General features: G+C 42.5%; 1 protein-coding gene across 1 annotated transcript; it reads left to right on the forward strand.

Moving 5' to 3' along the window:
- The first annotated feature begins 21097 nt into the window (after nt 1-21097).
- Nucleotides 21098-56844, forward strand: LOC126299510 (trypsin-1-like). Its single transcript, XM_049991472.1, has 7 exons — nt 21098-21204; nt 25832-25923; nt 30716-30804; nt 31022-31163; nt 45711-45824; nt 45925-46077; nt 55793-56844. Exons 1-7 carry the CDS (start codon nt 21159-21161, stop codon nt 55937-55939), a joined length of 783 nt encoding a protein of 260 aa, XP_049847429.1. The 5' UTR covers nt 21098-21158; the 3' UTR covers nt 55940-56844.
- Nucleotides 56845-72089: the final 15245 nt, after the last annotated feature.

Raw genomic sequence — 72089 nt, forward strand, 5'->3', positions numbered from 1 at the left:
TCTTCCGAATGCGAAAATATTTTGTTGAGCCCAACCTACATAGGTAGGAATGATCATCAAAATAAAATAAGAGAAATCAGAGCTCGAACAGAAAGGTTTAGGTGTTCGTTTTTCCCGCTCGCTGTTCGGGAGTGGAATAGTAGAGAGATAGTATGATTGTGGTTCGATGAACCCTCTGCCAAGCACTTAAATGTGAATTGCAGAGTAGTCATGTAGATGTAGATGTAGATGTAGATGTAGAGTTTATTTTCAAAGTATAGCTTGATTCTTACGAGTAGTACAGCGATATCTGATGTCGAAAAGCTTTTGTGCGTCTCAAAAGTAAACATCACCAACTTAGCTTTACATTATGAGGGAAAAAAGCATATATGTAAGGTATCAATCCCAGCAACTGCCCCGCAAGAAAAACTGGGCCATAATCCTGATACAGCGTAGTTACGCCCTTCTGAAAGTACAAGTTTTAAGTTTCGCGCGCACCGGTTGTTTATCACTCGGTCCTCCCAATTGCAGCCGTCTAATGCCCTAGCGCGAAGTACTGTAGTGAGCATGGGGTTTGTGGAACGCTGTTTTCACTTTGTTAACAGTTGCACGTCTATTCGACGATGAGTTTCTCTGCATCCGTCGTTCACCCCTGTCATCTATAACATGTGGTGTACCACAGTTGACTCGGTGCCGGTTTTGGATAGTGCCATTTTGCCATACTCAGTATACTTTAACAACGGTGGCACATGAACAGTTTACCATAAAGATTTGACTTCTGACCATCATCCAGTGAGTGGCAAACTGACCAAAGTATTGGATCATACACGTCCACCAGCAAGAACGACCACCAATTAGAGCCACTACGCCGTGCGGGATTAGCCGATCGGTCTGTGGCGCTGGAGTCAGGGACTGTGCGGCTAGACCCGGCGGAGGTTCGAGTCCTCCCTCGAGCATGGGTGTGTGTGTTTGTCCTTAGGATAATTTAGGTTAAGTAGTGTGTAAGCTTAGGGACTGATGACATTAGCAGTTAAGTCTCATAAGATTTCACACGCATTTGAACATTTTGGAACCAGTACAAGGCATTTCTCAACAACAATGTCTGCCGTACTTCTGACCTATCTGTCACAGACCTTTTTGAAGGGTCCGTTGCTATTTTCTCAGGAAAGATAAAGAGGGCCTTTCCCCAAGCATCCGTAACCATCGGACCCTACACTCGGCATCACGGCCAGTTCTCGTCTTTACTCGAAGATGTGAAGGCTCTTAAAAAAAAGTCGAAAATGGTGGCATCGTTTCGGAACCCAGAGGACCGACGAAAATTGAAACGCCTCTCAAGAGAACTGCACTATCGCTCGGTGGAACACAGATTAGAAGTCTGGGAAGAAAAAATGGCTTTACTGAGACTTCAGTATAGGAGTGATATTCAGGGCCCAACAGGTCACACCTACGACCCCCTAGGACAGGCAGAACTGTTCGTCTGTACCTACATGGCACAAAACGCACTGGACATCATGGAGGAACTCGAAGAAACTAACAGGGTTATCCAACGGGCGGAGGATATTCGACAAGCTGCACAAAGGAATGACTCTCTTCTAACAACACCAGGGCTATCATTCTCAACCTCGGATCACACTCGGCCTCAGGAGTTGATGAAATTACGAACGAACAACTCAAACAACTGCCGAGGAAGCCATTGGTGCTCATAACCAGGGTCTTCAATGGTTGTCTCTAACTACGTTCCTTCCAATCAACTTGGAAAACAGCTCGCATTCTACCGATCCCCAAGACATAAAATGACTTGAAGTTACAGACAAACCATCAGCCCATCAGCTTGTTGCTTACTTTATCAAAGGTCCTCGAAAGGATACTCTGAAGACAACTTTGACAACCCTTTGCCATGCAGGACGTAATTAGATCACATCAGTTCGCCTTTCAAACATGGCTATCAGGGGCCTTTCAAACAAGGCTATCAGGGGCCTTTCAAACGAGGCTATCGGGGGAACTTCAACCGATGTCCCTTATGGAATATATGCATACAACACGAATCGCTCAAACTAGATTGCGGCTACTTTCCTGGATGTCGAAAAACCCTACTACCGTGTGTGGAAGGACAAACTGGTTGGCAAGTTTCACGCCTTAGGATCGATACCAAACTACCGCATCAAGATTGTTGACAGTTTCTTCTAAGGACGGCGCATCTACGTGAAGTTAAACGGACAACGCTCCAATACGTTACAGTTACAAGAAGGCCTACCACAAGTGTCGGTCCTCTCTCCAGTGTTTTTATATTATACGTGATTGACATGCCGGTGCTCCCACAGATTGTCCTCGTGCAATTCAAGGACGACCCCGCTCTATTAACAAGCGGTCGAAGCATCACCGCGACATCACAGAACAATGAACAATGGCACTACATATAAAACTTAATCATAGGAGATGAGAGCAGCTCTCTTCAGCAGTCGACGACCTAACCTTCGTGACAGCCTCCTTATAAACAACGTTCCAGTACCTTGGACTGACCACGTATGTTATTTAGGAGTCATGAATGATAAAAAAATTATTCTTCAAGGAACAAGTCAAAGCTAAAAAGGTTAAAACTTTACTCCTTATTTACTGCTTGTACCCTCTCCTCACCAGTTTTCACATGTCCGTAACCACAAAAATTAAGCTATACCGAACAACGATCCTATCCTCTATGTTATATGGCTGTTCCTCCTGAGGTGCCGCAAGCAAAACTAATACCAAACAACTGTAGGTATTTCAAGATCGCTGTCTTCGGCTTATTCTCACTAACGGACACATCATACTGTAAATCACGGATTTTGATGCTCTTCAAATACACTCCTGGAAATGGAAAAATGAACACATTGACACCGGTGTGTCAGACCTACCATACTTGCTCCGGACACTGCGAGAGGGCTGTACAAGCAATGATCACACGCACGGCACAGCGGACACACCAGGAACCGCGGTGTTGGCCGTCGAATGGCGCTAGTTGCGCAGCATTTGTGCACCGCCGCCGTCAGTGTCAGCCAGTTTGCCGTGGCATACGGAGCTCCATCGCAGTCTTTAACACTGGTAGCATGCCCCGACAGCGTGGACGTGAACCGTATGTGCAGTTGACGGACTTTGAGCGAGGGCGTATAGTGGGCATGCGGGAGGCCGGGTGGACGTACCGCCGATTTGCTCAACACGTGGGGCGTGACGTCTCCACAGTACATCGATGTTGTCGCCAGAGGTCGGCAGAAGGTGCACGTGCCCGTCGACCTGGGACCGGACCGCAGCGACGCACGGATGCACGCCAAGACCGTAGGATCCTACGCAGTGCCGTAGGGGACCGCACCGCCACTTACCAGCAAATTAGGGACACTGTTGCTCCTGGGGTATCGGCGAGGACCATTCGCAACCGTCTCCATGAAGCTGGGCTACGGTCCCGCACACCGTTAGGCCGTCTTCCGCTCACGCCCCAACATCGTGCAGCCCGCCTCCAGTGGTGTCGCGTCAGGCGTGAATGGAGGGACGAATGGAGACGTGTCGTCTTCAGCGATGAGAGTCGCTTCTGCCTTGGTGCCAATGATGGTCGTATGCGTGTTTGGCGCCTTGCAGGTGAGCGCCACAATCAGGACTGCATACGACTGAGGCATACAGGGCCAACACCCGGCATCATGGTGTGGGGAGCGATCTCCTACACTGGCCGTACACCTCTGGTGATCGTCGAGGGGACACTGAATAGTGCACGGTACATCCAAACCGTCATCGAACCCATCGTTCTACCATTCCTAGACCGGCAAGGGAACTTGCTGTTCCAACAGGACAATGCACGTCCGCATGTATCCCGTGCCACCCAACGTGCTCTAGAAGGTGTAAGTCAACTACCCTGACCAGCAAGATCTCTGGATCTGTCCCCCATTGAGAATGTTTGGGACTGGATGAAGCGTCGTCTCACGCGGTCTGCACGTCCAGCACGAACGCTGGTCCAACTGAGGCGCCAGGTGGAAATGGCATGGCAAGCCGTTCCACAGGACTACATCCAGCATCTCTACGATCGTCTTCATGGGAGAATAGCAGCCTGCATTGGTGCGAAAGGTGGATATACACTGTACTAGTGCCGACTTTGTGCATGCTCTGTTGCCTGTGTCTATGTGCCTGTGGTTCTGTCAGTGTGATCATGTGATGTATCTGACCCCAGGAATGTGTCAATAAAGTTTCCCCTTCCTGGGACAATGAATTCACGGTGTTCTTATTTCAATTTCCAGGAGTGTATGTTGTAGAGGCGCTTACCCTGAGTACCTGGCTATCCGGTTTTTTAGCGACGGGCCTTGATTTTTGAGGAAGTCGATTTTGAAGTTCATTGCGGACTTTGTATACGCGTAACATGTCATATACTCCCAGCAATTCAGCGTAGCGCAGCAGTAAAGGTTCACGGCTACCGCGCTGCAGGTACCGTGTTCGACTCCTGCAGTTGTATTTTCTAACATTCATGGTGGTGTCTGTTTGGTCTATATCGTGTCTCCCTACCACTTTCGCGCAACGACGGTCTGAGCATGTTTTTTAGGGAATTGACTAGTTTGAACCTGGGACCTGTTGCTGGTAAGGAGACGCCAGATTACACATGACATGTAGAACTCAGAAGAGTTCAGTGAGACTACCGATGATATAACCAAATACTTAATGATTTCAGCGTCAGCTCCACTGCACTCCCTCTAAAAGAATCTTAATACTAACTAAATTTAGTGCCTGCCGCGGTGGTCTTGCGGTTCTAGGCGCGCTGTCAGGAACCGTGTGACTGCTGCGGTCGCAGGTTCAAATCCTGACTCGGGCATGGATGTGTGTGATGTCCTTAGGTTAGTTAGGTTTAAGTAGTTCTAAGTTCTAGGGGACTGATGACCACAGCAGTTGAGTCCCATAGTGCTCAGAGCCATTTGAACCATTTTTTAAATGTAGTGGAAGGGGTTCAAGGCTTTCCTATTTTTAGTTAGCTGGTAAAATAACGTCGAAAAAGCAGTTAAGTTTACCATTGGAAATTTTATTCTACTCACAAAACATTGTTTATAAATTGCACTATTGATAAAAGGAAGTGTTTCAATACAGGATGGTAAAAACCAACTGCGTTCAACAAAAATGTGAAGAAATATTCCCTGAGTGGGTTTCCAAGTTCTACAATGGATCGAAGGATGACCTATGCCATATCACATCTATAATCTAGGTTTAAATTAAGTTTCACAAAAGGAAAAACTATCAAAATGGTCTACAGTGACTCTCAATTATCTGCAATTACTTACCTAACTTGTCGTAAATTACAGTGGCTGATGTGGCTTCTCAATAACTATATAACAGAAAAATCATCGCGTTTCAGACTTTTACTTCAAGTGGCAAATGTGAACACCATGATCTTTAATTGACGATCGACACTAGTATTACGCAAAAAGAGGGTGTAACAGATGAGACTTCTGCAGTTCTGAGTAAAGCTTTATGCGTTGTTATGCGGCATCGCATGCGTTCATTACCTTGTCGGTGTTCGTCAGGGGGCCGCGGGCAGCACAACTCCGCTCACCTCGCCGACTCGGAACTAACTCACTTCTCCTAACTTCTCCTTACCACCATTTACCGAAGTTGGTTTTTAAAAAAAATTATCTGGCTGTGTTTTCATCTGACCAATCAGGGTCTCAATGTTAACCTTAAGCTCCGCCTACAAAAATTCTGTCTATCCAATGAGAAACGTTATACTTTTCGTGGTGGGGCAATGTTTTTAAAGTTTGCAACGTAACAGAGACGCAAAAAAGTCTCACGCTAAAACTTGCAGCTGGTGTGGTCCTTTTAGCGTTATCGTAAGATCTATACTGTTTTTCTGGAGGGCTCTAGCTTTTAACATGGACTGGGGGGGGGGGGTGGTCCTTGACGTAACAGAGACACGAAAAAGTCTCACGCTAAAACTTGCGGGTGGTGTGGTCTTAGCGGTTAGCTGGCAACGTGGGTGTCCGTCCATCCCTTATCGTAGGGCCTTCCAGCTTAACACAGTTCTGCTCTCGGCTTCTGTTCTCGTTTCTCCCCTCGGAACTGCGTCTGTCTCACGGTGGGAAGGTATGACATGCATTTAGGCTTTCTAGTGTTAGTCTGTGGTATTCCATTTACTCACTCATTACTCGTATTACTTTGGTTAATTCAATGTCACGATTTATTCGGAGCTATGTGACATACTACAGTATTTGCTTATCATGTCAGGGTTTTCATGGAAGGTGTTGGATTTGCCTGACACCTTACAATTTCTGTTTTGTTTTTCTTTTTCAAAATCTACCAAATTTTTCAGTTTTATTTTAAAGAATATCAACAAACAGTGTAAGGTGTGCGAAATTATAAAGATATATTCGGTTATTAATTTTTTCTGTCATACATTATTACAAAATCTTATTTTTCATCGTCCACATTGCTTGTGCCAGAACAATATTGTGGGTGATACTTATCATAGAAACAACCGAAGAACAAATTTTCGCAGCACCACGCAGAATTTATCAAGGCAACCGTCTCGCAGGCACACGGTTTCTTCATGAGCGATGCCGGGAAACACAATTCTTTGGCATTCAAAAAGATTTCTCTTTCATCCGCTAATTTCGATGCGAACCATGCGTATCTAATCATGCTTTCAAAATTATGTGCGCTGAATTGATATAGGATTATCGAATGTGATTTTATCGGAGCTTCCCTAGAAGGGATCTCTCTATTGGTTTCCATCAAGTCGGGAGCATTCTGAATAATTTTCGTGAAGATTTTCACCTGCCGATAAAAATAAACATCGCAGGATTTGCAATAAGGAGTGAACTTTGGTGGGACCACTTTTAGGGTGCAGGTGCTCGCTTTCTTTTCATCAGTGAATACATGATCGTATAAAGTTGAATCGGTTTGCCCTCCCCACGAATCGATAATATACAACAACAACAAAAATTCTGTCCCATGTACGGAAGAATTACAGAACGCAAAAATTCTTCGTACACCAGTTTCGTGAACTTCCCGGATTTCATGCAGGACACGACTAAATTTCTATATTTATCAGTTAATTCGTCTACTCGTTTTTGAACGTTAGGACCAAATTTTCCGGACGGTTCTTGAATACATAAAACAACATATGGGAGCTCATTCGAACACGGTATCTCTAGCGCGGTAGCCGTGAATCTTTACCGCTGCGCTACGCTGACTTGCTCGGAATATATGTATTGTTACGGGTATACAAAGGGAGCAGTGAAATTCAAAATCGATTTTCTCAAAAACCAAGGCCCGTCTCTAAAAAACCGGATAGCCAGGTACTCAGGGTAAGTGCCTCTACAACATATTTGAGGCGCATCAAAATCCGTGATTTACAGTATGGTGGGTCCCCTTGTCAGAGCCGCTCGGTTCGTCCGAAAGACGGACCTCCATCCAGATCTTGACATCGAGCCCATCCAGGACACCATCAAGAAGACAACAAGTAAGCTCCTGGGCACCATCGAAGATCTCCGGCCGAGCTCCCGCCATCTGGACTGCGTCGGAACTGTTGCCCCACGATGTTGGCACCGGGTTCAGGTATTACTGGCTATCATCGAGGCTCCTCAATAACCAACAAAATGTGTAGGAAAAACCATCAAAGAAGGGCTCATGGACCCAGAGGCTGTAGTCCATTTTACGAGACGGCCACGGTGGCCGAGCGGTTCTAGTGGCTTCAGTCCGGAAGAGAGCGACTCTTACGGTCGCAGGTTCGAATCCTGTCTCGGGCATGGATGTGTGTGATGTCCTTAGGTCTCGCCTCCCACGCCCGGGTTCCCAGATTCGATTCCCGGCGGGGTCACGGATTTTCTCTCCCTCGTGATGACTGGGTGTTGTGTGATGTCCTTACGTTAGTTAGGTTTAAGTAGTTCTAAGTTCTAGGGGACTGATGACCTCCGATGTTAAGTCCCATCGTGCTCTGATCCATTTGAACCTTCTTACGAGTAAATAAAAAGAACAATAGCCATTTACCTTTTCATCCCGGAAGTCTAGCCACACAGTGATAGCACTTCTCTTACAATACATATTGTAAACAAAAAAGTTTACAGTTTATAAACTTAGCTGTTTCTGAAATGCTTCCACCCTTGGCCAGACAACCAATGAACATGTTCTTTTGGACGTCAAATAAGTTGCTCCATTTCTGCATTATGACAATTGAACTGTTTATCGCCTCCCCCCGACACGCTTTATACACCCTCCACTGCTAAAACATTGAACTTACTACAACATCTGGAGACAAGAAGAATCGCATTCCAGTCAAGAGTGTTGCAGCCCACGCTCTCGTCGATGGACCCTGTGTATTTCTTGGATGTTCACTTAATTTTAGCTTGGACATTAACGACACATTCTCACATGGAAATGGATGGTTCACTGTTGCCATTGTGAGAGGTGGTAGTGGAGTCTCTAGTGTACCTGGACTTGAAAGTTTCAGTGATAGAGATGTTCAAAAAAATGGTTCAAATGGCTCTGAGCACTATGGGACTTAACATCTATGGTCATCAGTCCCCTAGAACTTAGAACTGCTTAAACCTAACTAACCTAAGGACATCACACAACACCCAGCCATCACGAGGCAGAGAAAATCCCTGACCCCGCCTGGAATCGAACCCGGGAACCCGGGAGTGGGAAGCGAGAACGCTTCCGCACGACCACGCGATGCGGGCGATAGATATGTTATTCCCTATTGTACCTAACATATGTTTGAACTTGATAATAAAGACTTTGGTAAATCAGATTATGACTCTACCTCTCCACTTGTATTGTATACACGTAACAAAAGAAAACTCAATCCAAATGAGTCTGTATTTATTTGGATTAAAGGTAAAGGTGTATGTGAATATGTAAAATTTGTATCTGATTGTACTGTATATTTCCATACATAAAGATCTGTAGCGTCAGCCACTAACCGGACAGATACAAAGGATGTTCAAAAAGTTTTGCACAATCGTCTCTATTTTTTTTTATTTTTTGTCGGAGGAGAATGACATTTTTTGTGAACATACCTGGAACATTTAGCTATAAGTTGGTATATAAAAGTATTTTCTTTTATTTACAGGTGAGCTATAATGGACCGTGAAGTAGATGTCAGGTTGCGACAACAGTCGGTGATGGAGTTCCTCTTCAAGACCGGCGATGACTCTGCCACATCGATTCACAGGAAGTTGCTCCCTGTTTATGGGGAGGACATAGTGGATCGCAGCAGTGTCCAGCGGTGGTTGCAGAGGTTTAAAGAACGTGATTTCTCTCTACTGGATAATCCAGGATGCGGCAGATCATCGACGACATGAGTGATGTGAATAAGGAGACCAATGATCAAATTATCCAAAATGACAGATGTGTGGCGACACGGCAGCTTGCTGAAATGACTCGTTTGTCATCGGGTAATGTGGTATAACCGGTACAGTCACTATGGTGCAGAAAAATCTGTGCTCGTTGGGTGCCTAGATTATTGACTAGGTAAATGAAAACGATGAGGAAGAATGCGTACGAAGGTCTCATGAAGATCTTTACTGAAGAGTGGAAACAGTATTTTGACGGCGTCATTACCCAGGATAGAAAAACCCAGTCCATGGAGTGGCGTCATCCGGGTTCCCCTCGGAAGAAGAAACCAAGACTTTCACGAACAGCAGGCTGAAAGGTGATGGACTCTTTCTTCTGGGATCACTGTGGTGTCATTTTCATTGACTTTTTGGAACCTGGCCGTTACTGTTTGTCACTGGACAAGGTGCGACGGGCCATCAAGACATTCAGACCACAGCTTGAGTCAGCTCATCAGACTACACCATGATAATGCCAGACCCCATACAGGCCTTATGATGCAGGAGAAAATCAGGAAAATGGGTTGGAAAGTTGTTCCTCATGCTCCCTACAGTCCGGACTAGCCTCCGTCTGATTTTTACGTCTTTGATCGTCTTGATGCCAACCTGCGTGGTAGAACATTTGATAATGAGAAAGACCTTATTTCCTGTGTCAAGTGATGGTGTAAAAGTCAATTCTCAGAATTTTGCCAAAGTGCATTTACATCATGGAAAGAACGTTGGGTCAGATGCGTCACAGCTGATGGAGGCTACATTGAGTAAGATCAATGTATAGCTAAATGTTCCAAGCATGTTCACAAAAAAAGTTCATGCTCTCTTTGCAAAAACTTAAAAAAATTAGAGACGATTGTGCAAAACTTTTTGAACGCCCTTTGAATACGACAGGAATGACTATTCGAAGCGAAAAAAGTCTAGTAAACATGGGCATTAAAATGAAACAAATTTCTTATACTGAAAGCTCTCTGCTTTCCGTATTTTGAGAAGTGGTGGTATGGACCAAAACAAGAAAAAAAGTCAAGAACGGCTCCAAATTGCTATGAGCACTTGTTCAATTGAAGAGATGCACACTACTGGCCATTAAAATTGCTACATCACGAAGATGGCGTGCTACAGAAGCGCAATTTAACTGACAGGCAGAAGATGCTGTGATATGCAAATGATTAGCTTTTCAGAGCTTTCGCACAAGGCTGGCGCCAGTTGCGACACCTACAACGTGCTGACATGAGGAAAGTTTCCAACCGATTTCTCATACACAAACATTGCGGTTTATCGTATCACGACATTGCTGCTCGCGTTGTTCGAGATCCAATGACTGTTTGCAGAATATGGAATCGGTGGGTTCAGGACGGTAATAGGGAACGCCGTACTGGATCCCAACGACCTCATATTACTAGCAGTCGAGATTACAGGCATCTTATTCGCATGGCTATAACGGATCGTGCAGCCACGTATCGATCCCTGAGTCAACAAATGGGTACGTTTGCAAGACAACAACCATCTGCACCAACAGTTCGACGACCTTTGCAGCAGCATGGACTATCAGCTCGGAGACCATGTCTGTGGTTACCCTTGACGCTGCATCACAGACAGGGGCGCCTGCTATGGTGCACTCATCGACGAACCTGGGTGCTATAATGGCAAAACGTCATTTTTTCGGATGAATCCAGGTTCTGTTTACAGCATCATGATGGTCGCATCCGTGTTTGGCGTCATTACGGTGAACGCACATTGGATGCGTGTATTCGTCATCGTCATACTGGCGTATCACCCGGCGTGATGGTATGGGGTGCCATTGGTTACACGTCTCGGTCACCTCTTGATCACACTGACATCACTTTGAACAGTGGATGTTACTTTTCAGATGTGTTACGACCCGTGGCTCTACCCTTCATTCGATCCCTGCGAAACCCTACATTTCAGCAGGATAATGCACGGTGCATGTTGCAGGTGCTGTACGGGCCTTTCTGGATACAGAAAATGTTCGACTGCTGCCCTGGCCAGCTCATTCTCCAGATCTCTCACCAACTGAAAACGTCTGGTAAATGGTGGCCTAGCAACTGGCTCGTCACAAAATGCCAGTCACTACTCTTGATGAACTGTGGTATCATGTTGAAGCTGCATGGGCAGCTGTACCTGTACACGCCATCCAAGCTCTGTTTGACTCAATGTCCAAGCGCATCAAGGCCGTTATTAGGGCCAGAGGTGGTTGTTCTGGGTACTGATTTCTCTAGATCTATGCACTCAAATTGCGTGAAAATGTAACCACATATCAGTTCTAGTATAATATATTTGTCCAATGAATACCATTTTATCATCTGCATTTCTTCTTGGTGTAGCAACTTTAATGGCCAGTAGTGTATTTCACAGTAGCAAAGATCAAGAAGTGGTCATAGCTGTTAAGGTACACACTTTGGATCTCATGCTTACTGGACTTTTTTCTTATTTTAGTCCCTACTACCACCTCTCAAAATATGGAAAGCAGAGAGCTAGCAGTAGAAGAGATCTGTTTCGCAGAATCTAAGATGAAGCGCTCATAGCTCTTAAGATAACTATTTTAGAGACCACATTTACTAGACTTTTTTGCTTCGAATGATCTTTCCTGTCATGACGCTAATTATTGACCATTCCTCCTGCAACATCTCTTATAAAAGGTGTAACTGAAAGGTACGAGCGAACTTTCACGACACATTCCTCAGAAACAGAAGAAGGAAATATGTTATACGGACATTAGTTACCTCCCGGCGGAGTTTCGAGTCCTCCCTCGGGCATGGGTGAGTGCGTTTGTCCTTAGGATAATTTAGATTAAGTAGTGTGTAAGCTTAGGGACTGATGACCTTAGCAGCTAAGTCCGACAAGATTGCACACACATTTGAACATTTGAACATGAGTTACCAACAGTCAACTAGGGCAGCTTTAAAAGGTTGAAATGTTCCTGATGGATTTGTTATACAGGTGACATCTAATGACTAGTCCACATCCAAAGTCATTAAGGTTTCCTTATCGAACCATTGTGCTGCTTACTGATTTACTACTACAGGTAACAACGCAATACTCCGCACCTCCTTTTATGCTGGCGGGTCCGCCCCTCGTCACGTCTGGAGGTCATTTCCGCAAAATGTAGGGGTATCAGGATACTTAGAGCCAGATACCGTAATTTATACATCTTTGGTGCACTAAATACCACATTGTGACTTTACAAGAAGTAGATCGTACACATACAGGTTCCTTATAATTTAACTTTCGCTACTTGACAGGGCCGCCATGAAAAACGACTGGTCATATGACAATGAAACTTTTTGGAAACATTTGCAAGAACATGCGTAGGACAAATAACAGATAAAACATTGAAAGAAACACATTTGAACCATTTCAACATGAAAGAATAACATTTGCTAATTGAGTATCATGTTTATGTTCCAGATTACGAACTTTGCTCAGTGCGACGACCATCTGCATCCACGACAGCCTGGTACTGCACTAGAAACTTTTCTAACGCCGTCCGAAACAAAGGTGGACCACGGAATGTTCAACAGTCGTGATACAGCATAAGCACTGTTTGAAGATCACTGGCTGTCAGTCTCTCCCAGGAGCAATTCCCAAATCGCCAGTTAATTTGACCTTCCGAATTATTTTCCTCTACCCAGATGCGAAAAGTAGACCTCTTCGTTTTGCTTTAATGAGTCCATACTCACGAAGAGCAGCAGAACTATTGCTGTTGTTTTGATGAAACAGCTTCACTAGTAAAGCCCTGCTCACTGTTCATCTTTTTCAGACTCATGCTGACTATCTGCAGTTGTAATGCACAATAATGCTTGTTTTTCAGGCCTACGTCGCCGTACCAACTCCGGCGTCTAACGGAAAGTCATGGTACTAACATTACTAACCACGCAAATCCAGCAGCTCATATTCCGAACATCATTTCTGTACAGTTGACTAGCCATACGGTGAACAGTCTTCCCTCTACACTGACTCAAGTACCGAAAGTTTAGTTGTAATCACGCTGTATATTACGACAGCTGATTAAAAGCGCCGGCCGGAATGGCCGTGCGGTTCTAGGCGCTACAGTCTGGAGCCGAGCGACCGCTGCGGTCGCAGGTTCGAATCCTGCCTCGGGCATGGATGTGTGTGATGTCCTTAGGTTAGTAAGGTTTAATTAGTTCTAAGTTCTAGGCGACTGATGACCTCAGAAGTTAAGTCGCATAGTGCTCAGAGCCATTGGAACCATTGATTAAAAGCAGTAACGGTAGTAACACAGTTCTCTTCCGAGATAGTCGGCTCAGTCACACACTCGTATCCCCAAGAATTCCTTCCATCATATCACAGCACTTGTGGAGAGAAGCTATGCACTTAGAAACAACCTGCACGTCATTTACTCGTTTGTCTTCTAGATCACACGTCAGCCAACGTGCGTCAGAGCAATTGACAAAGGGATCAGATGTATTTATTTGTTCTTATCGTTTACCTCGAGGGCATCGTACGTGAGATGGACCTCCCTTCCTCAGTTTTCTGACTTGTTTATCGCCAGACAGCTTGATTCCGACAGACTTTATCAGTTTAAATCACATTTCCACACACATTTAACCGAATGTCTTGATAATTTCCTAGTGTAATCTCATGAAATATTTATAAAATCACTCATTACACTTACACAAGAGCTTTCCAGGAAATCAGCGTTGCTTTTAAATATTGCGCCAGGTGTCTTGTCTACACGATGCCGCATACTGAAGTAGAATATGCCAAATCATTATCATCAGTGGTTCACATACTGGCTTCGTATTTGGAATGAACCAGGTTCAAATCCCAAGCTGGTCAGCTTGATAATGGATATCCCTTAGTTCCCATAAATTAGACACAACGCATTTGGTGATGATACCTTCAAAAAAGGTATGACGGATCTCTTTATTTAATGTTCTCACTGTGAAGAAGAGTAAAGTTGCACAATTCTTTGACAAAAAATGGTGCTATTGTACATGTCCATACCGCGCATATGCGTCTTGACTTACATGTACAGAGTGATCTCGAGCCTACCCGAAGAAAAATCAGAGGTTATCCGCGAGTTTTTTATTTTATTTATTTATTTATTTGGTGTAAGGAGTCCATTGTCTCCGGTGGGTCACTACAGAGTAATTGTGTTTCGTTTGACGTTTGACCCCATTTATCTTCGTAGCTGGATTACATTGGAAATATTTGCACACAAATGACGACGGTACGCGGCTGCACTACATGTATCCTTTGGAAGCAAACTTGTTTCATTCACTCACGGTACTTACTTGTTGAGAACAATAACATCCACTTCACTCTTCGTCCTCAAGATTACATTTTACGTTCAACCTCGAATTTGATTTTAAGTTAGTGTTAGTTTTACGTTAATAGTGTTAACAGCAATCTGGATAGATTTACTGATGAAGAGCTGGCCGATAGGCACGTCGCGTATGGTCACTGAATGCAATGGAAGAGCACCACAATGCTACGAAGATCCCGCTGCGACGGCATTCATATCACGGCACCTGCTTTTGAGGTCTAGGTGCTACGGTGTGGGGAGGCATGATATTTAATGGTCGTACCGTCCTCCAAATATCTCAACTCGGGCCGCGCGGATTGGCCGTGCGGTTTGAGGCGCCATGTCACAGATTGCGTGGCCCTTCCCGCTGGAGGTTCGAGTCCTCTCTCGGGCATGGGTGCGTGTGTTGTTCTTAGAATAAGTTAGTTTAAGTAGTGTTTAAGTCTAGGGACCGATGACCCTAGCAGTTTGGTCCCTTAGGAACTCACACACATTTGAACACATTTCTCAACTCGGTACACTCACCGTTCAACGCTATTGTGACACTTTACTCTGTCCCCATGTGCGTCTTGTCAGTGGTGGATTCGACCAAGACATCATTTTCATGAATGACAATGTGCGATCGCATCGAACGACACATGTGGATGAGTGCTTAGAACGAGACGATATTCGGTGAATGGGCTGCCCTCCCCGTTACCCCAACGTAAATCCCGTTGAGCACCTGTGGGGTGCGTTGGGGAGCCGTATTGCAGGAAGTCCACATGAACCAATAACAATCCACCAGCTGTCAATCGTGCAGGTGGAGGAATGGAACGCCCTACCATAAAAACTCCTTGCCAACATTGTGGCCATCATTGGAGCACATGCTTGCCGGTGTGGCCGAACGGTTTTAGGCGCTTCAGTCTGGAACCGCGCGACCGCTACAGACGCAGGTTCGAATAATGCCCCGGGCATGGATGAGCATGATGTCCTTAGGTTAGTTAGGTTTAAGTATTTCTAAGTTCTAGGGGACTGATAACCTCAGATGTTTACTCCTATAGTGATCAGAGCCATTTTTTGGAGCACACTGCCCAGCGTGAATTGCCGTTCGTGGTGTCCAGCACCTTATTAAAATCCGTATGCCGCCTTTTTTAATGCCTGCAGGAGATTTCAATTTACCAGATATAGACTGGGACACTCAGATGTTTAGGACGGGTGGTAGGGACAGAGCATCGAGTGACATTATACTGAGTGCACTATCCGAAAATTACCTCGAGCAATTAAACAGAGAACCGACTCGTGGAGATAACATCTTGGACCTACTGATAACAAACAGACCTGAACTATTCGACTCTGTATGTAAAGAACAGGGAATCAGTGATCATAAGGCCGTTGCAGCATCCCTGAATACGGAAGTTAATAGGAATATATAAAAAAGGGAGGAAGGTTTATCTGTTTAGCAAGAGTAATAGAAGGCAGATTTCAGACTACCTAACAGATCAAAACGAAAATTTCTGTTCCGACACTGACAATGTTGAGTGTTTATGGAAAAAGTTCAAGGCAATCGTAAAATGCGTTTTAGACAGGTACGTGCCGAGTAAAACTGTGAGGGACAGGAAAAACCCACCGTGGTACAACAACAAAGTTAGGAAACTACTGCGGAAGCAAAGAGAGCTTCACTTCAAGTTTAAACGCAACCAGAACCTCTCAGACAAACAGAAGCTAAACGATGTCAAAGATCGTTAAATCAGTAAATGGCTCGAAACAGCATATCCAGACACTCCGGGATGATGATGGCATTGAAACAGAGGATGACATGCGTAAAGCTGAAATACTAAACACCTTTTTCCAAAGCTGTTTCACAGAGGAAGACCGCACTGCAGTTCCTTCTCTAAATCCTCGCACAAACGAAAAAATGGCTGACGTCGAAATAAGTGTCCAAGGAATAGAAACGCAACTGGAATCAATCAACAGAGGAAAGTCCACTGGACCTGACGGGATACCAATTCGATTCTACACAGAGTACGCGAAAGAACTTGCCCCCCTACTAACAGCCGTGTACCGCAAGGTTCCAAATGATTGGAAAAGAGCACAGGTAGTCCCAGTCTTCAAGAAGGGTCGTCGAGCAGATGCGCAAAACTATAGACCTATATCTGTAACGTTGATTTGTTGTAGAACGTTTTTTGCTCTAGTATCATGTCGTTTTTGGAAACCCAGAATCTACTCTGTAGGAATCAGCATGGATTCCGGAAACAGCGATCGTGTGAGACACAACTCGCTTTATTTGTTCATGAGACCCTGAAAATATTAGATACAGGCTCCCAGGTAGATGCTGTTTTCCTTGACTTCCGGAGGGCGTTCGATACAGTTCCGCACTGTCGCCTGATAAACAAAGTAAGAGCCTACGGAATATCAGACCAGCTGTGTGGCTGGATTGAAGAGTTTTTAGAAAACAGAACACAGCATGTTGTTATAAATGGAGAGACGTCTACAGACGTTAAAGTAACCTTTGGCGTGCCACAGGGGAGTGTTATGGGACCATTGCTTTTCACAATGTATATAAATGACCTAGTAGATAGTGTCGGAAGTTCCATGCGGCTTTTCGCGGCTGATGCTGTAGTATACAGAGAAGTTGCAGCATTAGAAAATTGTAGCGAAATGCACGAAGATCTGCAGCGGATAGGCACTTGGTGCAGGGAGTGGCAGCTGACCCTTAACATAGACAAATGTAATGTATTGCGAATACATAGAAAGAAGGATCCTTTATTGTATGGTTATATGATAGGGGAAAAAACACTGGTAGCAGTTACTTCTGTAAAATATCTGGGAGTATGCGTGCGGAACGATTTGAAGTGGAATGATCATATAAAAATAATTGTTGGTAAGGCGGGTGCCAGGTTGAGATTCATTGGGAGAGTCCTTAGAAAATGTAGTCCATCAACAAAGGAGGTGGCTTACAAAACACTCGTTCGACCTATATTTGAGTATTGCTCATCAGTGTGGGATCCGTACCAGAACGGGTTGACGGAGGAGATAGAGAAGATCGAAAGAAGAGCGGATGTGTGATAAAAAGTTCAGAGAAGAACAGAATAGAAGCTTTTGGTATTTGGTGCTGCAGAAGAATGATGAAGATTAGATGGGTCGATCGGACAACAGTTGAGGAAGTACTGAACAAACTAGAGAGAAATGAAATTCGTGGCACAACTTAACAAAAAGAAGGGATCTGTTGAGAGAAGAGAGAGGGATAAAATTATAGATCAAGCGGTTTTAAATGTTAATAGGGTGCAAATGTAACGCAGAGATGAATAGCTCAGCACAGCATTGTCTAACGTAGTAAAACCAGTTTTCCAGCTGAAGGGCTGCACCACAATAACAACGACAACATTACATTAAAACTTGAGTCACGTTATCGCACTACTTGTTCAAACATAAAAAGTCAACATTTCGTTGATACGAACTTCATTTCTGTGAGAAGCCGATTCATTTTCCCATTTGATCTAATAATACCTTCTAGCATGAAATACACTGACGGAAAAAAATCGCAACATCGAAAAATAATTAATGGAGAACACTGAAATTTCTGGAGAACATTTTTCTAGGTAACATATTCAAGCGATTATATTGCAAGATCACAGGTTAATGAAAGCGAGAGATAATCCATTGCAAATGTGAAATGCTGATGCATTAATAACCGGTGCAATCGCCCGATTGTTGAATGAAAACATGCAAACGTGCCATCATTGTGCTGTCCAGGTGCGGGATGTTAGTTTGTGGACTGAAATTTCATGCCTGTTGCACATGGTCGGTCAATATAAGGACGGTTAATGCTGGCTGTGGATGACGCTGGAGTTGTCGTCGATGTTGTCTGTCCCATATGTGCTCCATTGGACAATGGTCTAATGCTCTACAGTCATGGACTGTGCGGCTGGTCCCGGCGGAGGTTCGAGTCCTCCCTCGGGGACGGGTGTGTGTATTTGTCCTTAGGATAATTTAGGTTAAGTGGTGTGTAAGCTTCGGGACTGATGACCTTAGCAGTTAAGTCCCATAAGATTCCACACACATTTGAACATTTGGACACTGGTCTGGTGACCGAGCAGGCCAAGGCAACATGTCAACACTCTGTAGAACATCTTGGGCTACAAGAGCGGTATGTGGGCGAGCTTTACCCTATTGGAAAACATCGCCTAGAATGCTGTTCATGAATGGCACCATAACAAGTCGAATCACCAGAATGACGTACAAATTTGCAGTCAGGGATCCTGGATTAACCACGAGAGAGCTCTTGCTGTCATACGAAATTCCACCCCAGACCATAATTACTGGTGTAGGTCCAGTGTGTCTAGCACGCACGCAGGTTGATTGCAGGTCCTCATCTGGCCTCCTCCTAACCAACATTCGACCATTAGTGGCACCAAGACAGATGGAGCTTTCATCAGAAAAGACATCAGACCTCCACCCTGTCCCCTGCGCTCCAATGAGCTCTCACTTGACACCACTGAAGTCGCAAATGACTGTTGTATCGGGTCAGTGGAACGCAAGCTGCAGGGTGTCTGGCTCGGAGCTGTCCTTGAAGTAACCGGTTTGTAACAGTTCGCTGTGTCACTTTCGTACTGCTTCTCATGTTGCTGCAGCAAGTGCAGTACGATGCACCAGAGCCACACGCCGAACACGATGATCTTCGCTCTCGGTAGTACCGCGTGGCCGTCTGGAGCCCGGTCTCCTTGGGACCGTAAATTCGCATCATCACCGCTGCCAGCATTCATGTACAGTGGCTAAATTCTTACCAAGTCTTTCTGCAGTATCGCTGAAGGAATATCCAGCATCTTATAGCCCTATACACGACCTCGCTCAAACTCACTGAGGTGCTGATAATGACATCTTTGTCGTCTTAAAGGTATTCTTGTCTAACATTAATTCACCACGTCAAATCTCAAAGACAACTAATTCTCACGACCGTTACAGCATGTTCTTATAGCAAACCTGATTTGCTTCCTCCGGTTCCACTCTTACTCGACTAAAATGGTTCAAATGGCTCTAAGCACAGTGGGACTTAAGGGGGTAGGACGTCAAATGGCCGACTAGGAGCAGGACAGGCATGTCAGGACATTTTAATTTCCAGTGTCTATACTTTTACAAATAAATTCATAAATTTTTGTCAGTATCACCAGGAAGGATTCAGGATTCATACTCATTGCAGTGGAAGCTCGAAAACATAACAAAATAATTTTTTTACGTGCGAAATTTCATCATTTTTTCACTTACTAATAGCTGCATTTGTTGCTATAGGTACACTTTTCTTCCTAAGTTAGAGAGATTTTGCGATGAATTTTGCACAGCATACATACCATACTCACAGGTGTATGAAACTCTACAATTTATTTAATTTATGAAAAAACGAATGAACTGCTATGTTTTAAACTTCATGTTTAGAAAAATCACAAATTTTATAGTTAATTACCTCAGTTTCTACCACAGTTTTTAATAGATTTGGAAAATTCTAGAGTTTCATACACATTTAAGAATGGTTTTGTATCCTGTGCAAAATTCATCGAAGAATCTCTCTTACTTATGAAAAAAAGTGTACCTATAGCAACAAATACATCCAACAGCAAGTGAAAAAATGATGAAATTTCACATGTAAAAAGAAATTATTTTGTTATGTTTTTGAACTTCCACTGCTATGAGTGTAAATTCTGAATCCTTCCTGGTCATGCTGACAAAGTTTTTTGAATTTATTTGTAAAAGTATGGACAGTGGAAATTGAAATGTCCTGTGGTGCCTCTCCTGCTCCAAGTCGGCCCGTTTGACGTCCTATCCCCCCTTAACACCTGAGGTCATTAGTCTCCTAGACTTAAAACTACTTAAACCTAACTAACCTAAGAACATCAAACACATCCATGCCAGAGGTAGGATTCGAAGGTGCGAGCGGGGCAGCAGCGCGGTTCCAGACTGAAGCGCCTAAAACCGCTCGGCCACAGCGGCCGGTTATACGTGACTAGAGAGAAATTTGAATAGACATCATCTTCCAGATGTAGAAACACGCCTACAAACTTCAGTTTATGTCGCACAAATGTTTCTTGGTGTTACGATTTTTTTCCCGTCAGTGTATTTATTTCTACCGTACAACGCATAAGTACTTGCAGATTTTTAAATATTTGAGCAGCTTATTATTTTCATTTTAGGACTTATGTCCATCGACCAGGACCGATTCGGCCCGGATCTATGATTACGGAATTACCGTCTGCGACACGTTTGGCTCTAAGCTGTCGACTAGAAACGGAGACGCAGAAAGCGTAGGCGAGCTGTCCCGAAAAACCTGTGTGACACTACGCCCCAACGGCCTCGTTTGTAAATAAACAGCGCCCTTGATCGACGGGTTCAACTGGATGGCATGCGGGAGATGTTTGTGGCGATAAGCGGTGACTACGTGCGTCCGGCCTCGGCGACGGCGCCTCACCGTCTCGATTCCGGCGCCTACGAGCAGAGACGCACATGTGATTTTGCAGTTGCACAATAGTTATCGGAGAATAAAGCACCGGCTTTATCTCTGTGGGGCTCAGTAGACGCGCCTCCAGAGAGCCGACAACATGGATGTTGCCCGCTGCCTGCTGTGGCTCCTCGCCGCCTTGCCGCGTGAGTGCCCGCGGTCGCGCCGCTAGCTGCTAACTTCCAATCCCTTCGCCGTGTCTGTATCGCACAGCTCGCCGCTCGACAGCTGACTGTCGACTATTTCCGAGAGACTTCGTTATTCAGTATTAAAGACTGCCGCACACGTTAACCGCACTGGGAGGTATAATGTCAAGAAATACGCAATGACTTAGTGTAAAAACTCATCTCGGTCCGCCATCTGCAACGACAGTAGATGCTATAGGGGCAGTGTAGCAAAACTGATTTCTTTTCTGTATCCGGAAACATAACAAAATAGAACAGATCAACTGAAAAGGTTCTCCTTCTCGCTGTAGATGATTCACAGAAAATGTAGGATCATATAAATTGTCTCATTATCAGGTATGTCTATTTCATGGGCTAAGGCGATGACATCAAAGTAAACTGATTCCAGGTTTGAATCGAAGTAATTTCCTCCCATTGCCTTCATCATTTTTACATTTATTTTCGCAGATAAAAAGTGGCATTTGCCGAAAATAATTGTCTCTCTTATCAGACATTCTGCAACATGAGTTATTTTGTGTTTTTAAAGTTTAGTTTGCAACAAGTGCACTAAAAGTTTGCGGTTTGTTTGAGCACTTCACTGCACAAAAGCTGGTCGATTTTTCAACTAAATGAAAACATATCCGTTGAAACGTGACATGTGGATTGTCTACGTTGACAGTAAAAATTGTGGTCGAGCGGTTCTAGGCGCTTCAGTCCGGAACAACACGGCTGCTACGGTTGCAGGATGGAATCCTGCCTCGGGCATGGATGTGTGCGTTGTTCTTAGGTTATTTATGTTTAAGTAGTTCTAAGTCTAGGTGACTGATGACCTCAGATGTTATGTCCCAGAGTCCTTAGAGCCACCTAAACCATTTGAAAAGTAAAAATTGTATTTGTGATAAATTCAATGTTTACAAAGAATTTCCTCACTCATAGCTGTTATAGTCTGTGTTGCAAGATACTGTGAGGAAAGATAGAAATGTCCTCACCATACTCTAACTTTTCTTATGATATTTGCAAAAGCAATAGTGTATTCAGATAATTTTTGAATATTCTTTTGTGCACCTAAAAATACATACTTAAGTAAGTGAATCTGTTTCATTACAATGCTACAGAATTTGCAAAATGATGTGTCTCAAGCAGGACTGCATTTTTAGTTTCCACGCGACTGATAATTAGGCCATTATCTCATTGCAACAATTTCGGCAATCACTCTCTTATTTCCCCGATTTGTAACATTGACTGTGTTAGTTCATTGTGAATTTCATAATAATAATAATAACGATGTATAAAGTCGTTGACACATAAGAAAATCAGATGACTTGTTAGGTTCAAAAATGGCTCTGAGCACTATGGGACTTAACATCTATGGTCATCAGTTTCCTAGAACTTAGAACTACTTAAACCTAACTAACCTAATGACATCACACAACACCCAGTCATCACGAGGCAGAGAAAATCTCTGACCCCACCGGCAATCGAATCCGGGAACCCGGCCGTGGGAAGCGAGAACGCTACCGCACGACCACGAGCTGTGGACTGACTTGTTAGGTATCACCACTTTCTCATCTACTTCCGCAAATTTACGGTGGGCTAAATATAAAGAAACTAAAACGCCGTTCCTCTTACCATTTTTAAAATGTACTCAAAATTATCCTATGATTATTCATGTCTTAGCATCTTGACGGCTCTTTTCGTTCTATCAGGCAGGTTCGTCTCGTGGTTACGAAGGCTTGATCTCATACTTTCTTTCACTCTCCCTGTCCTCGAATCAAAAGAAAACAAATTTCCTGTTAGTACCCGCCTCACTCGGGACACGCCACAAGCAGTAATTATTTTTTCCTGCTGTGTTGAGCCGCGCTGTCAGCGGTCTTGTTTTCTTGATGCTCGTGTCATTTAGTTGACCCACAACCCTGAAAGTACGTAAAGAGCTTCCCTCGAATATTAATAACTTGACGCTCAGATCGCGCTATATTAATCTGATGATTACTGTATCACGTCGTCTGTCCCAACTAATAGAATTCAATCATTGAAATATCCATGAATAACACCTATGATGCATGGCGTTAATGATACCTTGAGGTCAAACTGAATCCATAGACAGGATTAAAGCAACAATTGAGGTAACAGTTTCGACCACTGCACAGTTTCAGATCACCAACACAACGAAGCAGTCAAAAGCATCAGCGACATTCTAAAGAAATCACAATTCAGTTTAATGTAATTGTTGTCGCATGCGAAAACACTGAAAGCGGTGAAAGGGAAATAGAAGACACCTAAAGTAACGATTATGCTGCTCGAGTCACAGTGGATGTATTGTCGTCGGTATATGCTGTTCCATCACTCTTTTCCTATTTGAGTAACATTTTTTACCTGTAAGCTTCTATATCAGTCCTAATTTCCCTGTTTTATAGCCGTGGCCCTGTGCGAAAAATATGTAGCATGAAGCAAATGGGACACTGCGTTTCTACAAATCGAAACTGAAGTAACTTGATGCACTTGAAAAAAGTCAGTGATGAAATTACTTCCTTTTGTAGTTATTCTCCTAAATTCGTGATGTGGAAACTGAAAAGTGTTATACCTCTGATTTTCCCATCACGTTGAGTACAAGTGATATGAATTAGAATAAATCAACATTTTCATCGCATCTTGCTACACACTTCCAGAAATCTTATGGGTTATGTTACAAACGGGTAATGAGGAATTGTGTAATTTCGCTGCGTGAGGTAGAGAGATAGGAGCCTATAGGACAGAAAGTGATGTAAAAAATGCAGGTAAGAACGGACATCTAATACCACTGGAATCACAGCTTAAGATTGCTAAAAAATCGTCATAAAGACAGTAGGAAGCGTTGCTTTCGCGAAGTCTTTCAACTGTTATCGTGATTTGGGCGTACCCGTGATGACGTCTTCGGCATTTCTAGATACTAAGTAGCGCTGATTTCATGAGAACCATTTGCGTCAAAGTCTGGACGACGTCCAGTTGTAGCTAAGGGCTCGAGCGATGACGGCCGCTCCATCTTGTGCTACTCATAAGGCTTCCACAGTATGATGAAAGAGCATCGGGAAACCAGAAACACTGCCATTACTTTGCTAGAAAGTAGGTCCATGTTTATCGTTCATTACACACCCGGTTACATTTCTTGCCGGAAATTCAGCTGCGTTTGGCACTCGGCAGGCTGAATAAATAACGATCATTCTGTATGCAATCTTTTTTTCTAAATATGTAGACCGGTATATCAGAAACAACAGACATCAGTGAATATATAACGTATTTCCAGCAACAGTCTTGAATACTTAGATTCATTAGCACAAATGACGCGTTTGTTCGATTACAATAAGTGAAAGTGAGGTGCTAGTGATCTACGCCTTTCCTCATGTTACAAGATTCCCACAGTTTCAAAGAAAATTTTTCGTTGAGACGACATCGAAGTTGTTACTATGCTCGAACTGAACAAGGACAGGACAGAAATCTCTCGTGGTTAGAGAACTACCCTGGCATTAACGTCAAGTGATGTGCGGAAACGAAGAAAAACCAGGGTGGCTGGAATGGAATTTGATCATTGGGGGTAATAGTCCACTGCACCACCTCACACGAAACTAGCATTCCATCACTGAGATAAGTAACTTCCTGCAGGATCAAAAGTTAATGGCCGGCGGGTGTGGCAGAGCGCTTCTAGGCGCTTGTCTGGAACCGCGCGACTGATACGGTCGCAGGTTCGAATCCTTAGGTTAGTTAGGTTTAATTAGTTCTAAGTTCTAGGAGACTGATGACCTCAGATGTTAAGTTTCATAGTGCTCGGAGCCATTTGAACCATCAAAAATTACTGCGATGTTGGTGAGAATAAAAGCTGAATGTCTCGCCAGCGCCTTGCTCTACGATGAGGAGTTAATTGTAAGACAATAATCATAAGTAACATTTTTTCTTACTACTCTCACAAAATAACAATGCACGCTATGAGCGTTATCGGTATACAACAATGGTTTGTGCCTGTCGAGTATTGTGGGCTAGGGAATTAATAATTGTTTGATAGGTATGGAAGACGTTCTCGTTTTCTTTGCCGACGTCATGTTAGCACATGTCGAACAGAACCTCATGTATCCGTTACGTAACTAATAAAAGACTGTTAATCATGTCTAGTGTTTTACATGATCCCTTTACAACATAATTCCCGTTTTCGCAAAACCACAACTTTAAGCAAATATAGATACAACACATCAGCTCTGGTAGGCCGTTAGAAAGTGAAATATATATTGAAAAAAGATGGAGGGGGGGGGGGGGGGGGAAGGAGAGGAGCTCAGGAAAGATATTTAAATTTTATTCTTCCCACAATTCAGTAGTTACACATTACTCATGCTTGGATTTTTTGCCAAACGTACATTGGCACTTATCCTATATGTAATCTGAGGTGTAAAGACTAACGACCAACAGTGGACAATGATTACTCCTGTGTAACAGGAACCTTAATTCTATGCCCTTCGAAAACAGATTATGTTCTTTGTGTAGCTCTATGTAACTATATTAAAATAAAGTCCTTTAGAATGCATTCAAATAGCTCACACTTAAGTCTGCTAACAAAATTTTTAATTCGTGCTTTCTCTGTTGACAGTTATTTGCCGAAACGCTGAATGCCGATCGCTGCACAGGCATCGTCGCATAGTTGGCGGACTGCCGGCAAATATTACGGAAGTACCTTATTCCGTAAGTATGATACATAAACTTTTATATACACCAGCCGTAAGTGGCCAATGGATTTCACATTTGTACTTATGGTCACTTTACTGTAAACTTAGCGAATTTCCTAGACAGTGAACAATTACAATTAGCTGCGCTTGATACGACGTTATTTCTTCACTCAACTGAGTTAAATATTAACCTATGGGTGACTAGTCTTACGGTACTCTATCCATTTGTTTCTTCGTGGTTGGGTTTGTGGGTTGTTTTTGGGGAAGGAGATCAGACAGCGAGGTCATCGGTCGCATCTGATTAGGGAAGGACGGGAAAGGAAGTCGGCCGTGCCCTTTGAAAGGAACCATCCCGGCATTTGCCTGGAGCGATTTAGGGAAATCACGGAAAACCTAAATCAGGATGGCGGGATGCGGGATTGAACCGTCGTCTTCCCGAATGCGGGTCCAGTGTCTAACCACTGCGCCACCTCGTTCGGTTTTCTTCGTGGTAAAACAGGTAGAAAATGCAAACGATTCACTATTTCCCATTGTCTTGTAAGAACCAGGACATAGGAAAGCATATGGACGTCTTCACTTCTTCTGTAAAGAAACAAGGCCAAGTAATTCAGACTGGTGCATCACGCTTGAAAGGAAAACACGACTGTGACGTATTTCCAGTCATCCGTTTACTGTCTTCGACTGCCTGCTTGCGATTAAAGAATATGAATTCTTTGTATGAATACCCAAAATGTATTAATCCAATCGTAATTTGCTTCCGAATGACTAGAAAACAGAACATTACACAGTTTCAAACTATTGATCACTTCATATATCCTTGTCAGAGTTTCATCTTGAAGCCTGTTTCATGGGACACATTTAGTGTCTCTTGTCGAGCTGTTCCTCGTTTACAAATTTCGAACTGTGAACGAGAGATTCTAAGTACCTTTCGCTAAACACGCGACAACCGCTGTTTGTCACTGAACGTGTTTGTTCCTTATCAGCCTTCTGTAAGCAACATTTACTTTTCAGTCATCTACAATGACAATCAATTGCTAAAGCTTTTGGGTTATCTTGGATGTAGTCTAATTTTAATGCTTTGCCCAAGAGGACGAAATAAATTCTGTTACGTCTGTAACAAGAGTTGAATGTGCTATTACCTGAACGACGACGCAACAAGCGAAGAATAGATTGTGTAATGCCTAGCCTCTATCAAGATGCATTAATATGCGGAAAGAGAATGCCGACCACCATGAATCGCCACAACACTTTTAAACTAATCCTAGTCAAGGAACATTCAGTTCAATGTAAGAAATTATATACTTTGATGGAAGATTGTCGGAAACATTGGGTGTGCGGAAAGAAAAATTTACATTTTACCAATTCCATCCAGGAAAAGAAGCTAATAACGACTATACAGGTGAAATTACCTTTACGAGTATAAAAAAATGAACAGGAGTATTGAAAAAGAATACCAGTGAAATATTACAGACAACGTATCAGTTGGCCTCGTTGACTAGAGATGTTCATACCCGAAGGATAGAAATGAAGTGCAGTCTGAAACAAAATAACCAAAAAAGGAAATCACATAGTATGGTAGATGGAGCACAAACCCTTGGGGATATCATGTTAAGGGAAAATGGAACTGAGTACACCCGAAGAGAAATTGCTGAGAGATGGAGAAAGAAAGAGAAATATTGGCAGAGTTCCGTATATCCATCTTATATTTCGGATAGAGAGTAGGATAACAGCCTGTTAGTATATGAGAATTAATGGTAATATCTTCAGCCGTGTGTTTGAATCTCTATTTCGGTGACACACTGCACCGTCATCAGGCCCCTCTATTGACAATAATTGCTCCTATAACCAACTTTCCATGTTGCAGTAACGGAGGATATAAGTCAGACTTACAGTCAGCAGAGCTACCCATGCATGAGGTGCTTACTACTCACTGAATTTTGAGCCAGTAGAGCGGCCTGATGTCCGAGCGGTGTGTCCGAAACCGGTCGCATTGTAATAAAGAGATTCAAACACATTTATGAAGGTGCTACCATGAATTATCATAAATTGGTACAAAGTTCTCAGAAGAAGAATATTTAAACTGGAATTGAAAATGGCCAGATTACGAAAATTAAATTGGAGTTCCTATAAGGTTCTCTCTCCGGACCTATATGGCCAACTGATAACTAGCGACAGTATGCGGAATATGAAACAACAAACATTTTAGCAACGACACTCAAAGCCCTTAGGCGAAGAGGCACGTTTGCAGGAAGTCGCTCGTAGCCAACAGGTGTGACAGTGTACTGAGGCTAGACATTGCAAGAGTAACACTTTAGGTCTCTATAACTCCACAATAGTTCTTTGGAACAGACCTTTGATTTTTTTGGCTCCAGACTGTTGCTGACTCGATTTTTTCAGATTAAAATAATACATTGAGCATAATTACGTATAACATACATCGCAGACGGTTCACACATCTCTGGTAGCTTAAATAAAAGTGAAAATTGTATTTTACTACATTTCTTCTTGCTTTTGACTGCAAAACTACAAATTATTTCCTGGGTAAGAAATGTAGTGCAATATAAAAAGTAGGCAAAATTGTAAAATTCACACAATTGCAGTGTGCAAAGTTAGAAATCGCTGTATGTATCTGTACGTAATTTTACATTTAGAACAGTTTACTACATGTATTTATTGACTGAAGAGAAGGTTTAAGAACTATTATCTCAGTATAAAGACCCTTGACATATTTTATTTAAAGTGTCATGTTATTGTATATTCGAATTCCTTGGTTAAAATTAGAGAAGTTGAAACTGGAAGCTCCTGATCTTTCAAAGAAAGTCTATATTTTACCCTTATACTAAAATGAGGAAAATGCAGGTCTATGCTAACGTTACTCTTCGTTCTTTACAAACGTAAGCTTTTATGAAGAATTAGCAAACTTAAATTTGAGGGACTGGAATTTTTTTTTAAGTTACGAGTATAAGTATAAATTAATTTTTCACCGTGCGTTGTTCTAGCAGTTCTTTGTAGGATCATAAAAACATTTTCCCATTCTCCTACGCCAAGTACTAACGTGATTTTTATTTTTTCACTACGTAAAGTAAGTATTCTCTGAAGAATTGTTCCAGAGAATGCTTATGGCATCGCACACGGATTTGAATTTTTTTCTCTCACTTGTGTGATAATCGAGATTATTTCGAAGCCGGAAGCCAAATAAGAGCACCTCCAATGGCAGTAATGCTTTCTTCGTTGCAGGACTTCCTGTCTCTAAATGAGACCTCAGAATTTTTTTTATTTGTATTAATAAGCTATTCCTTTAAAAAACGTTGAATTAAGTTTTCTTATTTCTCCATACGTAAGTTCTTCAATCAAATGTTACCAATGAAAAGGAAACTCATTTTAGTTACAGAGTTAACGCTTGATAATTCACTTGTGGAGAGAAAGGAACTGGCTGGAGTATGAAATCCTGCGTAGCACTTGGCCAATGTTCCAATAACTCGAGAAGTGAATTCTAAGGTTCCTAGTCTCGCACCCAAATTTTCCGTGTTCATGCTCTAGGTTACAGAACAGTGATTCCCAAACTTTCTGAGACCGTTACCCTGGCGTACAACCAGGTGTTAGCTATTATCCCTCGTCGTCCCCTCACAGCCATCGACAATATCGCCTCACTAACCTTTAAAATGAAAAAATTATTTACTTTGTACACTTTCATTTTTAAAACGACGTAAGACAAATGATTTTTATGTGTTGTAGGTGTTTTATTAAATCACGAACTAATGAGTCAATGAAACAATTGGTACTGCTATTTCTATCTTCTTTCTACATAACTATGAAGCAATTTCCAGTAAATCGTAGTGCTACCTACATCTCTTTCCGAGAAAATGAAGCTAATTATCCACATTGAGAGTAGAAACATGTCGCAAAACATGGTTCCTCTACACCACTCATCTTCCTAGCGATACCTGCTTCAGCGGCAACCTGCACCCCTATCTAAGACAACCAAATTAAAATGTGGGCACTACACTTAGCCCTACTTTTGCTAAATCACTTGATTGCTGGACTGCTTTGTTCTGAACTGGCAGAAATTGGAATACTTCAGGCTGCCAATGCTTTGTATGTGTCGACTGCCCTAATAATAATAATAATAATAATAATAATAATAGTACAGAGTAGGTGCAACAGCAGTATAGTAGCCATAACTTACTGTTGTGTTGGGATGTAAATTAGTTGGTTCGTTGTTGAGGAATTAATAACGAATCAATTTCTGATAAAAATGTAGTTACTGGCAACTTATGTAATCAGTGTTACAGTATTACGAAACAGTGATAATAATAAAGATCCTTTAAAAATAATTTACTTTCGTGACTGAAACATAATTGAACATCATTTTTACGGTTCAAAAAATTAATTTTTACCTCTAACGGTGTTATTACCCCCAGGTTTGGAACCACTGTGATAGAGTGATCAAATTTAATTAGAATGCCTTTGATGCCACACTACTCAGGATATACATGCGAAGTTTTGAAATCCATAATCATTTACACACTTCAGGAAAGAGGTCAACTGCTCTGCGAATATGGTAAAATTTATAAAAATAATTTTTAAAATAAAAATAAAATATATTACCTCCTTCATCCGTTTTCTCATTTAATAATTAACTGATCGCATAAAAAAGAAAATTGTTATTTTTTCTGTCAGAGCTTCCAGTTTCATCGTTTTTTTCCAAGTCGATGTTCGATCCTTGCAGTGCAGTTTTATTTCTTGTCGTGAGCAGCAAATTTGTATAAAAGCTTACTTTAAGTTTCTATGTCTTCTTTTTGTTCCAGTTGTCGCTACAGTTAGATGGGAAACACATGTGTGGTGCTGTTATTATAAACGAAAACTGGGCAGTTACTACAGGATACTGTTACAACTTGTAAGTAGCAAAACCATCTGCATGAATTTGTTTACCATTCTCAGTTAACTTCATTTCTGTTATGAAGCAGAGCTTCAGCCAGTTTTATGATTGTGATCGATGAAATTTAAACATTCATTATCTCTAGGTTATACTACAGCAACAGTAACACTTTGGAAATACATATTTCACGGCTATGTGCGTTACATGTCACGCTTTCTTGTATTGTTGTGTTTAGGGCTGTGCCAGCACAGAACGCCACAGTGAGGGCGGGCTCCAGTGTCCGAGAGACAGGTGGCAGCGTGCACACTGTTGAAAGATTTGTGCCACATAGTCACTACGTCCCCGCCTATTCGGACTACGACATAGCAGTACTTAAGGTATGAATTTATCACTACTTCTTGTAGAATAAAAACAACAGAACGACCAATGAAAATGGAGTTACATTGCTTCTGAAACAGGCACTTCGCTATTTAAGTAAGCTATATTATGGGTTTGAACTGAACTAATGTGGTGCACGGCAAGCGAGAAAAATTTTGGGATTCACCATACCGCGATTCGTTTCCATCAATTAATAGGCATATTAAATAACAGGAAATCGGTAAATGTTTGTGAAATGAATATGCTTCTCGCACTGATTCATTCTTAGATAACTACGTCTGGGATACACTCTACTAATGATTTTAGAAAAGTTAAGACACCCAAAGAAAAGTTTATAATAATAAGGAGACTCAGGAAAGAAATTAATTTTTGCACTCTTAAGCTTAGGGGCGCTGTTTATCTCTGAGCAGTGAAAACTTACAGTGAAAGCAGTTCTCACAGTGATCCGTGTTCACCCATAAGACAAATTAGTGACACACAGGAATAACAGTCCAGTGCAACCGAGGGTGACTGATAAAACCATAGTGGAGTTGGCTACAGGTTCCAGTCAAATCTTAACCAATCTTTCACAGTTCAATATGTTACCTCAAAACCGTCCTCGTGAGCAAGTAGTCAATTACATGCAATAAAATAATCACACGCAAAACTAAACAAAAACGTATGGACATAACAGTGAAATACAATTCGAAAAGTGGTGTTTTGGAGAGGACACAATATGCTAGGCAGCTACCCAAGGTCCAAAAGGAAATTAAAAAAATTAAGAACTCAATGAAAGATCGTAGATGTCATGCAAAATTGTTAATGCTGTCCGGAAACTATGAAGAGAAAATATAAAACCAGTGGGCCAGGTTAGGCTGTCAGTGACAATGGACGCGATCGGGGAATGCATATAAAATATTAAGGAAGAAAATCACGAGAAAAATGGCTACACACTTGGATGGGACTGTCAACAGAATAAATTGGTGATGTTGACCACGTCCTTATTGTTTTATAAAAGTTTTTGTGACCTACAAACGCACGCAAATGTGAAAATAATGTGGTACTAACAAGATATTCAAACTAAAAGATGGTACTGTGTGATCTGAAATTGACAGAGATAGCGCGTGCAACGTCTGTGCAGCTCCCCTGGATAGCCATCTTAGATGAATATGTAAATGAATTTTAAGGACTGTTGATGCCGTGTATAACGGTCATGTAAGGCGAATGTATAATGTTTATCCAGGACCGTGGAAGTTGTGAATATCCATGTGCTTGTGGAAAACATAGCATCAGAAATCGCTAGGTCTCAACGAAGCAAGAGGCTGCGAAATGAGAAAGCAACGAAGTCTCAACAGGGACTCTATATTGTCGAGCCATAGCAGCTGAACGGGATTCTTCGTGAATGTAGCTGATCGCATCGTGAAACTGCAGACCGCAAGGGGTTCTATGCCAGTATATTTACATTTGTGTATTTATCAGTACCACGCCAGCCATCATTCGATGTGTGTCAGAGGTTGTTTGTGGTAGCACTGCGATGTTTCAACTAACGTGTGACAATCGTTAAAAATTCGCGGAACCAGACACTGTCAGTAAGCCGTCGGCTTAAGGGCCGTGCATTCGAACGTCAACGTTGAGCATGCCGAGTTTCTGACGTCATGGTGTGGAGAAGCACGCTGAGGAGTCTTTCCGAACTTGTAGAGCAGTATCAATAACGGCGAATGTTCTGAACTTACGTTTGAATTGAAACGTCCCCTTGGAAAAATTATACAAGACTGTGCTTAAACTGACACACAATATTTTTTAGCGCAACGCAATCTGACTTTTAAAAATCTCTACGAAAGAATGGCCCTGACTAACATTAACCTATACCTTTCACAAATCACTTACCTCACCAAAAATCTTCGTTATACGAACTACTGCAATACAGCGAGCGCCACTACTGCCAGCTAAATAAAAGATTCAAACTACGGAAGGCACTAACTACTGATAGACATAGTTAGCGAATGAAAGATTTTAATACAGAACAAACAATGTATTTACCTTAATAGTCATAATATATATAGCAGTTCATGACATCCATTCTTACAAATTTCAAAACCCCGCCATTTCTCTCCTCACATCCACCACTGCTGGCGGCTCGCCTCCAACTGAGCAACGCTACGCGCTGTTAACATCAAGCTGTCCAACACTACAGTGGCAGACAACAATGCAAACTAGCCACAGACTGCACACAGCACAGCCAGTGATTTTTACACAGAGCGCTACGTGGCGTTGCCAATATAAAAACCTAAACAGCCTACTTACAGAATGTAGACCAATAAGGTGGAGAAACGGCACCTTCGTCGCAATCACGGCATCTCTTTGCAGTACTGAGTCTGGAGACGCCATATTGGCCTCAGTTGAACTCATATTGGGTGGCTTTTATATTATAACCTACGTTCTATGAATATATACCGTTTCGAAGCATCAGAAAACTGATCTTTCGAAAACCTGTCGTTTATTAGTACGATCTGTTGTGACAAAACGACAGGAAACGTCGTATTAGTGGTTAAATAATTTTCGAATTGTAATTTGCGTGTTATGAAAGTATGCCGTTTAAAGGCAAGGCATATTGAAGATCAATCAAACACACATTTTCTTAGTACAGTTCGTTATACTTAAATATCAGTTAGTAGGATGTAGTAAGATATCTGCGATTAAAGCCACCAGAAGATAGTAACATACAAGGCAAGGTCGCGTGATACAAACGTTCAGTGTAGCGTAATGAATGGAGGTGCAGAGTTACAAAGTGAAGTGCGGTGTGTTGCAAGTCTGCGTCTCACCACGACCTTTTCTTCCCCCTTTTCGCGCTTTCTGATAGGTTCTGAGACTTTCCTATTGATTTGTTGTTGTTGTTGTTGTTGTTGTTGTTGTTGTTGTTGTGGTCTTCAGCCCTGAGACTGGTTTGATGCAGCTCTCCATGTTACTCCATCTTGTGCAAGCTTCTTCATCTCCCAGTACCTACTGCAACCTACATCCTTCTGAATCTGCTTAGTGTATTCATCTCTTCGTCTCCGTCTACGATTTTTACCCTCCACGCTGCCCTCCAATACTAAATTGGTGATCCCTTGATGCCTCAGAATATCCCCTACCAACCCATGCCTTCTTCCAGTCAAGTTGTGCCACAAACTCCTCTTCTCCACAATTCTATTCAATACCGCCTCATTAGTTATGTGATCTACCCATCTAATCTGTAGCATTCTTCTGTAGCGCCACATTTCGACAGCTTCTATTCTCTTCTTGTCTAAACTATTTATCGTCCATGTTTCACTTCCATACATGGTTACACTCCATACAAATACTTTCAGAAATGACTTCGTGACACTTAAATCTATACTCGATGTTAACTAATTTCTCTTCTTCAGAAACGCTTTCCTTGCCATTGTCAGTCTACATTTTATATCCTCTCTAGTTCGACCATCATCAGTTATTCTGCTCCCCAAATAGCAAAACTCATCTGCGACTTTAAGTGTTTCATTTCCTAATCTAATTCCCTTTGCATCACCCGACTTAATTCGACTACATTCTATTATCCTCGTTTTGCTTTTGTTGATGTTCATTTTATATCCTCCTTTCAAGACACTGTCCATTCCGTTCAAATGCTCTACCAAGTCCTTTGCTGTGTCTGACAGAATTACAATGTCATCGGCGAACCTCAAAGTTTTTTATTACTTCTCCATGGATTTTAATACCTACTACGAATTTTTCATTTGTTTCCTTTACTGCTTGCTCAATATACAGATTGAATAACATCAGGGACAGGCTACAACCATGTCTCACTCCCTTCCCAACCACTGCTTCCCTTTCATGTCCCTTGACTCTTATAACTGCCATCTGGTTTCTGTACAAATTGTAAATAGCCTTTCGCTCCCTGTATTGTACCACTGCCACCTTAAGAATTTGAAAGATAATATTCCAGTCAACATTGTCAAAAGCTTTCTCCAAGTCTACAAATGCTAGAAACTTAGGTTTGCCTTTCCTTAATCTTTCTTCTAAGATAAGTCGTAAGGTCAGTATTGTCTCACGTGTTCCAATATTTCTACGGAATCCAAACTGATCTTCCCCGAGGTCAGCTTCTACCAGTTTTTCCGTTCGTCTGTAAAGAATTCGAGTTAGTATTTTGCAGACGTGACTTATTAAACTGATAGTTCGGTAATTTTCACATCTGTTAACACCTGATTTCTTTGGAATTGGAATTATTATATTCTTCTTGAAGTCTGAGGGTATTTCGCCTGTCTCATACATCTTGCTCACCAAATGGTAGAGTTTTGTCAGGACTGGCTCTCCCAAGGCTGTCAGTAGTTCTAATGGAATGTTGTCTACTCCCGGGGCTTTGTTTCGATTCACGTCTTTCAGTGATCTGTCAAACTCCTCACGCACATTTATTTAGTACAACTATATTCTATACATTCGACGCTATGTAAATATAATTGTCCTCTCTCTCTCTCTCTCTCTCTCTCTCTCTCTCTCTCTCTCTCTCTCTCTCAAGAATGTGAGTATATTCCGTTGGATTTATCTACAAGAGAGCTTTCACTCAGTAAGATATTTTGCACATTATTGTTTAGTCTTCTCACCTCACATGTTGTAGGGTTCCTGCTACTAAATATAAACAACGATCGAATAAGAATGACCTTAGGCTATTACTAAAAAGTGATAATTATGAAATAATTTTTATCTTATATGGAAGTCTATTGTATATGTGTATCGCACTATTTGTAATGGAGATTTGTAAGCTGATGTTCTTACTGACTGTACACGGAGCTTTCCTTTTTGCCTTATAACATGTTCATGGAAACTTAAATTTTTATTTATATATACTACAGACAGAACAATATAATGAACATATGAACAACGGAAGATATGTGCTTTTTAATAGTGCTGACATAGGAATTTTACGCCCGTCCATTTCGTGAACAAATTGCGTGATTTTCGAGCCAGGTACAACCGACAACAGCCGCTGGAGTGTTCTGCGATTGCGTGTACCACGCACAAGCCTCATTGTTTTTTGAGCGTTCAGCTACACGTTGAACTTGGCGCGCTCAAAGTTGACTTTCAAATGTACGGTAACTGTGCCGATGGGTTAAGGCTCTTTATGAGCTCGAATGTGCCGGATTTTAACGTCATGATCGGTGACTGCCTGGAGAGGATGCTCTCGGAATTTTAACAGCAACCTCTCGGCGATTCATAATGCCTCTTATACCGCTCTTATAGAGTCTGCCCCTATACTTCGACAAACATCCTCGTGACGCTCTCGTGCATGCTAAACGAAACTGCGAGGAAACCTGCCATATCTGCATGAAGTATTTCTATTTCTTGTATTAATCCTACGTGGTAACCGCCCCACACTGAAGATTATGTAAGTTACCGCTTTCGTGGGTGGAATATTGATGCATGCATAGAGGATGTGGACCCGAGAAGGTGTAAAAAAGGGCAAACGTCAGGATTTAACATCTCATAGACGATTAGGTCATTGGAGATCGATCACGAGTTCGAAAGAGAAAATGTCTTCGTCGTGTGACTGTAGGAGGATACGGAATTACTCAGACAGAACTTTCGTTTGGTGTAAGGAATGGCAGCTCGCTCTAAATGTAGGAAAACTTAATGCAGATGAGTAGGGAAAACAACGTTGTAATGTTCGGATACAGTATTGGTGGTGTGCTGCTCGACACATTCGAGGTGATTAAACATCTAGGCATAACGCTGAGAAGCGATGTGAAATGGAACAAGCACCTATGGTCGGTAATAGGGAAGACGAATGGTCGAGTTTCGTTTGTTGGAGTAATTTTAGGAAAGTGTATTTCATCTATAAAGAAGGTCGCATACAGTACATTAGTCGACGCAGTCTTGCGAAATGCTCGATGTTTTGGGATCCCCACCAGGTCAGATCCAAGAAAATTTTTGTAGCAATTCAGAGACGTGCTGCTATATTTGTTACCAGCAGGTTCTATCAACATGCCAGTGTTATGGAGATGGTTCGTGAACTCAAACAGGAATCCCTGGAGGAACGACGACTTTCTTTTCGCGAAACACTCCTCAGACAAAGTAGGGAACAGGCATTTAGGGCTGACTGCAGAACGATTCCACTGCCAGCAACGCACATGTTGCGTAAGGACCAGGAGGAAAAGATAAAGAGAAATTAGGGCCCTTACGGGGGCATGTAGACAGCAGTTTTCCTTCACTCCATTTGCGAGTGGAACAGTAAAGGGAATGACTAGTAGTGCTGCAAGGTACCCTCCGCTGTGCACCGTATGGTGACTTACGGAGTATGTAAGTAGATGTATGTGTAGATATAGATGAATACTGGGGAAGAGAAACGACCTTGTCCTTTGCTTTTAGGAAACCATTCCGACATTTGCCTTAATAGATGTGTGAAAACCACGTAAAACATAAATCTGGATGTCCAGACAGGAATTTAAACGCCCACTGTCTTAACCACGTCGTCCTCGGTGTGCACGAGGAGAACGGATCGAGTTGTACACCTAACAGTTGACCACAAAATGTGACACAGGCACAAAGTTCCAGGCAATACGTGATTGCACTTACTTTGTTTGGAATGTTGTACCTGCTGAAGTAAAGATGTGGCTCTGTCACGTACTGGAGACAGCGATTGCCATTCTGAGTCATTTCATTACTGATTTCTCTAAGTTATCGATGATACCCGATGGCTGTCCACATGCTCACGTTTCCAGCTTTTCGAGTATGACGTTACAAAAAGTACGTGGATCCTGGCCATCTTCTGATGCAAACGTATAACTAAAAATATTTAAGATATTCGAAAATATGACCTGTTAGCAACTTGGACGCCACTTTCTGCCTGAAGTGTACGAAATATACACCAATTACCTGCAGTACCATGCCCATCTGCCACCTATAGCATGCAAGATAGCTATAGTTTGTCGAGGAGTGGATTTTATAAGCAGGTGGTAAGTGGACAAAGAAGTATGGCAACATATGTTCACGCAAAAGTCATGCAGTTCCTATAGATTACGAGGAAATTGTATGTGATATCAGCACGTGTACTCAATGGCATACCATATGTGTTCCAACAGGATTAATAAATGGCAGATTTGAGTACCAGAACATCAAGTAGAACCACAACTGTAGTCTTCAGAATCACTGCAGGACAGTTCTGGGCTTGTACACGCACAACCGTTCTGTTGAAATGGGACGTATCAGGGCGCGAGAGCCATCCTAACACACGTCAGTTACGCTACAGATTTTCAGTGAAAACGGGTGGTGGTAAGTTCCTATGGAACCAAACTGCTGAGGTCATCGGTCCCTAGGCTTACACACTACTTAATCTAACTTACGCTAAGGACAACACACACACCCATGCCCGAGGGAGAACTCGAACCTCCGACTGGGGGAGCCGCGCGACCCGCAAGGCGCCTCAGACCGCGCGAGTGAAAACGGGGTTCTTACGTCCACGTTCTTGAACGAAGCGTAAACATACAGCGTCTTGTCTTCCACTAGTTGTATCAATATCGTCGTTCCACTGAAGACAGATGGTAATGACCGCAGCTACCTAAAATACGAAGAACTCGAGCTTTTTCACCACATCCGCCTAAATCAGGAGACCATCACAACCTGCCTATTGACAAAGTTTCTTAAACGAACAACTTTCACTACCACCTGTAGAATGAGCCGGTGCTCTGATTCCGTTTTGCCGATGTGGCGGAGCGGTTCTAGGCGCTTCAGTCTGGAACCGCGCTGCTGATACGGTCGAAGCTTCGAATACTGCCTCGGGCGTGGATGTGTGTGATGTCCTTAGGTTAGTTAGGTTTAAGTAGTTCTAAGTCTAGGGGACTGATGACCTCAGATGTTAGGTCCCATAGTGCTTAGAGCCATTTGAACCATCCTTTTTGCCTCTATCACCTTTTGTACTTTTACTGTAGCGTACTCCTATCCTTCACATTACTCAAACATATTCATTCTTACATCAAAGGAAGGAAGATTAGGGTTCAACGTCACATCAACAACGAACCATTAGAGCCAAACAACAAGCGCGGATTGTGAAAAAGTGGGAAACGAAATTGGCCGTATGCTTTGCAAAGAAACAATCCAAACATTTCCGCGAGCCATTTAGGAAGACTACGGAAAACCTAAATCTAGAAGTCCGGAAGTCAATTTGAACCGCTGTCCGCTCGAATGCGAGTCAAGTGTCCTGCCACCACAACGCCTCGCTCGATCCCCATAGTAAAGGGCTAGCCATAATGTTCTGGTTGGCCAGTGTAATGCCATTTCCAGCTAGCATTTTGAAGTGGTATGCTGGACAAATGGAAGGGGTGACGTTGAGGGACAACATACGCTTACCCAGAAGATACCTGTAGCCAGGATGTGCGGGTACTATCAGTTATCATATCCATTTTCCACGGCTCATGGTCTAGCGGTAGCCGGCAGGGGAGCTCAGCCTGTTCGGTCAGCCGTCCAGCTATCCTCTGTAACAAAAATCCGAGTAAAGTTTTCATTCAAGGAATTTGAGAGATGTAATGCGACAGCCGCACAGAACTGCATAAGAAAAACGACGAAGAAACAAATAGAAAGAAGAAAAAAATGGTCAGCGTTGCTGCCTCTAGATCCTGCAGTCCCAGAATCGATTCCCGGCCGCGATGGAGATTTTCTTCGCTCGGGGTCTGAGTGTTTGTATTGTTCCGATCATTACATCTCATCGTCATCACCGCGCAAGTCGCCCAAGTGGGATCAAATAGAAAAGCTTGCACTAGGCGCCCGAACTACCGCAGGCGGGGCTTCCTGGCCAATAATGCCACAGCATCATTTCATTTTTTATCATCTTCGTCTTAGGAAATCTGTAAAAATTAAAGTTCTAATCTTCCTCTGGAGACTTTACTCTCAAAGAACTCTAAGAATGTGGCTCCAACCCTACGCTGCTCCGACGAGGTTCCCTCTGTAGTACAACTAAACTCAGTTCTTTCGTTGTCGACTAAATCGCAAGACATTTTGCTGATTGAACAAGTTTGAGCAACAGTCGCTCAGTAATTGGCCTGCTAGTGTCCTTCAACAATTTCAACCAACGACCTGTGATCTAGAGTAGACTTGACAGATAGTACCATAAGAATACACCCATTTCCTCTTTTATTTTATTTCATGACTAACTGAGCACGCAGCGTTGCATGGGTATGTATGAATTCCAATCTTTTATTAGTCAATAAGCCCCTTCCCCCTTTTTCCCTCCATCTCCTCCTTCCACCTCTCTGATCACTTCCTCCTCCCCTCTCTCCGTCTATCTCCTCCACTAAGTCCATTTCTTCCTCTCCCCTGTCTTTGTGTGTCCCCTTCATCTCTCTCTCTCTCTCTCTCTCTGTCCGTCCATCTGCTCCTTCCTCCCCGTTCTCTCTCCATCACCACTTTATCATCCCCATCAAAACAGGAAGTTGGTTGTTCTTACCCCAACAATATTTATTTCGAGGTAGTAAGTAATAAACGTACCAAGTGTGGTTGCAATCAATGCAGGAGTTTAAGAGGAGCTATTTTACCTTAGGTTTTGGCGGGTACCACATGTCACATACATTTCAAATATATTTCACATATTTAACAGATATTTGTACATATATTTCACCTGTATCTCTAGCGAGTTTCGCCCCACAGTTTCGTTTTCATGCACCTCCGGGTTAACGACGTCCTATCTCCTGAACTATGCGTCGTACAGTGATACAATTTCGCAAAAAGCTTCAGTGGAATATCTGAATACTCTCTGAAAAACTTGCGAAAAGGGTTAGTAGTAAAGAAGTAGTAAATTAAAAATCATGCTTGATGCGGCAGTTTTTCGCGCTTCTCAGTGTTTATGTCGTGATATCTCCTTAGATATGTGTTGCATAATGATATTATTTTGCAAGTCATTCATTTATACATGTAGATAATGTTTGTGAAGTTTGTTGCGAATAGAGACTCCGAGGAAAGAAACAACAAATTTAAAAAAAACGTCACGCATGATGCGGCAATTTTTCTCGTATCTCATTGTTTATGACGTCATATTTCCTGAAATATGTGCCGTACAATGAGATATTTTTTCAGGTACATTCAGTGGTATAAACGAACACTGTCTGCAAAATGTGTTGCAAATAGACCACGTAGTGAAGCAGTAATAACTTAAAACGTCGTGCGTGAGTAGGCAGTTTTGCGTGACAGGGGAGGGGGAGAAGGGGGGGGGGAGAAAGAGAGAGAGAAAGAGAGAGAGAGAGAGAGAGAGAGAGAGAGAGTGGTATGTGCATAGTCACTGAGTGTTCGCATTCTCAAATCCTGGATGAATATACTCTGGCTATTTGCGCGTCGTTACACTTCGTTTTCGCCTCTATTCCCACCCCTTTGACACGCAGGTGGTTGCTAGCCCCACAGTGGTGCCTTCCAGACAGTAAATAATATATATTTACCAAGTTTGATTGAAATAAATCCAGCGGTTTAGGAGGAGATACATACATACATTTTTACAATATGCTTAATGGATAACATAATGGCACTGATTTGAAATTTTAATCTTTTGGTAGATTCACTGACAGTCAGTTATAAATGATATTACTTTGTAAGTTTTTCAATGAACCGTTTATAGTCTCTTGATTAAATTTTCTTTTTATCCAGACGAGTGTATCTATCAGAATTCCTTCAGCATTGAGAGCAAAATTCACTAAATTGCCACCGACATTAATCATACCAAACTTCAGCACTGTGACAATGTAAATAATCTACGCGCTTGGTCTCTGTTCATCATTAGAAAAGCTAATCAGATGGAAGAGGCCTGTCTGTTATGAAATCTTGACTAGCATTCGTATAAACTTAGCACTGTCAAATCTCCACAACTCTGCAATACCATAAAGCGTGATTGGCAAATGCTCATTTTTCTTTTAATGAGTCACACTGCCATTATAACCAAAAAATCGAGACATAGTTCTCTCAAAAAAAAAGTTGTGAGGACACATACATTGTTCATACACATATCAGAAGCTATGATTTACTGCAAAAAGGTGGATCCGTTAATTCTGTAGCACGAACTGCACATCGCACTCCTGCTTTCCCTCTGTGCAGGGGCTCTTTTGCAACTGATGAGGATATTCGGCTTCGATTGTTCTACGAGTTCATATACGCTGATGAATGCAGACACGATTCAGGCGTCAAATCAAAAGACTTGCATCCGGCGAACGGTCTACCCGAACGGAGGACCTAGTCACACGACATTTTTTTTTATTTATGAGGAAAAAAAAGAAAATTTCAGGCATAACCTCTCTATCATGCACAGACTACAATAGCCCGCTGCAGGACTGGCGGCTCACAGCAGTATCTGTACTAATCAGTCGATGAATTATCATTACTTTATGAGTTTGTAGTTTGTGCACAGTTCTAAGAGCAGATGGCACTGACCATGAGGCCCTCTGACGGGGCAATATCCTCCCACCTGTGAAATCTGGAGTACAGAGATTTTATTCATTAGAGAGTTCTCACACATCTTTAGAAATGAGTGAATAACTGCAAATTCTCTGGGATATACTAATTTTTTTGTGTACCTATAAAATTTAGTTTTTGTGATATGATACGTCTTGACAGCGATCAACTCATTCACACCGAGGATGGTAACTTTAGAGCCATGCCGGTGTGAGTTAATTCTAAATGCAATAGATAAACAGAACAATTTACCAGTAGATTAGTTGCACAACTTCAAATGATCGCGATGAACAAACATAAGGTGACAGTCCGTCATGTTCTTTCTGGGACAGTCACGATTTTTTTAGCTCTGTCCCGAATTTTTCCATTATCCTTAACTAGATGTTCATTTCATCTGTATCTGTATGTGTCGGTATGAAATATTAATGAATATACTTTTTCTAACAAATTAAAGTGCTATCTGGCATTTATTACGTGTAATTAAAATTTCTTTTGCAATATTAACAATTTTAATGGGTCCCAAATCTGGGTCTCGATAATATGGTTACTTACATCGAGTAAGAGTATCATACATTACTTCCGAACAACGTTTCAGATTCAAAAAGGAAGTAATATTACAGATACCCTGAAAACTTCGTCTTGAGTGGTAATTGCTACTTGTAAATCACTTGAGTTTACTGGTGCCTAATGCTGAAACCTATTGCAATGCTAGTGGCTGGCTACGATCTCACCGTAATATCGATGTTTGCTGGTCGAATGCACTGTTTGCTACAACGTGCTGCACCGGGCAGCGAACAAGAAAACAGTTTCTTTGCCCAGCATATCGTGGTGAATCAAGCCGAATTCTGCCACCTAGCATTCTCGTTGGCCGGACCATGTCAGAGCTGTCCCCTCGCGCCAAGACAGAATTGTATCTTCTCGTTTTGGTAAAAATACGTAGTTCTAGCAGGAAGAGGCGACGCATGGCTGAATGTATGTGATCAAGAAAGTGGCTTTCACCGAACATGGAGCAATTTCGCGGTGCATGAAAGGCGCCCGTTCCAAAACGGTCGTCTTTCTAAGGGTAAGTTCCTGAAGATTACAAAACCAAGATCGTCCCTGTGAAACCACCACCACAAACGATCATTAGCGCTTGCACACAGACTGTCGGCTGAAATGACACTGCAAATGGATTTCGCCGAGCCCAGTAGATAGAAACAGAATGCAAAATATCACCCAAAATTGGTCGCAGTTGCCTTCGCACTCTATGCAAGCAAGGTGATAGGGTGCGTTCCATGAACAACACGACACTGCAGTGCTCGAAGACATTGGGTGAATAGTTTCGTGGATGAACGAACACGAAATAAGCACATTATGGCACGTACGTTGTACCAGGTCACTCCATAATGGCAATGTTAGCCGAAACGGATCTGTAGTGAAAATGAAAGAAATAAGTCAGTATCACACAGCAGCGAGTCTGGACATTCTTCAGAAATAGCTGTCAAGAAGTAACCAGTAATCTTGCTAATCCCTATTTTACCAGTGAGAGGTGCTGTTGGTCTTCTGCAGTGAGCGCATACCACATTAGGAGACACAAATTATGACCCCATCACCTGTTTTTAAGCTGTTCCATAGATGTAAAACTTTTCTGTCATTTATTGTATCATATGGGTAACAAGTACAGAGTACCTTCATCAATGAATCAGGGTATCATACTTGAGCTCAAAGTAAATCGTGTTATCAGTGTCAATTAAAGTCATGTTTATGTTGTCATCCGTTAACTCTTTTTATAAATTTGACATATCCTTGATGTCTGTATTGAATCACAGAATGACAGACGATAATTTTCAACCTACTAAACAAACGAGTGGGCCATAAAAAAAATCTTCATCATACGTACACCAATTGTATCTTTGTTTTGCTGTGCACTCTTTCGCGTGATGATCAGAGAATAAAGGTGGGTAGTGCTGCTGGGTGCCTCAATCCTCAGTAAATGACAAAGCAAGAGTTTCAGCCACATAAAAGGACGAAGTGAAACGTTCTCTGCACGACACAGAGATGGCGTTGGCATCAAAGAAATTCTATTTTCTAACATTTTAAAGTAACCATGCTGCATATGTTCTGTTCAAATAGATGAACTAGGTAACTTTGCCGCAGTAAAGCTCACTGTTGGAAGTTCATCCAAGTTAGTGAAGACTTGATGCTTCAAGCCCAACAATAAAAAATACAGTGGCTAAATTCAATGTCTTGACGATGACCCGCAGGGAGCATGTCCCACTAGTTCAACAACTTGAGAAACTATCGAGAAAGTGCACAACGAATTATTTTAAATCTTATCCAAAAGCATGTTCTATGGCGAAATTTTCAGTAATATTTGGAATATTTCATAAAGAATTCAACTGATTTTGTGTGCCAATTTGTTGCTCTGAATAAGACGTGGGTTCGTCACTACACGCCACAAACAAAATAGCAGCTGGTGGAAGACAGTGTCCCTGCAGCAAAAACAAGTGAAGTCGATTTCATCCCCCAGAAACACTGATTAGTGTTTTCTGGAACAAAAAAAAATGGATTATTCTTACCGATACTAATTTCCCTGCAAGGGCAAAACAAAGCTAGCAAAAAAGCTACTCAAATCTACCGGTCTGACTAAATGAAAAACTACGTAAGAAGGGGCCTCAGCTGCAAATGGAAAATAGTCATATTTGATCAGGACAACCCAGCAGTCACAAATGGTGATTTTGGAGTAGGGAAACTGGAGGACATCAATACTAGCTTTCTGATGAAAAAATCAGTCTGTCAGGAAGTTTTCGCCTTGTGGTTGTATACGTAGATCTCTACTACCAACAGTAAAGCATTTGCTGTATCTTCAACGATATCGACAACCAAATGAGAGTAGTCTCTTAAAACTGCATTTCTCTGTTTAAGATGCAACGTGAAATGACAGACGTATTTCTTTCGTCGTGTTTTAACCAAGTGTCGATGTTCTCGAGTTGCAACATCTTTGCAGCAGAAACTTAGCGCCAGAGATGTGGATTACCCCTCCGAGTTAAATGAACAGTATATTGTGTGTGTGTGTGTGTGTGTGTGTGTGTGTGTGTGTGTGTGTAAGAAGACAGTTCTTTCAGTTTCTGAATTACAATTGGTGTATTTGATTACAGGTGAAGCCCGCATTCAAGTTTAGTAAGAAGGTGAAACCAGTGAAGTTACCAAAGCAGGATGAAGAGTTCTCTGCTGGCACCGTCGGAGTGGTTGCAGGATGGGGGACTAAAAACGTATGTGTTGATTTGTTACCGACAGACCACTAACTTCACATGCTCTGGTTAAGTGTACTCATGTTCAGAAATTTAAATAAATGTGTTAATCTTATTTCAGTTTGGTGTTCCCAAGTACACTCGAACGCTGTATAAAGTGGAAGTGCCAATAATCGACTTCGCAGAATGTGACAAATCCTACATGTATTTCGGAGGTGTCAACAAAAGAATGATATGTGCTGCATACCCGTCAGGTGGAAAAGACAGCTGCCAGGTAATGTTCCAAAAGAAGACAAAGGGTTGGACAAAAATATGGAAACACCACTAGAAATGCATATCTGAACATAAATACAGATGCTAGCCACGCCTGCTGTTGTATTTGATCACGAGCGGCACCTCAGTAGGTTGGATGTGTTAGTTGCATTCTGTCGAGGCTAAGTCAATTCGAGGGTGGGAAAATTGTTGGCGCTCGTATGATGGGTGCTTCCGTATCCAAGATATCCGATGTGTTTAGTGTTTCAAGAGGTGCCGTATCGAACATTTGTACCGCATACAGGGAAAGCGAAAAAACATCACACGCTGTCAGGACACCGACCAAAGTATATTGAGAGTATTGTGACGAAAAATAAGAAGTCGACAGCTGTAGTAGTCATTGCATAACTGAACGTCGCACTCGCGAACCCTGTCAACACCAACGCGACTGGAAAAGAACTCCATAAATGTGGAATTGCAGAGAGGGATGGAATTCCAAAACCACCCATCAGTGCTGTAAATGCTGTAACAGGAAACTGTGGAGCCGAAGCCGAAAACGTGGGCTGTGGAGCAATGTAAAAAAAAGTCATTTGTTCAGATAAGTCTTGTTTCACTCTATTTGAAACTTCTGGCCGAGATTACGTCCCAATAGTGAAACATAGTGAAGGTTCGTTGATGATTCGGGCAGCCATATTGTGGTATTCCCCCCACAGTTAATCTGAAAGGTTACGTTAGTGCAAAGGAATATGTGACCATTTCGGGTCAGTCCCATAGTACAACGTTTGTTCCGCTATGGTGTTGCTGTGTTCCAAGACGACAGTGTCCCTCTGTCAACATCTCGCGCAATGACTGATTTAGTGATTATGAGGATGAGTTTTTGCATCTCCCTTGGAAACCTCAGCATTGTAGAGAAGGGTGCGTGATCACTATACAGCTCCGTGATCGTTACCTGAACTTGTCACTATTTTGCAGGAAGATTGGTAAAAAGGAAGCACTCCGTCTGCAGGCCACAAGTGGCCCATCGGGACCATCCGAGCGCCTCGCCATCCTCAGCTGAGGATGCGGATAGTAGGGGCGTGTGGTCAGCACACCTCTCTCCCGGTCGTTACGTTGGTTTTCTTTGACCGGAGCCGTTACTATTCGGTCGAGTAGCTCCTAAATTGGCGTGCACCCCTAAAAATGGCAACTGCGCATGGTGGCTGGGATGGTCACCCATCCAGGTGCCGGCCACGCCCGAGAGCGCTTAACTTCGGTGATCTGACGGGAACCGGTGTATCCACCGCGGCATGGCCGTTGCCCAAGATTGGTAAAAGGTTCCCTTGAAAACCATACAGGACCTTTATTTATCTATTCCAAGATGACCGGAAGTTGTTTTGAATGCTAAGGAGTTTCTACGCCGTATTACTCATGGTATTGTGTTGTGCTTTTGGTGTTTCCATATTTTTGTGCGCCTCCTATATATAGTCATTAACAGGAACGATTAGTGAGACAAAATATTTTCTATGAAAAAAATTGTTTGTCACTGTTGAGCTCCGAGTTCTTTAAATACGATTACACGATTTGATGTCTAAGGATATATTAGTGATATTCATAGTTCTGTGTTCTTTGAAGTTAATGGTGGTGAAGGCTGCTGTTAACTGTAGGTAAGAGATGGGTGCAGATGGGAGTGGAGAGGATATGATATGAAATAAGAGGCAGGATGTGGTACGGTGAATGGAACTGTTTAGTGGGATGTAGTAGTTATATGTTTGTAACTAGGTATGAAATAGGTGAGAAAAAGCCTTCGTGTAGTATAGGATGAGCAGCATATGTCGTAACTGGCAGAATGAGTAGGCAAGAACGGGGCAGGAAATTAAACGTAATCATTCTGAATGATCATTTAGACATTTGTCTGAGTGATACAGTGTAAACGTTAAAGACCAACACTGGGATGATCGGAAGTTTTATGATCTCAGATCCTTTTGAATGTGAATCAGCTATAGTAAAACGGCCCAGAAAAATGTGATAAAAATCATGGAAGCAAAACACAGATATCGAATACTGACGGTCGTCGGTTTAGCTCACTTGATCAGATGTGACAAATATTCAGTAGCATGTTTTTATGTTCGACATCCAGTGACTGAAAGGTCCCATTTTTGAAAATGCATTAATGGTGCCAATCTTATAGGGTTTGTGCTTGTGAGATGTTAAACTTGGTGGTAAAACTTCAGATAACAGTAGCTAGGCACTGCCCACACGCTGATCCTACCTGCACCTATTTGTCCTGAACAGCACTGTGGCGCAATAGCAGTCTCTGCGGATCCTTTTTCCGATTTTTTGTAATGCTTTCATAGTGCTTCATATGGAGATGAACGTTGAAGTAGTTCGTCTCTGGCAATGCTATTACTTAAAAGTTTCCCTCTGAAATCCACTATCAGCTCTGATTGGATGAAGCCTTTAAATATAGTCCTATGTTGCCTTTTGTTCGTTAGATGCTCGCTAAAAAATTCAAAACACAGTTGTTTGTTGACCTAGATACCATAGCGTTGTTACCTGCCAGAGCGAACTGAAGACTTTTCGTGATGGAAGCCAAAGAAACAAATACCGCAGAAAGACAACACCGCGACCAAAGTGTAACAAATTGAACAATCCCCCCTCATGTCTTCGGAAGTCATAACAAAGGGGCATGGTACATGATAGTGTATAAGGAAATTACAAACTTTGGGGAAAGTAGTAAATTCACATACTCATGTAAATTTCTTTGTGTGCCTGTGTGTAGCACTGATGTACAACATCACTAACAGATAATACACTACTGGCCATTAAAATTGCTACACCACGAAGATGACGTGCTACAAACGCGAAATTTAACCGACAAGCAGAAGATGCTGTGATACGCAAATGATTAGCTTTTCAGAGCATTCACACAAGGCTGGCGCCGTTGGCGACACCTACAACGTGCTGACATGAGGAAAGTTTCCAACCGATTTCTCATACACAAACAGCAGTCGACCGGCGTTGCCTGGTGAAGCGTTGGTGTTATGCCTCGTGTAAGGAGGAGAAATGCGTACCATCACGTTTCCGACTTTGCTAAAGGTCGTATTGTAGCAATCGCGATTGCGGTTTAAGGTATCGTGACACTGCTGCTCGCGTTGGTCGAGATCCAATGACTGTTAGCAGAATACGGAATCGGTGGGTTCAGGAGGGTAATACGGGACGCCGTGCTGGATCCCAACGGCCTCGTATCACTAGCAGTCGAGATGACAGGCATCTTATCCGCATGGCTGTAACGGATCGTGCAGCCACGTCTCTATCCCTGAGTCAACAGATGGGGACGTTTGCAAGACAACAACCATATGCATGAACAGTTCGATGACGTTAGCGGCAGCATGGACTATCAGGTCGGAGACCATGGCTGCGGTTACCCTTGACGCTGCATCACAGAGAGGAGCGCCTGCGATGGTGTACTCAACGACCGACCTGGGTGCACGAACGGCAAAACGTCATTTTTTCGGATGAATCCAGGTTCTGTTTACAGCATCATGATGGTCGCATCCGTGTTTGGTGACATCGCGGTGAACGCACGTTGGAAGCGTGTATTCGTCATCGTCATACCGGCGTATCACCCGGCGTGATGGTGTGGGGTGCCATTGGTTACACGTCTCGGTCACCTCTTGTTCGCATTGACGGCATTTTGAACAGTGGACGTTACATTTCAGATTTGTTACGACCCGTGGCTCTATCCTTCATTCGATCCCTGCGAAACCCTACATTTCAGCAGGATAATGCACGACCGCGTGTTGCAGGTCCTGTACGGGCCTTTCTGGATAAAGAAAATGTTCGACTGCTGCTCTGGCCAGCACATTCTCCAGATCTCTCACCAATTGAAAACGTCCGGTCAATGGTGGCCGAGCAACTGGCTCGTCACAATACGCCAGTCACTACTCTTGATGAACCGTGGTCTCGTGTTGAAGCTGCATGGGCAGCTGTATCTGTACACGCCATCCAAGCTCTGTTTGACTCAATGCCCAGGCGTCTCAAGGCCATTATTACGGCCAGAGGTGGTTGTTCTGGGTACTGATTTCTCTGGATCTATGCACCCAAAATGCGGAAAATGTGATCACATGTTAGTTCTAGTATAATATATTTGTCCAATGAATACCCGTTCATGATCTGCAGTTCTTCTTTTTGTAGCAATTTTAATGGCCAATAGTGTATTTTTAAACAGTACTCATCTGAAATACGATATATTCGTAGTGCTATTGCTTTTATGCATGCAGTTTGGCACTATGCAAACGTTGGGCATGATTTACAGGGTGGGACAAATAAAAGCGGCCTGGAGAACAGAATTCCAGGTTATAAAGAAACAAGGCAGAGGAAAGGGAATACAGAACTAACCTCCCTATAGTAGATGTTGAAAGTGACCACCATTCATCTCTTGGCACTTTTTGGCCCTTGTCAGCAAGTTGCTGAAGGCGGATCGAAGCTGGAGTGCTGGAATTGCTACAGCCTCATCCGAAATGTTTAGCTGCAGCTCTTGAACACTATGAGGGTTGTTACGATACATATTAGACTTGAGGGCTCCCTACACAAAGTAATCACACAGTGACAGATCAGGTGACCTGGGTTGCCAGCTGGGGCCGCGACCAAACTAACCTCTGCAAACAACTCTATCAGTGGTGAAGATTGCGTAAATGTTCTCCAAGGTTCTGGCGGCTTTATGGGCAGTTGCTCCATCCTGTTGGAAGTAGCTGTGGATCTTTTTCTCCTCCGTTTCTGCTGCCACAAATTCACGTTCACTCGTATCCACTCGTCCTGGCCACTTTTATTTGCTGCACCCTATAGTCTTACAAGTTCGCAGACGTACTGTTTCGCTCTCAAAACAACAACAGATTACTTCCGAAAACATGGTGCATATTAATACAGCGTGGAATGGCAAAGAGCGCTAAATTTCGTGCCACAGCCTATGTATACTCTATCTCGTTGGTGGCAACATACCCGAGAAACAGGAATGCGAGGTGTTGGTAGTATATACTCCAGTATTCTTACAACGGGAACGCTATACAAAGAAAAAGTACAAGTACTGTATATGCCAGTACTCCACATAGCTCAACGCCGATCACCACTCTTGTTTAACAATGCTCTTGACTCATTTTGATGACTTTTACTCACAGTTTAATGCATATGAAACTGTGTTTTGTCTTAAGGAAAGTACGCCTTTTTGGAACTATATCTCTCGTTTTCACACACGAAGATTTATTCATTCTAGCACCAAATTCCATAAACAGAATAAATTTTCTTAAAATTTTCTTATTAGTGACATTCAAGATATGAAGATTTCGCATAGTTCACATTTCTTGGGACTGTTCATAATAATCCAGAGATTGCTACCTAATAACACGTTTATCCATATCGTCAACGGGACATTTATTATGTGCACTTAGCTTCCACAGGTAAAAAAATGGCAAGAATCACCCTCACGACAAGATAATGCTCCTAGTGCTAGACTGTAGCTCATCGTCAGTCTTGTCTGTACTGCCAACGAATATTGTTTTCCTCCTGAATTCTTCGTCACAATTTTGAAGTGACACTTACTGTGGCTGACCTCCAGTCTGTCATTCTCATGCCTGCGTGTAGTGTCATTCAAAAGTGGTTGTGCCAAATTTACACAATATGAGTTAGAATCTGGTGTGCTACATATTTCATGTATTTCAGTTTTGTCCTACTGCAGTATAGTCTGCACAATGTCCTAACTCATGGACATGAATGGTAAATAATCAATTACAAACCAGTAAATGGGCATCAAGGATTCATATAAGTATATTTTTTTATTAAACAGGTATGTGTAGAACTTTTGCCCAATTGTCACACTCCACACACCGGTAATAACATTTAATGTAAATATTATCTATGGATTACATAAATTATTAAGTTAAACGAAACTGTTGATAGTGTCTGTGAAATCCCCAAGAAGTGAATTTTTTTTCATTTCTCATCGCCAGTTTTAGTGTAGCAAGGTTCTGAGGGCAAAACAGCAATCATTTACATGCAGTCTGAGAGGATATTATACAAATTCTCTTGGATTCATAGTGGAAGTTGAAGTTGGCCTCCAAATGCAATGCTGCTGAAAATATATGTCCATGAGATGAGTCCTAAATAGTGTTCAGAAATGTATTATTCTACCTGCAACAAGATCATTAGAGACGAAGCCCAAACCCGTATGGGACAAGTTTGCAGAATTAAATAATTTTTGTCTTCTGAAAGAAATCATCTCAAAGTTTGCTGACACCATGGATCATCTGAATAAGGATGCAGAGATACGAATTTGAACCCCACTTCTCCTGGATGTAAGTCCACTGTCTTAATAACTGCCACCTCTATTGGTTCAGAAATTTAAAGACTAGGATACTGGTTTCTGACCACATGCTTTCATGAATAAACAGGACTGCACTTGTGTCCACTCATGCCTATTACAACACTTTGGTGTTCAAATAAATTATTCAGTTGATCACTGTTTTACTGTTTGTTTTTTTACTTTGCCATAGACATGTGGATCTATTTTGGCCTTAGCAAACTTTTAAACTGCCAAGTAAAACTCTATCATCGACTTTGATCATACGTAAATAATTAATTCATTTCACACTAAGCTTTGTTTATTAAATGTCTTTAAAGTCTGGGAAGCACTTCGACATAACTTTGTCTGGTCCCAATTTTGTTATATATGATGAATTGTTACTTTAATTGCTCATTAGTTATAGTATTTTAGGGTGTCTACATTGTTCAGTATTTCATGAAAAGTGTCACACAGTCATCTGTGTGTGAATTTGTAGTGCAGGCACTGCAGAATGAGAATGTTCAAGATCACATCAATTAATAAATGGAAAGACTGAAGAACAGAGTGTGAAAGTGCGTTTAAGGGGAAGAGTACTGAGGTCATGGGTTAAGTTGGGACAGGGAGAAAGTTATGTATGTAGGCTGGAGATTTTCCACAGTAAATGCTGTGTAAAATAATTTAGATTATTTTATTGCCCAACTTGAGAATAATATTCAGAGTGATACTGTACTACACAAAGGATATTTTATTCTGGAGGAACCATATCGGTTAATAAAAAAGTAGTAAGTGAGTGCCTAAGTCATAAAAATTATTTAATGTGGTATAGTCATACATCTTTGTTGTTAAGTCGTAAACTGGTACTGAAGTAAATACTATGAACCCGCCATTTGACAAGATTTCTAAGTTGCACAAACGATATCATCATTTCCTTAAAGACAGTCAACTAGGTTAAATATTTTATTTTATTCTGCATGATAGATCAGTTATGACACTTGTACTATTTTAACATGTGCTTCTAATATAACAATGCATTCAAATAGACTACACTTCAAAAATTTTATGTCTATAAAACTAAACCAGCTGTAGCATTATAATATAAAAACAGAGAATGATCTTACATAGTATAGTTTATTAGAACATCTGTACATTTGGTGTGTGTCAAAATTAAAATCATAAACTATATGCACATAGGTGTGCGTGACTTAGAATATAACAGATCACAAACCATTAATTTTGGAACTATTATATAATAGGCCCTACACACCTACGCATAAAGTATTTATTGTTTCATTTTTGCAATTTTCCAGGTGTAACGATGATATAATCCTTGTAAGCAATTACATATGGTCATTAATTGTTTTATTTTATGATGCTATGATACTGTAAGTGTAGTTGTACAGATTTTACATCTTTTGAATTGTGTCCTATTTGAGAATGCTGTTAGTTAGATGAATTTGTGAATGGTACTATTGGTGAAACTGGCTGGTAGTGCAGAATAAAACTTTGGCTAAATGAACAGCATTTGCAGAAATTACAGGTTTGGGATTTTTTAAGGCTGAAATATCTGACTGCAAGAAATAAATTTCTTTGTTTAATTATTGTACAAGAATCTGTTCATTTGGCAATTAAACCATTGTTGGCTATGTTTACACCTGAGATTATTTTCTATTTAAACAAGCACAAATGAGTGATGAAGAAACTTAATGAAAGATCAACATACTGGACACTAAAATGGTGGACTGACATTTAGGAACAGCAGACTTCAAATCCTCCTCCCAGCTATGCAACTTTAGGTTTTCTGTGGTTTCTAAACTACTTTAGGCAAATTAAGTAATCACTTCTTCAACAATCTCATTGAAAATTGCTCAATTTATATTTAACAAGTAAACTAGCGCCCTGTCTCTAAAGGACTGCACATTGAGTAAGCTACACAGATAAATCAAAACACTGGGACCACTGCCCACCATGAAACTGAATGCCACCTGATCATGTTATGCCAGTGTGATGCTATAATGAACGTATATAAACAGAGCAGAGATTAATGGAGAGTCATTCTGGTGACAATACAGGCCACAAACGGGGAAACCAACAGACAGAAGCAACTTTCACATAGGTCATATTGTTACAGCCAGGCATGAGCAAATGAGCACCTCAGGAATGAGCATCTTGGAAGAGGCAAAGTTGGTTGGCTATTCATGAGCATTAATAGAAAGTGGTTGAAGGATGTTGAACTCACGAGTAGGTGACAAGATGTTGGACGCCCATGCCTCATCATAAAATGTCGTGGTTGGAGGCTTGGTGTCTCTGTAAAACAGGACGTGACTTGTGGCAGATCTCACGACAGCAAACTGCTAGGCAGAGTATAATGCTATGGGGCACATCTTTCTGGGCTTCCATGGGATCGGTGGTAGTAATCAAAGCCATCATGACAGCTGTGGATAACAAAAACATTATTGTGGGCCACCTGCATCCCTTCCTGCTTGATGGCTTTCCTGATGCCAGCAGCATCTTCCAGTAAGATAACAGCCAGCGTCACAAGGCCAGAATCATGCTAATCATGCTATAATGTTTTAAGGAGAATGATAGTGAACCCATGTTGATGTCTTGGCCACCAAATTTGCCTGATCTGAACCTGATGGAATACATATGGCAAGCTGTCAAGCACTAGCTCTGCACCTATAAACCACCAGCTGTAATTTACAATAATTGTGGGACCAACGCAAAGGCATCTGGTGCCGCATACCTTTGCAAACTTACCAACAACTTGCTGAACCCATTTCAGACAGAATCAATGATATATAGCATTTCGAAGGAGGACCACCCTGCTATTAATCAGGTGGCAATAATGAGCTGGCTAATCAGTGCATTTTACATTTTCTGTGCATATGGAATAACAATTTCATCTAGACAGTTTACTTAATAATCTTGATACACTTTAATAAACAGCTGAACGTAAGGTAAATCCATTGTCGACCCAAAAGTTGGTTTGCACACAGCAGTGCTTTACTAAGCACCATACTACTGGAAGTAGTATGCCCTTTCCTCTCTCCAAATTCTGAACTGATCTGCCACGCCAGTGATACCGTAATCTACAGTTTAACATGGGCTCTAAATCATTGTGTAACTTGACATTTTTCACATATAAATGTCTTTTCCATTGGTTTTTAATGTGATAAGTGGCTAACAAAAATCATACTGTCTTCTTAAGTTAGTCCACCAGACTTTTGGACTTATAGTCCAACACCTCACCCTCAGAACCCCAAGCCAAACAGATCTTTCTATAAGAAAATGACATCAGCAACAGAAAATATATCTTACTTCAGAGTAACAGTTATTAAATTATTAAACTAAGATGTATTTTTAACACTCTGTATAAGATAATATAGACTAAATTGTTTCTAACATCTATTCATATCTTCCATAGGGTGACAATGGCGGTGGTTTGGTAGCAAAACGGAAGCTGGTTGGACTCGTGTCATGGGCAATTGGTTGTGCGAGAAGTGAATATCCACATGTGTACACTCGAGTTTCTGCATTCAGTAACTGGATACTCAATAACACAAATGTCTGAATGACTAATAAGGCTGACTCAGTGACTGTTCTATACACATACAACTAAAATAAATATGTTGTTACTTAAGATAAACTATATTTCACTGAAACCAAATGTGTAAATAAAACTAAGTATCACATCTCATCAAATGGTGCGTGGAAGTGGAGCAGAATGACTTTGTCAACTACAACGAGTTTGTAAAAAAGAATCATTATTGCCAGAATTGTCATTTCAATTTACACATAGTCTTCATTTTTCATTATGTAATGTGGATGAGCTGTTTTTATACTTCATCTGTGACTGTTACAATGGTTTCTTTTTTAAAGTATATTTTTTATAAAGTACAATGTGTTTGAATGTGGACTGATTTTTGTATTATTTATCAGTGTGTTGTATGTCATTAGTGTCATTTTTAACTGTATAAGTGATATTTGCTAACAACTATTTAATTCTTCTGCAATATTGTCTTCTTATGTATCATAGTGAAAATGATAGTATTATTTAAATGTTAATCTGAAAGAATGTGTTGTGATTTTTTAAATCTGAATATTGTTCTATTAAAGACAACGTTCCAAATTTCCAGAGTACTTAAAGTTAGAGTACCATAGTATATACGTCTATTACATTCGTTACACATTTTTCCTATGCAAAGGAAATCTGAAAGGTCAGAGTAAGGAGTGATTACTGAAAGTCTTTACTTTACATACAAACATCAAAAACACAACTGAATTATTGTTGTCCAAAAAATATTTAAAAAAATTTTAATGTAATATAATTTGCAATTTCAAAGGTTGGTGAACTAAGAAAAACTTTTTTGCACTATTTCTAGTACTAAAAATTTATCTGTGGTGTTAAATAATGTCCACAGGAATAAATTTCTGTTAAGTGTACACTAAATTCATTGGTACACTATGAAATATGTCCATTATAACCTATTATTTTTTTACAAAATAGCTTCCACATACTTCTCAGAGCCTGTTATTTTTGTAACACTTACATGTTACAAATATAGCGTTTGAAATTATCTAACACCTTTCCTTGAGGGACTTTTTCATATTACTAATAGAACTATCACAAAAAGGAAAGCAAATTACTTCTGTTTTCCTATTCTGACAACAATTAATATTGTTGAGAGCAAATATTAAATAAACCCTTCAGCATATTAGCCTTTCCATCCCTTCTGTTATCAATGGCCATCTCTCAGAATTTTTTCCATACTCGAATTTTTCTCAGAAACTGATGTTAAACTAGATGGAATCTGGTCAGGTATTTACAGTCATATGTGACACTGGACTCATATACAGCTGTGGGAATAATGATCCACAATTAAATAAGAACAAGGTTAACAATAGGTACTTTATTAACGTAGTAATGAAAAGCATGTAACTCGCGAAATATACACATTACACAAATGAATTACTCGAAGACAAGGTGGGAAATGGAAAGTACTGCGCACTCTGTACGTAAGTCAAAGTAAAGGCGTTGCACACTTTTAATCTTAATGGTCGACTATTTCCATCACCACACAGGCATCCCTGCCCTATGTAGAACAGACCTCCCAAGATGTATGAATATGTGTGCCAGATGATTCTTCATCCCTGATAAGTACTGATTGTACAGTTGGAGAAACAGAGTGATTGTCCTGGGAGTGTTCTTTCTGTGGCTGTGTAGCATTGGTAGAAGCTATGTCCACTGGCATGCGTAGGAGAGGTTGGGCTCCTCCTGGCCCCAGTGGGTGTTGGTCAGTTGATGTAGACCGAGCGAGCATAGTGACACAGTGGTTAGCACACTGGACTCGCATTCGGTAGGATGACGGTTCCTACCCGCTTCCTCTCATCCTGATTTAGGTTTCCCATGATTTCCCTAAATCGCTTCAGGCAATGCTGGGATGGTTCCTTTGAAAGAGAATGGCCGATTTCCTTCCCATTCCTTCCCTCATCCAATGGGACCGATGACCCCACTGTTTAGTCCCTTTCCCCAACCAGGAAACCAATCAGCTGCAGCACACTGCAGTGTAGGCATCAGACGATATTAGACCAGGCCTGCAGAATTGCCCATCTGGACCAGTTAGGCCAGCTTTATGCACTCAGTAAAACCTTGGTCAGTTTGTTGTTGATCTATATCGTCAGTGTCTGGCTACTAAGGTCCAAAACTGGGTGCAGGTCCATGTAAGGTGACTGTGATGGGGACCTGATGAGGTCTGTGCATAGTATCACATGCGTGAACGTAGACAAGTCTTTCCAGATAAAAATTGGTCTGCATGGCGAGATGCTGAGGATGGATGGAAATTACAAATGCAGTTTTTAATGTGCTGGATTAATAAGGGTGGGTCTCAAGGGAGGTAGCCTCGTTGTTGACTGAAAAATTTCTACATAAGTCTGATTGTCTCGCCATTTCCAAAATTGTGCTGCTGCACTAAGATTGGTTTGAATACAGTACATAAACAAAATGATATGACAGAACCTTCAACCAAGAAAAGTAGTGACACATAGGGGTTGACTTGAAGGTCTGGTGTCAACATTCCACCATGCCATTACTGGTTGGGTGGTAGCTCATGGTACGATGATGCATAAAACCACATAAATCTGCCACTTCATGAAACAAAGTTGACTCAGATTGACGGCCCTGGTCAGTCCTCATGTTCATAGAGCAGACATATTGCGCCTTCCATGAACTTAGAAATGTTTGTGAGGAACTCTCTGTCGAGATATCTGTGGTGGGTACAGCTTCTACTCATTAGGTGGATCCATCAGTAGCAATGAACACTTTTGAAACCTTGCACGTTGGTGAGCGGCCGAAAGAGGTCGATATGGATATGAGAAAAATGCTGTGTAGGCTCTTGGAGTACCCAGTTGGTTTATTGACATGATGTCCCACTTTAGCTGACAGACAAGACAAATGAGTTTTAATTCATAGCCGACACACCTGGCCATACAAATATGTCCATCACCATTCGTGTAGTGGCGTTGGCTCCTGCATGCACAAGCCTGTAGATGGCATTAGACACCTGTTTCCAGAAACATAATGGAATGGACAGTGGTGGTCTGTTTTGGGAAAAGTCACACAACACAAGAGAGTTGGTCATTGTTAATGTCTGCAGACGCAGTCCTATGTTCGATTTATTGATAAACTCCTGTTTCTCTGCATCAGTTTCTTGTCTACCATAGCCAGTTGCGTGAAATCGATGCCCACGGAAACTGCATTTATTTGGGAGAAGTCGTCAGTCACAATATCACCCGTTCCCTGCAAGTCACGAATTTGGTAGTAAACTGGCCTATATGATGGAATTTCTGTAGTGAGAAGGGGTCGTGGGCCTTTTGAAAGCCGAGGGAAGGGTTTGCGATCACTAAGAGCTGTGAAATGTCGTGGGTCGACATCTGGTCTAAAATGCTTAATGGCCTCACAGATCACCAAAAGTTTCCTATCATCGGCACTCCATTTTGTCTGTACTTCTGTCAATTTATTTGATAAGAACCATAATGACTGCCACATACCATTCACTTTCTGTTATAGGGCTGCTACAATCACAATCTGGCTGGCTTCAGCAACAATAGCTAGTTGTGCAGAAAAGAGAGGGTGTGCTAGGGCCACAGTATCTCTTAAGCTGGATTTGACAGCGCCGAATACAGACAACATTGTCAAGTACCATGTTACTGAGCACTGACCTTGTGAAGTTAAACCAGTGATGGCAACAATGAGTAGTGATTGTAGGGCCACGGTATGGTGCTGGTGGTGCCTGTAAAAGTTTGCCTTATTCGAAAAGGCATAACTGCTGGAACTTCTGTTGGTGGGGGACCAACTGTATAAAGTCAGCCTTAGTTTCTAAATACTATGCTGCAGTGCCTGTGTCATTCCGAATTACCACGCAAAGTTCCTTTGGACATGCAGTATCGTATTTATCCACTGACACTGGGCAAGTGGCTTTCAAGAAACATCTCTTGCCTGTACAGGAATATACATAATGGATGTACGAGTACAGGTTGTAGACACATGGTTGACGACGCATGGAAGTTTGGGTGTCGCCTTGAGTCATGCTCAGATAACCTAATGGTAAGGTGAACACTTTCGTTAAGCGGGAAATCCGGGTTCGAATCCCGATTTGACACAAATTTTCATTGTCGTCATTCCAATACACAGCCGATGGTTGCCCATACTCGTAACTGTGAATACATTCATGCATCAGTTTCTAAAGGTCATATGCCTGAGTTGGGACCCAATGTCCCAAATATTCCACCTCTTGTTGTCTAAGCGCACGTTTATCTTTGTCGATTTGCAGTCCATAGGGAGAAACTCTTACAAAAATAATTTGCGGATGTTTGTCATATTCAGCCGCAGAAACGGAGAAAACCAACACATCGTAGAGATATGAGAAGCATTAGCGTAGACCACGAAGGACTTCATCAACAAATCGCTGCCATGGTTGAGTCGTGTTCTGTAGGCGAAACAGCATTTTGGTACATTCGCAGAGGATGGCAGACGTAATTAGTACTGTTTTTTGTATGACCACTGGTGCCACCTGAATATGGTGATTTCTTTTTTTGAAAACCATCATGTGAAACAGCTGTAAAATGTGGCTGTAAAATTCTGAAGTTGTGCAGTGGGGTAGCAGTCAGGTACAGTTTCCATATTTAAGGCGCAATAGTTCCCACAAGCACGGGAGGACCCTTCTTTCTTCTTAGTGAGCGCGGGTGTAGCATCGATGTGGTGGGTAATGTTATGCTGTATTCTGGGGAGTGACGTGGGCTGCTGTCTCATGTGGTCCAAGGTTGCTGGAGAAGTGACGTCTAACTTACTTATGTGCACATGGCCCATTTAGAGTTCAGTGGTGCGGTCGTTACTGAAAGTGTACAATACGTCGTTGACCACAATAAAACGTGTTTTCTCTTCTTCCACAGTTGTCACTATCCTGGTAAGCTCAATAACTGTTTTCAATATGACAAGAAGATAACTTAATAATAGTGATTTCACATGGTCAGAGGAACACAATGAAGCAACGTCCACCCATTTTTCCACATCATAACAACATGCAGAATTTCCATAAACAGTATTATCGTTCAGGTCTAGTAGCGCCGCTCATACAGACACAGCAGTGTGAAAATGAAATGGAAGGTCTGTCCCAAGGAGAGGCTCAGTGACGGCCGCAATCAGGAGATTTCACCAGAACGTTTGTGTGAAACCCCTCAGAACCTCATTGCGTCAAAAAGCAGGTATTCGAGTATTGTCTGCAGCCGTGAGGCCAGATTCAAATGAAGAGCAGTCTTCGAATGTTGCCGCTAGGACACTAACATCCATTCTTTTCGTGCATTTCAGGTGTCCCGAACATACAAACGGTGTGAAGTAGGAAATCTGTGAATAGCAGAGTATTGCCAGACATGTCAAAGACAGACACATACGGGGATGAGATGCGCTTTTTCACGATGCAGGGTTCACTGCAGGCGTCGGGCTATATGATAGGGAACTGTTTGTATCGGTGTGCAGCGGTCGGTCATGTTTTATTCCGATTGCTGTCTGCGTTTGGGATTACACAAAGGGGCGAATTTCTGAGCCAGTCGTCCAAAGCGGTAATGATACCAACACTGTCTGGGGCACTTGTTCATGCCACGGAGAAGGCTGCATCGTTTTGCAAGCTGGGAGCCGCTGTAGATTGTCGGAGTTTTCGCTGGAGAGCGTTGACGTCGCCCTGCTAGTGGAAGCTGTTCCCCTCTAGCGGCACCCGCCGTAACTACACTCGGAATGCCATATCCATTTTGCGGGATCCCACTAGCGTTATCATGTAACATAATGTTACATACACTGTGTGATCAAAAGATTCCGGGCACCCACAAAAACATACGTTTATCATATTGGGTGCATTGTGCTGCCACCTACTGCCAGGTAATCCATATCAGTGACCTCAGCAATCATTAGACATCGTGAGAGAGCAGGATGGGGCGCTCCGTGGAAGTCACGGACTTTGAACATGGTCAGGTGATTGGGTGTCTCTTATGTCACACGCCTGTACGCGAGATTTCCACACTCCTAAACATTCCTTGTTCCGCTGTTTCCAGTGTGGTAGTGAAGTGGAAAGGTGAAGGGGCACGTACAGCACAAAAGCGTACAGCCTGACTTCGTCTGTTGACTGACAGAGACTGCCGACATTTGAAGAGGGTCGTAATGTGCAATAGGCAGACACCTGTCCAGACCGTCACACGGAAATTCCAAACTGCATCAGGATCCACTGCAACTACTACGACAGTTAGGCGGGAGGTGAGAAAACGTGGATCTGACGGTCGAGCAGCTGCTCATAAGCCACACATCACGCCGATAAATGCCATACGACGTCTGGCTTGGTGTAGGGAGTATAAACATTGGACAATTGAACAGTGGAGAAACGTTGTGTGGAAAAACGAATCACGGTACACAATGTGGTGATCCGATGGCAGGGCATGGCTATGGCGAATGTCAGGTGAACGTCATCTGCCAGTGTGTGTCGTGCCAACAGTAAAATTCGGAGACAGTGATGTTATGGTGTGGTAGTGTTTCTTCATGGACGGGGCTTCCACCCCTTGTTGTTTTGCGTGGCACTATCAGAGCAAAGGCCTACATTGATGTTTTAAGCACACTCTTGCTTCCCACTATTAAAGAGCAATTCGGAGATGGTGACTGCATTTTTCAACACGATCGTGCACCTGATCGTGATGCACGGCCTGTGGCGGAGTGGTTACACTACAATAACATCCCTGTAATGGACTGGCCTCCACAGAGTCCTTACCTGAATGCCATAGAACTCCTTTGGGATGTTTTGGAACGCCGACTTCGTGCCACTCCTCACCGACCGACATCGACACTACTTCTCGGTGCAGAACTCTGTGAAAAATGGGCTGCCATTCCCCAAGAAACCTTCCAGTATCTGATTGAACGAATGCCTGCGAGAGTGGAAGCTGTCATAAAAGCTAAGTGTGGGCCAACACCATACTGAATTCCAGCATTACCGATGGAGGACGCCACGAACTTGTAAGTCATTTTCAGCCAGGTGTCCGGATACTTTTGATCACATAGTCTACTTGGTAAGCAATAAGTAACTGCGAGTCCAAATTCACGGTGTTACATGAAGCTGCAGCACTTTTTATCGCTAAAGGCAAACATTTAAATGCACTTGGTGATGTACACTGTCCTTTAAGTGCGTATATTTGTTCACTTGGGGTGTGCTGTGCATAATGTGAGTCTAATGCTCTGACTGTCAATATGAGTTGGTGGTTGTAATTCGTCTTAGTGTACGCTTCAAAAGAAATTTCTTGGAGCCAGAACCATAGATCTGTTGGTTGAGACGTGTACGGGTAGGCAACGAATTTTCCACATGGCATGAAACAAGCGATGCAGCTTGTTAGCAAATTCTCTGAAAGCTACATATTACTTGAAGTGCCCGGCAGCTGCCAGAAATTAAACACCAACTGCAGAACATTAGTAGTTTTCCTTAATTCACAAAACAACTGTCCTGAAGAGGCAGAATCCACAGCAGCCAGAAAAGTACCCTCACTTTTTATGAGTTTGCCATCTGCGATTGCGCTTGTTGGGGTCATCACTTGTGGGAACAATGCTCTACAATTACATAAGAACACTATTGACACTAAGAACTTTATTAAACTGTTGGTGACACGCATCTGAAACACAAAGCTACACACATTACACAAGTGAATTACACAAAGACAATGTGGGAAACGAAAGTACTCCAAAGTCGATATACATGGTGTAAATGTTAAGTTGACAAACCAGAATAACTCGAAAAATACGCTTCACACGAAAAAATGTGTAGAATCCAAAGTTGATTATTTTCGAGGGGAACATCTGCTGGTCCTACAATTAGCCATCCACCCCAGCCCCGTGGGGGTTGGGGCGGGAAGCAACTTTAAAATTTCAGATGGGAACCCCCATTTTTTATTGCAGAATCAGATTATACATAAAAAACTACGTACTTTTTATCTTAAACATTTGTTTTGATTCTTGTTAGTTGGGGCTGTAATTCAAGAAAATCCATGTTCTCATTTTTGTGTGGAAAATGGTTACAGATAAATAAAAAAATACTTATTTACTTTGTAAATTTTGATTCGCTAAAACTAAAACTCTCCCTCTCGCCCCATAGGGTGGGGTTGGAGAGAGAGGAATTAGAGTTTTACAAATGTTGACACAAATACTTGGGAATCTGTGTAAAAATTTAACCAAGATCTGGATGGCCATGTGGCTCTACAGAGAGGGAAGGTCACCGCGTTTGGAGTATGGATCTGGCGCATCGTACTGCATTTGCAACAACAATATGGGCAGCAGCGGCACAACGAACTGTTACAAACTGGTTACTTCATGCACAGCTCTGAGTCAGACGCCCTGTAGCGTGCTTTCCGTTGATCCCGATTTGCGACTTCAGTGGCGTCAAGCGAGGGCTCATTGGAGGGCAGGGTGGGAGTCTGTTGTGTTTTCTAATGAAAGTTGGTTCGGCATCGGTGCCGGTGATGTATGTGTGTTGGTTATAAGCCGACCATTTAAGGGGCTGCAACCAACCTGTAGACGTGCTAGACACACTGGACCTACACAAGTGTATGGTCTGAGGCAGCAGGAGCGTTCTCGTGGTCATCCCATGCACCCTGACTGCAAAATTGTACGTCAGTCTGGTAATTTGACTTGTCATGTTGCCATTCATGAGCAGTTTTCCACGAGGTGTTTTCCAATAGGGCATCGCTCACCCACATACCGCTCTTGTAAACCAACATGCTGTACATCCTGTCGACATACTTCCTTGGCCAGCACAATCACAAGATCTGTATCAAATCGAGCACAAATGGGACATAACTGGACGATGGCTCCAGCATCGTCCACAAACAACATTAACCAGCCCTGCACTGACTGACGAAATGCAACACTCATGGAACTCGTTTCAGCAAACTGACATCTAGCTCTTGTACAACGCAATGCATGTTTGCGTTCAACAGTTCGTTAGCTACGCTGGTTACTTATGTAGCAGCATTTCACATTTGCAATGGCTTATCTCGCACTTCCAATATTCTGTGATCTTGCGATGTTTATCACTTAAATATGTTACTTAGACAAATGTATCCACGAGATTTCATTACTCTAATTATTTTTTGCTGCTCCAATTTTTTTCCACCAGTGTAGATGCTTGTATAAGTCTTTTGGAGGGTGCTATAAATCAACTTTGGTTTTGCTTCTTTGTATTCAATTTTCGTTCCTACCAGACTTCCTTCATCATTTGAGAGTGTCATTCATTTCCTTCCTGGGTCTACTTTCTGCATTTGGCGACCACTTTTTTCCTGAAATCTTGCAATTTTTGTTGCTTCTCTAAAAAGCATTCTGTTATCTATTATGTTCATTCTAATTCCTGTGTTTTTCATACCTTCGTCAATTTCAGTAAATCATGTGGATCTGGATTTGTAGTTGTTTAGTAAATTGAAGATCTGCTTGGTTAGTATGTTGTTATCCATTTGGTACACGTGGCCATAAAACTGTAATCGTCTTTTCCTCATTAAATCAGTTAGCTTTTCCATTTTCAAAGACAGCTTTGTATTTGATTATAATTTGTGTTCAATATTAGTATTACTGCCAGGTCCCAGTATTTTCCTTATAATTCTCCTTTCAACTTTTTCCAGTTTCTCAAGATCCTCATATCTTGTCAGTTTAAGCGTTTCTGCTACAGTGTTTCAGGCCTTACCACTGATTGATGATCTCTTGCTTTTGTGTTCCAGGACAAAGCTTTTTGTCATATATTGTTTTCGTCATTTGGAATGTCCTTTTCATTTTATGTACTCTATTTTCTATGGCTATCTTTTCTTTTTGTTGCTTGTTATCCATTCCCCTAGGTATTTCAGACAGTTTGTTTTAGGTGTTCTATTGTTCTGACTTTTAAGGTTCGGAGGGGTATCACTGATACCGGTGGTGAAACGTGTTTTTTTTCTTTAATTATACTTTTAGTCCTCTTTTGTCTACATTTTCAAATTATACTTTTAGTCCTCTTTTGTCTACTTGTTTCTGTACTTCTGTGATTTGTTCTTCAGCATTACCCCATGAGTAAGTAATTAATGCTGTATCATCTGCAAGAGCTAGACAATCTATGGTGACTTTATTTGGGTTTCTTCCTAGTTCAATACCCTTAATATTGATTAATTTTTTCTATTCTCTCATTACCTTCTCTAATGCACAGTTAAAAAGTAGGAGGGATAAACCACATCACTGTTTTACTTCTGATTTTATTTCAAAAGGTTATGACAGTTCCCCCATAAATGTTACTTTTGATGTTGTGTTTGTTAAAGTCCCTTTCTTTGTATCTGTTGTTGAGTCTGAATTCCTTTAAAATATCAATCAGTGCATTTCTGTCAACTGAGTCATATGCTTTTTTTTAAATCTACAGATGTTGTCACATATTTCAGGTTTCTGATTTTCCCCATTTCTGTTATGTTCTTTAGATGTAGTACTTTCTCTGCACAAGACCTTCCCTTCCTCAATCATGCTTCATACTCTCCTAGTTGTGGGTTGAGTATTCCTTCGGAGCACATATATTACTTATCAGTCTGTACCTTGTGGATAAGAGCTGACTGCAAGAACAAAGGTGAAGATAATGCGCAATTGGCGGCAGTGCAGTTGATTCAATCAGGGCAACAAAGCCCGGGTTCCAGATAGGATACATAAAGTTTCATGAACAAGCGGAAGTGTTGCCAACTGTGGGACGCGGTGTTGCTGTGATACTTGCTTTAGACTTTCTGGTTTGGCATCATGCTCGAATCAACCTCTGGCAACGGATGGTTGAACTGAATGTTAAATTATTTACCATGGGGACAAGTATTGCTAATATTCCTATATCACAAGCAGCACCCACTGCAAATGTGGCATCGAATAAACTGTGTACCAGGCGGCTTCCTCTTTCATTTCTTAGCCCTAATCCATATTCACCTACTACGTTTCCTTCTCTTCCTTTTCCTAATGTTGAATTCTAGTCACCCATAACTATTAAATTTTCGTCTACCTGCACTACCTAAACAATTTCTTTTATTTCATCATACATTTCATCAATTTCTTCATCATCTGCAGAGCTAGTTGGCATATAAACTTGTACTACTGTAGCAGGCGTGGGCTCCGTGCCTATCTTAGCCACAATAACGCCTTCACTATGCTGTTTGTAGTAGCTTACCCGCACTCCTATTTTCCTATTCATTATTAAACCTACTCCTGCATTACGCCTACTTGATTTTGTATTTATAACCCTGATTTCACCTGACCAAAAGTCCTGTTCCTCCTGTCACCGAACTTCACTAATTCCCACTATATCTAACTTTAACCTATCCATTTCTCTTTTTAAATTTTCTAACCTACCTGCCCGATTAAGGGATCTGTCATTCCACTGTCCAATCCGTAGAACGCCAGTTTTCTTTCTCCTGATAACGACGTCCTCTTGAGTAGTCCCCTCCCGGATATCCGAATGGGGGACTATTTTGCCTCCGGAATATTTTACCCAAGAGGATGCCATCATCATTTAATCATACAGTAAAGCTGCATACCCCCGGGAAATATTACGGCTGTAGTTTCCCCTTGCTTTCAGCCGTTCGCAGTGCCACAACAGCAAGGCCGTTTTGGTTAGCATTACAAGGCCAGATCAGTCAATGATCCAGACTGTTGCCCCTGCAACTACTGAAAAGGCTGCTGCCTCTCTTCAGGAACCACACGTTTGTCTGGCCTCTCTACAGATACCCGTCCGTTCTGGTTGCACCTACGGTACGGCTATCTGTATCGTTGAGGCACACAAGCCTCCCCACCAACGGCAAGGTCCATGGTTCATGAATGTTGTACGATTCGTGTATATCCAATTGGATGGAGTCGTATTGACAGACTAAATTCTCGCTTCATGAAGTGTTACTTGTACCTAAACAACGGGATATGCAGGTAGTTTTAACAATATAAAAATGGTTCAAATGGCTCTGAGCACTATGGGACTTAACATCTGTGGTCGTCAGTCCCCTAGAACTTAGAACTACTTAAACCTAACTAACCTAAGGGCATCACACACATCAATGCCCGAGGCAAGATTCGAACCTGCGACCGTAGCAGTCGCGCGGTTCCGGACTGAGCACCTAGAACCGCTAGACCGCAGCGGCCGGCTCTAACAACATAAGGTCTTGGTAAGTCTGTTAATGAAATCATTACTTGTACATGAATGCATGGTATCTGTTCTTTCAGGTACGTCCGAAATAATAGGCACCACAAAGAATCTGCGGCTGTGATACACAGCCGGCCAGAGTGGCCGAGCAGTTCTAGGCGCTACAGTCTGGAACCGCGCGACCGCTACGGTCGCAGGTTGGAATCCTGCCTCGGGCATGGATGTGTTTGATGTTCTTAGGTTAGTTAGGTTTAAGTAGTTCTAAATTCTAGGGGACTGATGACCTCAGAAGTTAAGTCCCATAGTGCTCAGAGCCATTTGAACAATTTTTTGTGGTACATAGTACATAAATTGAAGGTGCAAGAGGGGGGGGGGGGGGAGGAAACGAGAGAAGGAGCTGATGATATCAGTTGCATCGGGACTTCATGTGATATCGGCAGCGCCGAATGAAAATGTCTGTCGGACTGGGATCCAAACACGGGATCTCCTGCTTACCAGGCAGTTGCATCAATGGGGACTGCGGATAGGTGGTGCTAGGTGGGAATCTGGTCTACAGCTCTGTATAGGGAAAGATGACCTACTTGCCAGTCACTGGTGATACATGTATCACCAGCGGCGCAGTGGGGCCATAATGGCTGCCATTGGCAAGTTGGCCGTACTTTCCCTATTCAGATCTTTAATTTTTCAGCTAGAGAGAGTACCGATACAGTCCATGCATTTGCCGTAAACACTGTGTCCAGATGGCGCAATGCTTAAAACAACTGCCTAGTAAGCACGATATCCCTGGTTCGGGTTCCAGACTGGCAGACATTCCCACTCGTCGCCGCCTATTCCGCATAAAGTCCCGATGCAGATTATATCATCAGTTCCTTCCCTTCCTTTCCTTTTTCACCCTTCCATCTTCAGCTTACAAAATTTATTAATACTTGTCCTGCTCGTCTAGTTCAAACGGGAATAAGAATGCACCAGAGTATAATAAGATAATTATGAAGCCACGATCACGTTTTGAGAGGATCGTAACATCAGCTTAGTGGATTATTAGTCAATGGAACAAAATGTGATATTGTGGGTGTAGACCTTCATCTACTGGCAATCATCACAGTTACTACAGCAGTTATTAGTATGCAACCAACATTTTATTGGCCAGAAAATCCGTTCAACATTTCATCTACTGAGAATATTTCCTTTCTAAATCATACTCTGGATGCTACTGTACTACAGGGCGTAGGTAAATTAACTCATGCAGAAAATGGGCAAAGTGTTGTCTGACAAGTTTTAAGATGTGTTCCGGAATATCACCGTGAATGAAAGCAGAACATGATTACAATTAGTGTAACAGCCACTAGTATAATCGCCGTACTAGCAGTCACTAGTGCAGTTTATCTTTTCCTAAGCCTTAAAATAGCCCAAGCAAAGTTAACAGCCACACACGGGATCCCTCTGGAGTGCATTTACCACAAAAAACGGAAGTAGTAAAATAGGTTAAGTTGCTAATAAGTTTCGTTAATAGAGTAAGATTTTCATATGAAAGGTTAAGATATTTTTTTCCTAAAATTAGGGGCGATTTTTGTAGAGGAGAGGAGAGGATCATGTTGCACGCCAGCCTTGCACAGGACAGCAAACAGATAAATTTTTCTAAGTTCCAGGGTGAAGCTATCTCGCTTACATTACGGTGGTGTCGACACGAGATGGGCGTGAAGAATAACGTTTCACCATCGAGACTGGATCAGCGTAAACACAACATCGGTGCATCTGGCGAGCCAGACAGTGGACCTCAGCAGGAATGTAGTGTGACAGAGCAGCTGGACAGGATAATGTCACCTTCATTACATGACGGAAGAAATGCTATTGCTAATGCAATAATGTCTACCAAGAGCTTCTAAGAATCAGTTATATACTATAATAAACTCGTTAAGCAAGCACGAGTGAGTGAGAACCCCTAGTACCTCCATAATAGCAAGATCTATGTGGTCATGAGGAGTGACATAGTGTAGTGTCACGGAATAGTAAAGAGTTGGAAACGTGGAATATTGTCAAAGTTTCGTTGCCTATGCCGAGAGCCAGAGGCAGTAGGTTAGCCACGAGGTAAGAGGATTGCACATATATCGGTATGTGTCATCACGCAGGAGGAATGGCCTGGTTACACGCAACAAGCAAGAGAGAATTGCTTAGCACGCGGGTTTGTGTTAGACGGAGACTTTCGTAGAGTGCAAGACAGAGGTATAGCGTCAGCTGTATTGCATTTCACAACTTTGCGTAAGTCTGCCGGAACAACACACACTTCTGTCGCAAGAACACCTAAGGGGCGAGTACGACAGATGAATCAGCAGTGTAAGTGGAACGAATGCGTTCATTAACAACGAGCATGCAGTCAGGACGTCGCTCGTGCTTCCTTCAAATACGCCAGCTTTGATAGCAACAAGGCACTCGCAGTTAGACTTGCAGTTAGATGTGTACGGAGACGCTGTGTAGCGCTCAGATCGGCGATCGACATGTTAATTTTTATTAAGGAGATGTTGCAGTAAGGGGGGCCCATCCAGCAGCAGACGTGAGGGGACAGTACCAGCTTTGGTCCTCTATGCTGCCGCTGTCAATCATCAACCCAGGATTAACAGACATCGCGGCAGACTCGCTCTCCGCCAATGCTGACCCCATCAGTGAGCCATCGTCGAGACCGTGTGGGGGCTAGGCCCTGTGCATCCGCCGTCGCAACCGGGTGAGCTGACGACGCTGGGGGACGGCAGCCCGCTCCGCCCGTCCACCGCGGACGAGCCACCAGTAGGAGCAGGGAAGGAAACGGGGTGGAACAGAGTACACTCCACACTACGAGAACGCCTCTCGTGCCGACAGCGCCGGGACTCCAACCCGGAGACTCCTATGCGCACCGGCTTGCTGTCCGCAGCCGAGCCGGGAGCCACCAGCCACGCGCAGCCGAAGTATGAAGTAAGGACATTCCTTCGCTACGTCACAGCACGCGGCGCTGTGCTAGCAACACTGTGCGGCCCGGAGCTGGTGTCATCGCTACGAGTCAGCGAGGACTCAAGGAAGGTCGTTGATATCACCAAGCTCAGCCAGCCTGTGTTACGCAGGAATAAAGGTGTTATGAATTAATCATGTTTCTTTGGCGTTTCTGACACGTCCACAGTCATTTCCTAGCATCCTGACAACTGGAGAGGTCACCACTCGGCCATCCAGTTCACCGTAGGCGACTGGGACCACTTGGGCGCCTACAATAGGATAAAGATTAGCCATTACTTTGCTCCATAAATACCCCCGGATTTTATCTCATAAGGCAGTCGGTCAAATGGATCGATGACGTACATAATGTTCGCACTCCATTCCCTGATTACAGCAAAGTGACATCTGGCACAAGTCTGGTGTAGATTTCCTGCACGCTACCAAGCAACGACAGCCGCTACCATGAGAGAGGTCTGCCTTGTCATAATTACCAGTTGCAGAGTTCAATACCAAAGCCCGTTGCTGTCGGAGATGGGTGGACCTGCGGTCTTCTCTATCGTCCTGAGTCAGGAGACGAGTGCTCCTGGTACTTTGGCAGACTAAAAAGCGCATACTTGAAAAACAGGCCAGTTGTACTACACGGCAACCATCATTGCTGTTCAACACATGAAGAAACACGTCGGTGAGAGGAGGGTTCCAGACGACCTCCTAAACCGGCGTATGCATGTCCAACACTCTCGCCGACTTAACTCACTGCCACCGCTCGGGGTAGCCGCGCGGTCTAAGGCGCGTTGCGCAGTCCGTGCTGTTCCTCCCGTAGGAGGTTCGAGTCCTCCCTCGTGCATGGGGATGTGTGTTGTTCTTAAAGTTAGATTAAGTAGTGCGTAAGCTTAGGCACTGATGACCTCAGTAGTTTGGTCCCGTAAGACCTTACCACAAATTTCCCATTTTTACTCACTGCCGCGGCATAGTGGTACGGCCAGCGGCGGCCCGCCGTGGGCGGCGAACCGCCATAGCAGCAGCCAGCCAGAAATGGAGAGCCGGCGTCAACAGCGAATCAAGACACTGACTGTAGCT

The sequence above is a fragment of the Schistocerca gregaria genome, chromosome X (genome assembly GCF_023897955.1).
Source record: "Schistocerca gregaria isolate iqSchGreg1 chromosome X, iqSchGreg1.2, whole genome shotgun sequence".
Lineage (NCBI taxonomy): Eukaryota > Metazoa > Arthropoda > Insecta > Orthoptera > Acrididae > Schistocerca > Schistocerca gregaria.

Excerpts from the sequence above, each read along its gene's own strand:
- LOC126299510 (XM_049991472.1), top strand. The coding sequence starts at position 21,159 with ATGGATGTTGCCCGCTGCCTGCTGTGGCTCCTCGCCGCCTTGCCGC. Across the intron at positions 25,924-30,715 it reads TTACGGAAGTACCTTATTCC|TTGTCGCTACAGTTAGATGG; the intron begins GTAAGTATGATA and ends TTTTTGTTCCAG. Across the intron at positions 31,164-45,710 it reads ACGACATAGCAGTACTTAAG|GTGAAGCCCGCATTCAAGTT; the intron begins GTATGAATTTAT and ends ATTTGATTACAG.